The sequence below is a fragment of the Ochlerotatus camptorhynchus genome, unplaced genomic scaffold, assembly GCF_037179485.1.
Source record: "Ochlerotatus camptorhynchus isolate MF236.1 unplaced genomic scaffold, CSIRO-AGI_Acam_v1.1 ptg000284l, whole genome shotgun sequence".
NCBI lineage: Eukaryota > Metazoa > Arthropoda > Insecta > Diptera > Culicidae > Ochlerotatus > Ochlerotatus camptorhynchus.
The window spans coordinates 8,896,557-8,968,645 of NW_027040773.1; positions in this window are offsets into that span (position 1 = coordinate 8,896,557).

Sequence of the window (72,089 nt, forward strand, 5' to 3'; positions counted from 1 at the left end):
GTTTTATGGATCATTTGGATGTTTTTTATGGAACGTTTTCCAATATTTTATGAATCTTTTATTGATTTTTATGTTCAAAAGTATGTTTACCGTAGCTATCTTCCTGGTACAGTTTTATCGGGGTGCATTGTATTTTTAGTATCGAGACTCTAGAACAAATTTCCAAGAAAATGATTAATAGTTTGTGTGTGTGTGTGTGTGTGTGTGTGTGTGTGTGTGTGTGTGTGTGTGTGTGTGTGTGTGTGTGTGTGTGTGTGTGTGTGTGTGTGTGTGTGTGTGTGTGTGTGTGTGTGTGTGTGTGTGTGTGTGTGTGTGTGTGTGTGTGTGTGTGTGTGTGTGTGTGTGTGTGTGTACAATCCAACCCCCACTGTCCGGCAGTGTTTCCTAATAAAAATTGTATGGTTAATTTGCTTAACGACGTGTTCTGGGTATCATCCAAACCATTTGTGGAATAGTTCAATGATTTGGGTTATCGTTCGTGTATGGTTATTTTTTATTAGGGTTATTATGGAAGAAAACTGCTTTTTATTACCCTTAAATTAAAGCAGGTTTTGTCCGGGAGTTAGAAGGTGTTAACTCTATTGCAGCTCCAGTGACCCATTTCAGAATGCCTGGTAATTCACGACCACTCCGAGGTCACTTTTACTTACAATAAGCCCCGCATGTTCACTCTACCTTTATCAAATGGATAATGGTATCATAAACACACTTCCAGATTCAAAAAAATATTATTTCCAAATCTGGCACGTATTTAGTTTTGAAATTTGTTCAACTGTATCAAATCGATTTGAATGGACATTTCTTATCAATTTTGTTTCGAATACCTCTTGAATCATCTGCTGGCAGCACTTACTGGCCCTTACCGGCGACCAACTCATCTGCCCGCAAATGCAACAACGCCTAAATCTTAAAGCTCTCCGAACGTCCCCTCGAAAATGCAATCGAGATATGTATAAGAACAATCTTCAACTGGAACGTACTCACCAAATCAATACATCCGGGAGCAAATTCCCGATGCTTATTTTTCTCTCGCAAACCCGTCGTCGTCGAACGGCAAAAAAAGGAAACTCGGTGAGCAATTTTGTGACACGGAATTTTCACTGAACATAAACCGCGAATTCACGAATTTCACCACACTCAACCGCGAAACACGTTCAGAAGCACTTTTGGTACAATTTCGATCAATTTCTTTCGAAAACACAACAAAAAAAAAGTTACAAGCGGGCAAACATCAACACCGATTGTGCCGAGCTCTTTCACGCACCTTGCAGCGCGTAAATAAACTGAAATTAAAAATTATCACTAGCGATGCCACTAATTTCTGGTCCGGGAGAAAATCAAACAACGCAGATCGCGACATCTCTTCTGATGTTTGCAAACATGTTGAATCACGTTTTCTTTCTCTATTCTAAAACTTCCCGGAAAGCGAGAAAACTACCAATCACACACGTATAAACGTCCGGGAGGTAGAGCGCCAAACTTAAAACACAACCGTATCCAAAGGCGTTCGAAACTGCACCCGCACTTTAGGTGAATCATCCTGTCGCAAAAAAGCCATGCAGGAGATGGATTCTTCATCGCCTTTAACTGGTTTAGCGCATTGGTCACAGGCGGAAGTCATGCTGACTCAGTTTCCAAAAGTGATTTAGAAGCAGCGATGGAGATGCTCTAATACGCAAAGAGGAATTGGATTCTCAAGAGCGCCCAATGCTAAACAGTATACACTACAATATGTCTGATTGGATAACTTTTTCACTGTTTTCACAATTTATTTAGTTCGCTTCAAGTCTAGTGAACTAAACAACCTTAAGGCCTTAGAAAAAGCTAGCCTTATGCTCCTTGTCCGAGTGAAGTGGGAACACTTCAGGAAGACTGGAGGAAATTTCCAAAACCTCACCCAGTGTCGTAAGTGCTAGGGATGGGGTCACGTAACAAAAAAATGCTACATGACAGCTAAATGCATGAATTAATAATTTTATTCGACCATTTTCCACAGAAATGGCGCTGTTCCGCTGGTAGGAAGTGAAATTGAGAGAAGTGGGAATTATTCGCTTTCGATGCATATTCAGGTCAAAAAAAGTGAACGACAACCTAAAGCAATGAATCAGGGACTTTGTAGTTCAGTTTTTCCCGGAAATTATTTATAAACACGCTGCAATTAAATAAAAATTATTTTTCCCCATACAGTTTTACCTGATTTACTATCAGCTCCCAGAAAGCCAAAAAATTCAAATTTTAGAGAGAAAATTTGCTCTCACGACCTCAATCCCTCAACATGCCATGTATTTTGTTGACACTCGATTTGTGATTTCCCTTTCACAGATTACAAAATAGAGTACCTAACGGCGCCGGTGGTGTAGTGGTAAGCGTGATTACCTCTCACCCCAGCAGGCCTGGGTTCAATCCCAGTCGGCGCCGCCGGGATGTTCTGAGGCATAACATCTCTGATCACGCCTTCCTTCGGATGGGAAGTAAAGCCGTTGGTCCCCGGTTCATGAGTTGATGGGTCGATAGGTAGGGTCCAGGTGTGGGAGCTGCCTTCCTGGCACATCGGTAGCATTGGTGCTCAGCACGGAAAACAAGATCGACGGAAAAAACAAACCAAAGGAAAAAAAAAAAGAGTACCTGACTACAAAACATGTCTCGTACCTATATATATGCATTTGTTGTAACATTTGAAATCTCTCCTTTTTAAATATTCTGCGCAAAAGATACTTTATGCCCCGCCCTTTATGTATGGGAAATTCTGTGAGGGGTGAGCTATTGTGTGTGCAGAATGTGTAAAAAGGAGGGACTTCGAATAATAATCTAAATGCATGTATAGAGGTTTGTTTGTTTGTTTGTTTATTATCGACCTTTTAACCTTTCAGGTAATTCGGGTCGTTCAATTTTTGCAATACAAATTTTGTCTTAGATTATAATGGTATTTTATACTTTAGGCACTGATTTTAATTTTTAAATTGAAATTTGAATTTGAAATTTGAATTTTCGATTTTTTGCTGTGATGGCCGGCTCGGTTCTTCATCCTATACGTTGAGGGACATCACGGATTTAGCTGCTTTTATGGCTTGTTTCTCCCATCTCGTCTGCAGGAATTTGATTATGGTGTACGTCAGTTGAAGCGCCACAATGATGAGGATCATGGTGAGTTTAAGATCGTTGTTTTCCAGAAGTCCGGTATGGACCTCCTGGTTTTCGATGATTGTAACATCTTGATTGCCGTTTTGGGATGCTTCCTTTGTGTTTTCGTTTCCCATTTTGTACGTCTTGCACTGAAGTTGTTGTTCGCTGTGTATTGATACTGATTCGACTGATTGCTGTGCTGAGGAGTATGGCTGGCTTCGTGGGTTGGAATATGACTCGTGATAATTGCCAATTGTTTTTTTTTTTATATTTCTTTTGCAAGATTTGCTTTTTCGATAAAACAAATCGTTTTTAAGCTCGCTTTTGTCGTTTCTTAGTGCAATGAAAATTGACGGTGCAATGTTCAGTTCTTTTCTTATGTTGTCAAATTTGAGGCAGTCTATGAGTATGTGTTTTACGCTTGTTTTAGTGCCACAGGTAGTGCATCTGCACTCTGTTTCTTTTCGGGCGAAGTGTCCGTGGGTCGCTCTGGTGTGTCCGATTCTGAGTCTTGTAATGATTTGGCTCTCATTCCGTTTGAGCATATTGGATGTTGACCATTCGATAGTGTTGTTCTTGATTTCTCTGAGATGTCCAATATTATGGTGCCAAGTATTTTCCCACTTGCATCTGATGTGGGAATGGACAAGTTTTTTGAAGTCATCATAAGGAGTGTTGATATTGTTAGTTTCGGGTTCAATTGTGGCTTTTTTTTGCTAACACGTCTGCTTTTTTTGTTTCCATCGATGTTTATGTGAGCTGGCACCCAGCAAAGTTCAATGCGGCCTGCGTTGTTTGTCATTTTCGTTCTGATTTCTTAAATCCAGGGTTGGTTTGAATTTAGGTTTTTGATAGCCATTAGAGCACTTTTAGAGTCACTGAATATTACCGATAGTTCTACTGGATGCAGATCTATAGCTTTGTTGATGGCATATGTTTCTGCGCTGAACATGGATAGATGTGGTGGTAAGTTGATGTTGGTTTTGATGTTCTGCGGAAAAATTCCACATCCTGTTCCTTGGCTGGTTTTCGATCCGTCCATATAAATATTTTTATGATGTGGATATCTCGATTCTCGGATTTCTAGGAAGCGTGCTTTTATCTCCGACGTTGTAAGTGAGTTGGACCAGAGAGCATCCCTTAGGAATAATTTCCCTGCTGGTTTGTTTTGCTGAGCATAAAATGAGCTGTTCTGCTATTCTCAGTTGTAGCGGGATTTGACCGCTTCTGATAATATATTTTCGATGGGACTCGAGTGGAATGCCCCGGTTGCAATGCGAATTCCTTGCTGATATACAGGATAGAGCCGGTTTAAGCCATTTTCGTTAGCTCTGCTGATTATTGGGGCTGCATATATGAGCTTTGGGACTAACATGGAGTTGAGGATTCGTAGTAGTGATTTCCTGTCAGCTCCAAAATTGGTGTTACTGATACATCTCATAAGCGATACGATTTTGTTGCGCTCCTCTCGTTTTGTTTGTAAGAAACTGTTTGATGTCCATATGTTATTGTAAGCTTGAAGTAATTTCTTTTCAATGTAGAATGGTAGGCACTTAAGGGGGTATTCCCAATCTTTTGCCTTTTTTCGGCCTGTTTTTCAATTAATTTTTTTCAAGGAAAATGAATAGTAATGCGCCTAACTCTTTGGGATTCTTGTTTATTGAACATTAAAGTTTACAAATAAATTTTTTTCGACATAAAAAAGACATTATTGACGTCACAAAATGGCGGTAAACAGACCCCTGTTCGCCGCAAACGCCTGGACGGGCGAAGACTTTTCTCTGGAACGGCTTCATCTGAAACAGATTTCGTGATGAAATTAATAATCTGCATAAGATTCTCTGGAGCTTCTCCCGTTGGCAGCAAAAAATCTTGCAAATTAACAAAATGGCGGCCATATGAAAAAACAGGCGATTTTTAGCCCGCTATTTTGCAGCTGCTTCAAACAATGTTAAATGTTAATATTTTTGGCTGCAAGTGGGAGTAGCTCCAAAGAATTTAATAAGGAACAAAATGCGCAAAGATTCAAGTCAATATCTCTTATAGTTTCTGAGAAAAATCTTCGCCCGATAAAAAAAATGTGGTTTCGAGAAAAACGCGTTTAAAGTTTTGACTTTAGTTAAAACCATTTGGGGGTTCTTACCATTAGTCAGCTATGCCTGGACACCGAATTCGTTGATCGGAAAACGGCTTGGGGGGATGAAAGTATATAGTCTAAAGTACAAAAAAACGTGAAAAAAAATTTGATTTTTTGAAAAAAAAAAGATCGGGAATACCCCCTTAAGTGTTTCGTTGTGAATTTCATCAGGGCCAGGTGAAGACCCTTTTAGATTGTCCAGCTGATATAGTAATTCTGCAACAGTGAATGGACGGACAGCGGTTTTTGTGAGTTCATTCAACCAGGGTACGGATTTAGGATTGGTGTGATCAGAGGTTCGTAGTATGGCTGCGGTGGCAGCTTTTTTGATTGATTTTGTTATTTCTTCGATAGGATATTCCTGATCTGTTGATATCAGTTTTTCGATTTCTTCTTCATATTTGTTGCAATCTGCTTCGTCAATTTTCCATTTGGGTAATTTGTTTTTTTTTCGGGTGTGTATAGAGGTACCAGACATGTTTTGCTCTGCAGTGTCTTCTGTGAACAATTATAGGAAAACAGATTGTGTCTAGTTTCCGATAAATGCCACCGCAAACAACAGCTGTGACATCTGATGGAACATGAATGCAGAAGCTTGACAAAATGATCAATTATGGTGATTCCTCTCACGCAAAGGACGACTGTTCTGTGAAGGAAGATCCTAAAAAATTGAAATGTTCAAATTGTGGTGAAAACCACAAATCTATTTTTTGGGAATGTAAGATCGCAAAGCGATCCTTCAACCTCGTTCTAAGCGACAGGTAGGAAACGCTCCACGTTTCCGAACAGGTACATATTACTCTGCTGTTAACAACCGTCAGCGAGGAACAAATTCTACATTTGTACCCGTAGGTACAAATATCACCCCTGCTTCAAATTTTTCATCTATATCTACTCCTTTCACTGCTACCAATGTTCAGCGAGTTAATGGAGCTACCTATGCTGCTATTACAGCGGATAGAAATCAAAATACTAAGCAACGTAATTCTAACGGAAATTTTGACAATTTTGGTTTAGGTAGCATTTCTTATCTGCTTAAATCTTATTCCATGATTGAGGCATTTCAAACTGGAGTAAAATTTGCAAACAATATTGTAATGACTTTAAAATTCAGTAATGGATTTTAAAGCATTAAATATTTTATATTGGAATACTCGGTCTCTTAGAGATAATGAATACGAGCTATTTAACTTTTTGAGAGTTCATAACGTGCATATTGCCGTTATAACTGAAACGTTCCTTAAAGCTGACCATAATGTTAAGAGGGACGCAAATTATTCCACTTAAAGAAATGATCGTCTTGTCGGACCCTGTGGTGGCGTTGCCATCATTGTGCATAGACGAATCTAACATAAAATTCTTTCTTCATTTGAAACCAAAGTTTTTGAAGCTTTGGGAGTTTCTGTTGAAACAAAATGTTGACAACTTACGTTTATAGCTGCCTATTTGCCATTCCAATGCGTAGACCAGCAAAAGAATGTTCTCAAGGGTGACTAATAGTGACCTCCACTATTGATTTGGTCTTAACCGATTCATGTCGACTTTGTAGCCAATTGGTTACTCATGCTAACTTCGGTTCTGATTTAGAAATAATTTCTAATCCCAACAGCTATACATTCAATTACCATACAGATGATTGGGAGTAATATCGAACATCTATGGAATATAACTTCGATCCAAACATTCCTTTGCAAACTAAAGATGAAGTTAATTATGCTCTTGAATCTCTGAATACTTCTATAGTTGAAGCAAGAGCTGCCTCAGTACCAAAATGCGAGGTTAAATTCGATTCAATTATAATAGACGACGATCTTCAGCTCTTGATCCATGAAAGTTATCTGGCGGGATTTGCAAAAAACAAATTAAAAAACAATTCTCTGCCCTGAGCAACAAAACTTTTGAAAATAATGTTTCTAAATTAGACCCGAGTTCCAAACCCTTTTGGAAACTCGCAAAAATTTTGAAAAAACCTCAAAAGCCTATTTCAGCGCTTAAAGAAGGTACAAAATTTTGATTACAAATTTTGAAAAAGCTCAGAAACTTGCTAAGCAATTCGAGAGTTCCCATAATTTCTGTTTATGTGGAGGCGAACCAGCCTAAGGCTGAAAGCCTCCTAAATAAAGCTAAATAATAATAATAATAATTTCTGTTTGGGTCTTACTAGTCCCTTCTTCTCCCGCCACAGTCGAGTTAATCCAGTCATCGTCCTGCAGTCGTCCTGGACCTGTGTGTGGGCTTGGAGAAGGGGTCTTCCAACCCACCACTGACATCGCCGACCTGTTCCGTTCTCAATGGATCATTGAAGATGCTGAAGTTTTGACAGCACCGTACTGTGGCTACCACAGTATTTTACATTGGATCGTCCGTATACAGTAGCGCCAAATGCAAGCTGTGGTGGGTTCAAAACTCAGCCATCTAAAATGATCCATTTAGCAATGTTTTCACTAATGAACACATCGACCCGCAGGATGTAGCCGTCGCCACCAGAAATGTTCCTCAACTTTCGGCCTCTGGGCTACAGTTCGTGATCACGAACGATATGGTTATATCATCCGGAAAGGATTTAAAATCCTCCACGGGATGTGGTCCTGATGGGATTCCATCGCTTGTCCTCAAATGCTGCGCGGATACACTTGCAACACCACTAGCAAGAGTATTCAACCTATCTTTGGCTACTGGTGTATTCCCAAACTGCTGGAAGCAGTCGAATGTTTTCCCAGTTTTCAAGAAAGGCTGCAAGCGGATTGCTTCGAACTATCGGGGCATAGCTGCGTTGAGCGCCACTTCTAAGCTGTTTGAGGTGATCGTTCTGCATAAGCTGGTTCAGAACTACGCACACTACATTTCGATTGATCAGCACGGATTTATGCCTAACCGTTCGACGACAACTAATTTGACTTGTTTCACTTCGTTCGTGATCCGCCAAATAGAAAATGTTCAACAAGTAGGCGCTATTTACACAGACTTATTCGTGGCGTTTGATAAAATGAATCATCAAATCGCAGTTGCTAAATTCGACAAGCTGGGAATGAACAGTAACTTGCTTTCCTAGCTTCGATCCTACCTAACCGGTCGAAGTATGTCCGTCAAAATTGGAGACCACGTTTCGCCCTCCTTTCCGGTTTGGTCCGGTGTTCCCCAAGGAAGTCACTTGGGGCCGTTTCTATTCTTGCTGTATATGAACGATGTCAATTTCATCTTGAAATGCCTAAAACTCTCGATTAAGCAACCACAAGACGCGTTTTTTCTGCAACAACAACTGGAATCCTTCGCTGAATGGTGTCATATTAATCGAATGTCGCTGAACGTGTCCAAATGTTCGGTTATTTCATTTGGCCGCAAGCAATCACTCTTCCATTTTAGCTATGCTGAGCGGTTCCACGAACAAGTGGGAAATTTTTCCAGTTTTTATTTTTTGTATTTTTTGATTTGCATGAAACCTTGCATACAAGTTTTTGGGGAAGAAAAACGCCGTTTTGCATACTTGGTTCGCCATTTTGAATCTAGCCTTACTTATGAGAAGGGCCTATGAAAAATGCACATGATATCTTCAAAAAATTGTATCTCGGAAACGGTTTGTCCGATTGGTTTGGTGTCTTGGGCGAAGTTTTAGACAATTGTTGGTGTTATATGGAGAAAATATGCACGGTAAAAAAAAAAAGTTTGGTATTTGTGTTTTGAACTAAAATATAAATTTTCCCTTTAAAGTGACATGTCAATAATTTTTTTATTATCCTTATGTTATAGCTGACTGAAAATGCTATCTAGTGCACAGTAGGTTGTTCTGGAGAAAAATAGGTTACGATGAAAAAAATTGTTTTTTAAAAAAATACAATTTTCAAAAAAGCTATTAAGAAAAGTCAAAAAAGTTTGTCACCCTAATTTTATGAAAGTATATCAAATTTGCAAACAAAAAGTACTTCGGTAACATTTTTCTAAGATGCACCGTTTAGAAGATATTACTGATTTAATATTGTTTTTTTTTTGATAACTTAATAAGTTTTGGCCCTTTTCGGATGTACTCCGTGTTTTTTCAGCTCATAATCCTGTGTTTTTGAACGAGATCCAGTGTTGTTTGATAACATAATAATTGTAAAGGAAAGAGTAACACGTTTTGGTGCAAAGGTAAGTTTTAAATACACATTTTAATTATATGTTTTGTGATATTTTCGTACAAAACTAACAATTGGAAAATATTTTCTATGTTACAGATTACAAAATGAGTAAAATAAGATGTATTCGCCCATTCAAAGACATTCAGTGTTCGAAAGAGCTGCGATATCTCACGGATGGTATCATCCAAAAACTAAAATCAATTGGATTTTCCAAGGTATCCACACTGAACACCAAGGATTTTCGTGTTTGTTCGTCTTGCCGTCTACATATTGATTCAAGAGCTCACCTCACCCAAAACGAGGAACAAAGCTTAGCCGGCGGCTCAAGGATGCCAACTGTTCAGACCATACCTGATGTACCTGATTCGCAAAGCTATGAAAGTTTGGTCACGATACCATCAGAGTCAACGCTAAGCACAATTAAATCAAATGAAGACTTCACGATGCCTGTAGACGTCGAAATATTCAACCGAGGAATAGCAGCTATTCGTGTTTCGCCTATAGATTTAGGTAAGGTTAAAAATGTTCACTATCCTGAAAAAAAGTGCGCTGAAATCGTCGAAGGTGTACGAAGAAATCTTTTTAAATTAGACGCTAAAACAGAAAAAGCAAACGAGTTTGATGAAGTCATAGAAAATATGAAAATTAATTTTTTAAATTCAGCCACAAGGCAAGAAAAACTATCAATTTTATCATTGTTGCCAAAATCATGGTCAGTACAAAAAATTGTAGACGAATTTAAAACCAGTAGAAATATGGCATCAGATGCAAGAAAGGAAAGAGATAATGTATTTGATTTATCTCAAGGTTCAAGCTCTGGAAAAGCTTTGAGTAATGAAACAACTGGAAGAAAAATTTGTTGAAAAGTTTTCATTCGAACAATGGGTTACCACTGACAGATGTGATTTAGAAACTATTGTAAAGCAAACCGATGAGTTTGTTTCATTTTTCAGCTCAAAATTAGAAAGTTTGATTCCGCATGATTTTGTAAAAACCGAACAATCCAATTTTTTGAAAACTACAAAACAAAACTTGCAAGATGGTGAATTTTTAGCTATTTGTGACTTTTCTGAAAATTACAGCTTCGTTTTGCAGGATGAAGTTCAATCACACCATTGGAACGTGCAACAGGCCACAATCCATCCTTTCGTAATATATTATACTGAAAATATGCAAATTAAACATTTTAGCTTCATTATAATTTCTGAAGAACTAAGACATGATTCAGTCGCTGTCAATTTGTTTATTGATAAAATGATAAACTTTTTACAAATTGATCAAAATAAAAACATAAAAAAAAAATTATTTTATGTCAGATGGTGCTGCTTCACAGTATAAAAACCGAAAAAACTTTTCTAGCCTTTGTAAATTTAAGTCAAAGTATGGTATTGACGCTGAATGGCATTTCTTCGCAACATCGCACGGAAAAGGTCCATGCGATGCTATTGGAGGTACGATAAAACGCATGGCTACCAGAGCAAGTTTAGCCAAAGAACGCGAACACCCGATAAAGACTGCAAGAGAGTTGTTTAATTGGGCAAACAAACGAAAAGAAGAAGAACTTACAAAGTTGTTATTTTGTTATTCTACTACAGAAGAATACGAAAATATGTCTTTGCAGCTAAATAATCAATATAATAATGCAAAAACAATTCAAGGAACTCTAAAATTCCACTCATTTCTTCCTCTATCAGAAAATACAATAAAGGCAAAGCTTTATTCAAACTGTCCTGACAATGATGCCAAAATATTCAATATTGTTAAGAAAGTTGTGTAAACAATAATTTTATAAAAATACAGGAATAAAAATAAACTGATGATATCCAACATATAATGTTATTTTTTATTGCGCACAATCACCATCCCTGAAAAATAAGCTTAATTCGCTCTTTTGAATCTTGCTAATTGAGGAGCTTACATTTGCAGTTCTCAAAAAGGTGTATCTCGAAATCGAGTTGTCTCATCGGTTTGATGTCTGTGGCGATGTTCGGCAATAGAGAAAAAATATGCACAGTATAAACACATCCAGTTTAAATGGATTAAACTGTTAGGCGATATGCAAGAGTTGAATGCACATTTTCAGCACAACGCACCAAAAATCACTTGAAGAAATCATTGTTCCTGATAGTGGGATTTTGTAACTTGTTTTTCAAAATACTTTTAAGGCAGAGAATTTCACTCGAATCTTTAAGCTGTCAGTGTCATTTCAACTCAAAATTTTCCAATCTTTCCGAAAAAAATACTTTTGAAACTGGAAAAACACGGAGTACATCCGAAAAGGGCCAAAACTTATTAAGTTATCAAAAAAAACAATATTAAATCAGTAATATCTTCTAAACGGTGCATCTTTGAAAAATGTTACCGAAGTACTTTTTGTTTGCAAATTTGATATACTTTCATAAAATTAGGGTGACAAACTTTTTTGACTTTTCTTAATAGCTTTTTTGAAAATTGTATTTTTTTAAAAAACAATTTTTTTCATCGTAACCTATTTTTCTCCAGAACAACCTACTGTGCACTAGATAGCATTTTTAGTCAGCTATAACATAAGGATAATAAAAAAATTATTGACATGTCACTTTAAAGGGAAAATTTATATTTTAGTTCAAAACACAAATACCAAACTTTTTTTTTACCGTGCATATTTTCTCCATATAACACCAACAATTGTCTAAAACTTCGCCCAAGACACCAAACCAATCGGACAAACCGTTTCCGAGATACAATTTTTTGAAGATATCATGTGCATTTTTCATAGGCCCTTCTCATAAGTAAGGCTAGATTCAAAATGGCGAACCAAGTATGCAAAACGGCGTTTTTCTTCCCCAAAAACTTGTATGCAAGGTTTCATGCAAATCAAAAAAGATGAAAATTACTCGTTGCTTTAATGATATGGAACCGCTCTGCTTTGGGAGGCGTGAATCTACAACTTGATTTGACAGTCAAGGACCTGGGGATTCTGGTTGATACAAAATTAACCTTCAAGGATCACGTCGCGTACGTTGTGTCTAAAGCCTCATCGCAACTAGGATTTTTATTTCGCTTTGCAAAAAAGTTCAAGGACGTTTACTGCCTAAAAGCTTTATATTGCTCAATTGTGCGCCCTATCTTGGAGTATTCGTCTATCGTCTGGTCTCCTTATTACCAGAATGAAACTCAACGCATCGAAGCTGTTCAGCGAAAATTCGTCCGGTTCGCTCTACGTCATCTTAGGTGGAGAGATCCATTCAACCTGCCCAGTTATGAAAGCCGTTGTCTACTTATAAATCTGGAATTACTAAAAGCAAGACGCAACGTGGCAAAAGCGTGCTTTGTTGGGGATCTTCTGATCTTCGTCGCAATCTTCGGTCGCATTCGTTTATCACCATCCCTCCGGCAAGAACTAATTATGGCTTTCACGAACCTTTGCGAAGCATGTCCCGTGTATTCAACCGGTGTTATTATGTGTACGATTTCAACGTGTCACGAGAAACAAACAAGCGTAGTTTTAAACAAGTTTTATGTTAATTTATGTTATTCGTTAGTTTTGTATTTAGTTGTAGAACAGGTGTCATTGGGGTAAACATTTTACCTGTTGACTGATAAACAATAAACAAGATAAACAAGATTGAATCAGGTTGCTCGGGATTATCTAAATATTTTCTCTTGGGAAAATATTGTTGATGATTCCTAGGGGACTGATTTGGACGAAGTAAGATCTATAATTAAAAAAGTTGCATAATATGAAAGCTCCAGGTAATAATGGATTTTTCTTTATCCTCATCAAAAAACTCCCAGAGAGTACCTCATCTTTCTTGGTAAAATTATTTAACAGATGTTTTCATTTGGCATACTTTCCTGATAAATGAAAAAATGCAAAAGTTTTTCCAATTTTGAAGCCGGATTTTTATCCAGGATATCCAGCTGAAGCTTCTAGCTACCGTCCAATAAGTTTGCTTTCTTAAATGAGTAAACTTTTTGAAAAGATATTTTTAAATAGAAAGATGCTTCACATCAATACGAACTCAATTTTTGCAGATGAGCAGTTTGGATTTCGCCATGGGCATTCAACTACTCATCAACTCTTAAGAGTTACCAATTTAATTCGTACAAACAAATGTGAAGGCTACTCAACTTGAGTTGCTCTTCTAGACATAGAAAAAGCATTCGACAGTGTTTGGCATGAATTTTTGATTGCTAAATTGAAGAATTTTATTTTCCCCTCTATAATATGAAATTATTTCAAGATTATTTAACTAACAGAACTCTGCAGGAAAATTATCAAAATTTTTAATCTGAACAACTACCTATAAGAACTGAAGTTCCTCAAGGCAGTATTCTTGGGTCTACATTGTATAACATTTTCACTTCGGACCTCCAAGATTTTTCTCAGGGTTGCCACAAATCTTTGTTCGTTGATGACATAGGCATTTCGGTTGAAGGAAGAAGTCTTCGTGTTATTTGCATCAAACTGCAGAAAAGTTTAGATATTTTCTCTTCTTATTTACAAAAAATGGAAGAATCCTCCCAACGCTTCCAAAACTCAACATATAATATTTCCACATAAGCCTACCTTGTAACCAGCGTAAACACATTAATGTGTAAAATTTAACACATGTCGCGAAAAAAGGGGCCTACTCATATGTGTAAACCCAGCAAACGTCAATATAAGTGTATTTTTTTACACATTTTTCAAGAACGGCAAAATGTGTAAAAAGTAATCATTTCTAGAACTTAAATATAATGGGTGCGCATGGTTTTTTATAAACTTTGGAATTTTTGAAATAAAGATTGCTCGAATACAATAATATTTTATTTAAAAAAAAGAAATGCCATCAAAAAATCAGTAAGGGCACCGGTGCTGCAGTGATAAGCGTGATTACCTCTTACCACAGCGGGCCTGGGTTCAATCCCAGTCGGCACCGCTGGGATGTACTGAGGCATAACATCTCTGATCGCGCCGAGAATTACGCCTTCCTTCGGAAGGGAAGAAGCCATAGGTCCCCGGTTCATGAGTTGATGGATCGATAGGTAGCATCCAGGTGTGGGAGCTGCCTTCCTGTTGTCAGAAGCATTGGTGCTCAGCACGGAAAACAAATCAAGGAAAAAACAAAAATCAGTATGAACCAAGCAAGCGAGACACCGGATATTGAATATGATTTTTTTCTAAAAATTAACTATGAAAATTGTATAAATCACCTACCCTCTTGTATGTCCATCGTTGCACTGTCCAGCTTGGACCGTAGTTCCTGCATTTTCCTGTTGTACTTCACTGAAATATATACAAATGGCGTGCGTAAACAAGGCAGGATGCAGCAAAGTTTGAAGTTTTTGTTTTGACCCATTAATGAGTATACATATTTTCTGACTGGTGCTACATTCTTAAAATGTGTATTTTTTACACACTTTAAGATCTCCAAATTTACACATTTTTTGACAGCTGCATATAAATATAAAAATAGTGTATTTGTTTACTCATTTTTTTTTCAATTTTCAATTATTTTTTTTCTTCAAATATTGATTCCTTTATATTAAGATAAGAATTAGTTTTAGTTTTTAGTTTTAAGTTTTAAGATTTTAATTGTTATACTGACATGCAGGTTAAAAAAAACCATTTAAAATACTGAATTATATATTATAACAATTAAGGCTGGTTAGTTACTGTAATAACTGGAGCACCTAGGTTAAAATGAAATGTAATTTATTTTGAATTTGAAACACATACAGAGTCAAACAAAAGTCAACATTTGGGGCTCCTGTTATGCATTATTGTTGAGATTCACGGCTTCAAAAAAGTATAAGTTATGTAAACGTTTGTAATATACGGTTTGGATGTGATATAAAACGAATTTTGAATACTTTTTTTTTAAATTTTTATTATTTAACCGATGCGAACATCGAGTGACAATGAAAAACTTGTGATTTGTTCAGGCCTGAAGAGCTTAAAAACAGCAAGAATGGGCATGACGACCAATGGTAGATGCACTCACAGTATTATACCGATTGTCCCGACCTTGGTGAACATAAACCATCGAGAGATACACTTTCACCTCTGGCAATTCCTATCTGGTCACGGTCCCTTTTGAGCAGATGCTCTATAACGCTATGACCGCTCATACATCTTCCATATATGTAGTCTATCAAAAGCTCTGCTCCTCTAAGTGGACGTTATCATGATTGACCGCAACAGGGCATGAAACGAAATGTTCAACGTCAACATCAATTTTGATCGATTTGCTTTTATTCGGTTGAACCAATTCTGGCTGGAAAAGGTTGAATATTCATCTCATTCCGTTTTTTTTTAGCCAGAGGGCAGGATGAATCGTAACTCATTCAGTCACATATGACCAGATGTTGGAAATGTTGGGAGGGATTTTGAGACGAGGTTCATTCTGTCAGTGGGTTAATCCCGCAGGAAATCTATATTCATGTGATTGGGGTCGTCTGTGCAGCGCTTCCTCAATCTTTTTTTTTCTTTATTTTTTTTAGTTTTGTTTCCATTGAATTGTGGGAAAAAATCGAGCATATCGTTCCGCTCCAGTTGATTTCTAATATCTAACCAAGCTCGCTGGGATGGGTGCATTGACTTGGATCGAATCATGCTCGATGGAATTTGCATCAGATTGAAAATGGATAAGTGAATTGAATTTTCCACTGGGAGATCGTTATGGTAGTATCCGTTTCAATGAATGGGGCTATTCATGGCAGATTCTTTTGTTTTAAGTAACTTATTTTGTATAGATTCAGCTGAAATAGAAATTATTTTAAAATTCTTCATTCACTGCAAATTATAAAGGTGAAAAGCTTTCCAGCATTTTAAAAAGGAATTCAGATGAAAATTTAGTTTCTATATGTTCTTCCAGGTAAAAATCAAAAAAGGTTTTGAGAAAATTTTGAAAATTTCTAGGAAAAACGCTCCTACATTGGCCATGCTCCTATTTTGGCCATGTTTTAGCGATATTTAAAGTAATTTACATGGTTGAGGTCTTGAGTTCTGTTAATATTGTTCATTCAAACCATATTCTTCAGATGAGTAAATTACAGATTTCAGGAAATTGTGGACCTCAGTCATTAAAGGCACAGCTACAATGCAGAAGCAATCCGAAGGCTGTGGCTTTCCGTTCCAATTGAGGAAACTATCCGGTTGAACAAATATTCAACTTCCCTGTGCGTAAAATATCATGATTTCCAGTTGAGCCTCACTCAAACCCTCTAGCAGCAATGCCCTTTCCCATAAGTTCGAACCACCCGCGCTGAACCCCCACACAACTAATTACATACAAGCATTCGTTATCGTGGTGTGTCCTTCCTCCGGGTATCATCATGTCTTGTGTTGGTGGTGAAAGATTCTCCCATCGTCCTTTTCCGTCGGCAGCCCCCCGCTGTCCTGCATTCCTTCAACCAGAATAATTATCATTATGTACCTACTTCTTGATTGTGCAATTAAGTTGAAATTAAAATGTTTTCAGTGTTTCGTCTTAATTAAGAGAGCAAACTGTGAAATGGGGACTATCCGTCGTTTGGTGTGACCCCAGATCTCCGGAAAGCAGGCTGGTGTCAGAAGGGATACAAGTGAAAATCTCTTTGAACACCAGAAAAGAAGCCCACTTTGCTTTGAAGGAGAAAACGAGTCGCAAGAAGGGAATGAGCTCATTCAAAAAAAAATGTTCTTTTTCTGCTGGTTGATATACACGCGTTGGCCCTAAATGGTGACAAAAAACTCGGAACCCCTACACGGGGAGAAATGACCTACCGTTATTCCTACCCGTAGCAGATTGCGAACATGGCATAGCCCAGGGGTGGATGTAATTTATAGACTCTCTTCCGTAGACTTGAATGGGGCAAAATTATTCTACGCACAAGTCGATGACGAGAGCGAAACATGCAAACGACTGTTTTTCACTAATTAAGGATTCATCAATCTTGCCGTAATTGAGTTATGAGTTGAGCTCAAGTATTCATTAGGATACAAGATAAATAGATGTTATTTAATTAGTATGTGGACTCTTCATGCGAAGTACGCACCGCTGAGGATGTATACAATGTATGAGGGTGTGAAGATACTCACAGTCCACCAGTATTGGTGAGTTATTTACCGTTACAGTTTATGAAACAATAACTATTTTGTCATACAAAATGTAACCGGAAGGTGTATGTATTTTCGTCAACAAGCTATCAAAACCTTGAACTGTGCCACCTATACATTCTCCATCTTGCGCCCCGTAAGATGATTATGTGGGTAGAAGCGAGGGTATAGGTCCGTTTAGAGTACTTCTATCCCCCAAATAACGCGTTACCCACCGCTTTTTCTCGGCGGGTTCTTCAACCAGTCGATCTGATTTTTTGCAATGGAGAACTACACTCTCTCAGAAAATCAGAGCGATTGGTTGGAAACTCGCCGAGAAAAAAAGCGGTGGGTAACGTATTCTTAGGGGATAGTAGTACTCTAAACGAACCTCCTCCCCTCGCTTCAACCCTCATAATCTTACAGGGAGCAAGAAGGAGAATGTATAAGTGGCACAGTTCAAGGTTGTGAAAGTTTGATGACGAAAATATGGGTGTTAGCTCATAAGCTACAAAACAAAACCTATACGAGCACGTTGCTTAAAATTTTAAATAGGTAGACAAAAACGACAATTAACTGTTGACAGCCGACAGCACACAACACCCAGTAGACCAACCAGTAGGTAAATAATCGGGTTGCGAAAAGTTCCACCGGCTAGAGCTGGAATCGAACCCTCACTTAGTGGCACTCACACTACGCCTAAACAACGGGTGATGCCACTAGCCGCATGACGTTGAAGTCCCCATTTACATTCATTGTTTTCAAAGCAAAAGTAGCGCTCCTAGCAAATCATTTGTTTTTTTTTTCTGTCTTCATCCGTGGAACAAATAAAATCCAATGGCATTTCATTGCATTTCATTGCATTAGAACGGAATTGAACTACACGGTAAAAAGTTGTCACATCTAATCCAAATGCTCTTGATTTGTCGTTGAAAAATATGTACTGTATAACATATTAAAATCAAAATGATTACCATTTGCATTGGCACCACTACACAGTGGTGCAAAAGGCCAAATCCATGAACATTTTTCATTAGCACCTTTTACAGTGGTGTTTTCAATAGGGTGTCTTCAGAAGAGTTTTTATAAATGACTAGACCCATTGAATGAAATTAAGTTTAAGTTCAAAACATCACCACAGATGGCGCTGCTAAATCTAACTTTTTAGTTTGAGCAGATAGAGATATAAAATCTTCAGCCAACTTTAAAACTTTGTAGAAGACGCCATGTCTCTATCTGCTTGCGATTTTGAGTTATGAAGCGTTTTTTATAGAAGAGCCTCAAAAATCAGTTTTTTTTTAAATATTTCCGAAACTATTTGTTTTAGATGACTATAATGTTCTGCAACTTTTTAATAATCAATAAAATACACTACTTTGCTAAATACAAAAAGGTTCTATCTGCAAAACAGAAAATGTTATAGGCAATAAAATCAGCTCAAAAATAGCCGAATTTCAAGCATCCACAAACTTCAAAGAGCCAAAAAGGGGCAGACGGCTCCTTAATATGATGAAACTATAGTGAAAATACTATCATTTCATCTAGTAGTCATTTGCATCCCGTTGTATCCATGTTAGCTGACCAATGTTTTAGTAACAGCATTCTAACCACCCACCATGTTTCGTTGGCTTGTTTTTGATATGCCAAAGCAACCCATGATTGCATTTTTTTTAACTGTCATTCGAGCGTTATGGTACAAAACGTTCGTTGCATTTGCGTTCATCAAAATAAAGCCGGTTACTGTTCAAAAAATTCTGATTCACGGATCTAAAGTTGTGGAAAGCTTTCTAGTTCCAGTAGGCCAATTATCGGAACAGGCGCAAGAAAGTCGTAATAAAGACTTATACCATAGAGGTAACTCTAAGACTAGAAGGTCCCGAAATAACGTGCCCAACTTTTTGGCTCAGCTCTGGTACTCTCTTCGGTCCCAAGCTAATCGATTCACCTCTCGAAACATAAGAAAAACCAATAACCCCTCATTTTATATGTCAAACTTTCATAGCGAATCAAAACAAACATTGCGTAGTACTAGAATTTCGACTAGAATGGGGTAATTAATCGTTTGCTTGGGACCAATAGGCTAGTCAAGTAGTGAGCCAATTTAAAATCGTTAGTTTCGTATTGATTGTTGCTTATACCCCGTGCAGACTATGACTTATATCATGTAATATAGACTGGTCTTGCAATGACCACTTATACATAGGATTTACAGTGAAAACTGGATGATATAAGCCCTCTGTACAGGATATTAATATTTGATTCAATTATTCTAAAGCTTGTGTGTCTCAAAAAAGCCACAAGTTTTGCTTCAGCTGAAGTTTCTGATATCAGCAAGGATTCTTTTACGGGGTAACAACTTCTCTTTGCATCCAACACTTTGTGGTATAAAGAATGAAGCTTTGCGTTGCGCTGAACGGCACATTTACGCAATCATTTATATTGATTTTTCGTCAGATTCAGATCCATGACAAGAGCTTCATTATTTGTAAACGGAACAAGAGATTTAGAAACTTAACGTTGCAATTACGACACTTGCGTTGCTCTTGATGGACTCCTTTGTGTAATATTTTGCACAATAGTTGCGGAATCGTGTTCACCCTCTTCTCTTAGTTTCATTTGAGTATCATATGCTAACTCAGCCGTTGGATATTTGTTCCTTAAATCCGATGTCTTCCGTCTTTTTACAACTTCGCTGCTTTCTTCGAATGTCAGTATCTTTCTGCCACGTTTAGCAGGTGAGGGACGAAGGAATGCCATTAATACTTTTCGAAGGAAGTTTAATCGGGGTGGTAAAGTAATCGTTGCTATATACTTTTTCTTCGGTTCGGTTATGTTTTTGCCATAGCTTTTTTTAAATATTTACACATCGATAGTACAATTTGTTTAGCTTCTATGACAGATGCGACCATGAGCTAAGGTTCAATACCATAATGAGTGAAAACTTCGTTGCAAACGGAGGCAACCTTTTCATCTCCTAAGGAGTTTTCCTAATTGAAAACAGCTTTCGTTTATCGATTTCAACTGAAACAAAACGCAATACCATTCATATAAGTAAACAATATTTGGCTAACCTTCTGTGCAGTCAAAATTTTCAGATTGTTATTTGCAAACTTATTTTTACTCTGATGAACGCAAATGCAACGAAAGTTTTGTACCATAACGCTCGAATGACAGTTAAAAAATGGCAATCATGGGTTGTTTTGGCATATCAAAAACAAACACACAAAACATGGTGGGTTAACGAATGCTGTTAATAAAACATTGGTCAGCTCACATGAATACAACGGGATACAAATGACTACTAGATGAAATGCTAGTATTTTCACTATAAATAGTTTCATCATATTGAGGAGCCGCCTGCCCCTTTTGCCTCTTTGAAGTTTGTCGATGCTTGAAATTTGGCTATTTTTGAGCTGATATTGCCTATAACATTTTCTGTTTTGTAGATAGAACCTTTTTGTCTCCAGCAAAGTAGTGTATTTTATTGATTATTAAAAAGTTGCAGAACATTATAGTCATCTAAAACAAATAGTTTCGGAAATATTTACAAAAAACGGATTTTTGAGGCCCTTCTATAAAAAACGCTTCATAACTCAAAATCGCAAGCAGATAGAGACATGGCGTCTTGTAAAAAGTTTTTAGTTATGAAGCAACCTACAACTTAGCTAATGACTTTATATCTCTATCTGGTCAAACCAAAAAGTTAGATTTTGCAGCGCCACCTGTGGTGAAGTTTTGAACTTAAACTTAATTTCATTCAATGGGTCTTGTCATTTACAAAAATTCTTCTGAAAAAATCACTATAAAAGGTTCTAATGAAAAAAAGTTCATGGATTTGGCCTTCTGCACCACTGTGCACTGTTTTCATCCATGGAATTTGATTAGTTTTGCTTTTGGAAGCAAATGTCAAAAACGCACATGCGAAGCATTACTCGCGAATATGGCATGTCAACAACAAATTAATTAAGAGCAAGAAAGCGATAATTGTTCTCCATTTCCACCCGAAATACTTTGTATTCTAGAGGGCGAGTATTACAAAATTGTTACTGTATTGTTGTTGTTGTTCTTTATTATTGACATTTTACATCCAGCGGATGCATTCATGTCAGTTGAATTGATTTTTGTGTAGCAGTGTGTGGGTGTGTTCAGAGTGATGTGAGGGTGAGTGTTAGTGTTTACGATACAATTCAAAATTCACTTAGCTTTCTTATCGTTTGCTCGTTTCCTGGTTCATCGTCTACATGCTCATCTCATGGTTTACACTTCTTCTCCATAAATTTCTTCTTTACTTCTTCTATATATATATTCACCATCTTCATTCTTCATGATCTTCCATATATCTTTTCCACACTATTGTTCGATTTCTCCGTTCCTTCCTTGCGCTTCATATTTATCTTCATTCTTCTGCATCTTCATACTCATTCATGTCTTCTGTAGTACTTTCGTTTTCTGCTTCATCTTCATCCTTTTTCACTTTATCTTCTTTGATTTCCATTCAGCATCTTCTTCATGAACTCATTTGCTTGCAACATTGATCGGTAACATTCTTCCACTGCATCTTCTTCCGTTTCCTGTCCGACATCTTTTTCTTCTGCATCGCTTGCTTGTTCTTCATCCTCCGCTTCGTTTTCTTCCTATATCTTGCATTTTCCTTTCCATTCTATCTTCGCCCTTCAAAGCTTCCGATAAAGTTTGGTTTCATGCAGAAACTTCAGCAACCGCTTCTCATAATCATCGTCGTTGCGTAACGCCGTAAAAAGGCTTGTGGAATCGATTCCGTATTTCGTCCTGGCCGCTTCAAATTTTCTGCAGTGCGGAATAATGTGACGAACGTCAACAACGGTCCCACAGCATTCACATGCTGGCGGAGCTGTTTTCTTCAGCAAAAATTCATGCGTAACCCTAGTATGACCAATGCGCAGACGAGTGAGTATGCGTTGATCGGCAGAGCTGTACTGATCGATCCACTTCTTTGTTTCTCTTTTGACCTCCTTCAGCTTCACATCTGTCAATTGTGCCCAACGTGCTTCCCATAGCTGACGAAAGACTTGGTTCATGTTCTTGATGGAATCAATTCTTGGTACGGTAACGTTGATTGGTGGACTGTTTCGTGCTTCACTGGCTAGACGGTCTGCTTCTTCGTTACCGCGAATTCCGGCATGACCAGGGATCCAACAAAGATGGATCGGCCGTCCACGTAGTAAGCGCTCGATTTCCTGGATCCACGGATGCTGCGATCTGCCACTCTCTATGGCCGAAAGACAGCTGACCAAATCAGACAGAATTATAACACATTCGGTTGATGCTCTTGCAGCGATGACGGCCGACTTGATTGCAAAGGCCTCCGCCGAAAAAACGCTACATTGTGACGGAAGACCTATTGCTTGCTGAATGCTGCTACTAAATACACCTGCTCCAACTATGTTCTCGCATTTAGAACCATCCGTATAAATAACCAATGTATTGTTCAGATACGTCAAACTTATCAAATTGATTGTTCAATGTTACTTCTACAACAAGCGTCGAAATGTTGTTCAATATCACTTGGACACATGTGATCTGAGTAGTAATATGATGGTTGGAGGCGAACCAGCCTAAGGCTGAAAGCCTCCTTAATAAAGCTAAATAATAATAATAATAGTAATATGATATATGTCCTATGGTCATATTCTGAATAACATACAACAAGGCTTGCAGTATGAACAAGGCAATATATTATTTAAATCCATGTTCATCAAACAAGAAATCCAAGGATAAATTAGTAGAATTTAAAGTGAAAGATTTTTAATATCAGTAAGCTTGACACTAAAATGAAGTGATTTGCTGTTGATTTCAACGTGCTCATCTCTTCCAAGAGATTTGCACATCGATTTGCAATGTTTGGCAAGTAGTGAAAATTCAACAGCAAATCACTTTACATGAACATAATGTTTTTTTTACCGTATAGTAGACCTTATTTGGAATCAAGAAGCAGTGTTAGATTTTTTAACAAAATCTCAATAATGTGTGACTTTTTATCAAATGTACCTCAGTGAAGTATTTTTTACGCAGTATTCAATTGACGTCCCTCTTTATAGGTATTGCTGGAATCGCAGTGACGTGAAGGAACCGGAAATCTATGTCTGACGCCATTTTTAAATCCAAGATGTCGACTTCCGGTTACAGAGAAACTTGTAAATTCTGCCAAATACCCTACAATATGGGTATTTTTGGAATTGGAGTGACATATAGGAACCGAAAATAGATTTTTGTCACTATTTTAAAATCCAAGATGGTGGCTTCCGTTTACAGAAAATTTGGAAAATACTGTCAAATACCCCACAATGAAGGTACACGCAAACTAAAAATCTATTACAATGAATGTTAGTTCCGTTTCCTATCATCCTCTGTTCATGAACATCGCAACGAATGTTAGAAATTGACCATGCAGGCGATGTAATGGTTTTTTTGTCTTTTTTTTATTTCGTGTTCTATCTACGCTTTCGACTATACCAGTAAGCTTGTAGAACGACGCACATTGTAGAACATTGTAGAACGACGGACACACTTGCCTCGAATCTCTCCAGCAGAAAAAGCATACGAAGTTGAGTATGCGAGAAAATGAGCGCTTCATGTTTGCTTTTAGGCTATCCATATTCAGAAGCATTGAGAGAGCAGTGGAGAAAGCACAGGTCTGATAATCGCAACGTTCGTGGTTCGAGTCCAGTCGGCAGTCTGACATAACTAATTTACCTCACTAATACACTCTACATCGGTCTCCAATTTTCTTGCAGTGGACCACAGCTAGGTATATCGCATCCTCGGTTCATGCGGTTTCAACTAACATCCTCTGATGATGAATCCCACATCCCCCAGTTGGGTGTATCTTCGAAATCGGATTGACGTGTAGGGATCGAAAATTCATGTCTGTCACCATTTTTTGAAGATGGCGGCTTCCGATTACAGAAAAATTTGGAAATTCTGTCAAATACCCCACAACATGAGTATTTTTGGAAGCAGAGGGGCGTGTAGGGTCCAAAAATCGATGGATGACGCTATTTTGAAATGCAAGATGGTGGCTCCCGGCAACAGAAAAACTTGGAAATTCCGTTGAATTCCCCACGATATGGGTATTTATGGAATTGGAGTGACGTGCAGGAACCGGAAATCGATGTCTGACGCCATTTTGATCCAAGATGGTGGATGGATGTCCAGGCAGGGAAAATCATATACATTCGTGCATTAATTTACATTCATTTGTCTCTAACTTTTTTCGTCATCAGAATTTCGTAAAATAATGTATTAAGCTTCTGTATGTTCTGATATAAGCTACAACTTTTATAGCTAACTCAAATCTGTTTCTCTTTTGCATGACGAAATGAATGTAAATGAAGGCACAAAATGAATGTAAATGATTTTCCATGCTTGTGGATGTTACCCAGATTTAAAAAAATACCTATATTGTGGTGTAGGTATTTGACAGTATTTTCCAATTTTTCTGTAACCGGATCCCGCCATCTTGGACTTCAAAATGGGGACAAACAAGGATTTTTGGTTCTCACACTTCACCCTGATTGTTGGGTATTTAACTGTATGTTTCTGTTTCTCTGTAACCAGAAGCCGCCAAATTTATTTTCAAAAATACCCATATTATGGGGTATTTGATAGAATTTCCAAGTTTTTGGCGTCAGACATCAATTTCCGATTCCTGCACGTCACCCAGATTTCAAAAATATCCATATTGTGGGGTATGGTGTATTGCAAAATGGTGTCAGATATCGATTTACAGTCCCTACACGTCACCCTGATTCCAAAAATACCCATATTGTGGAGTATTTGACAGTAATTCCCAGTTGTTCTGTAACCGGAACCCGCCATCTTGAATTTCAAAATAGTATCAGACGTGGATTTCCGGATCCTTTATGTCACTTCGAATCCAAAAATTCCAATATTGTGGGATATTCGACAATATTTTCCAAAAACCGCCTTTTTACAAAGAAATCTCAAGTGACAAGGTTTTTTTAAGCGCTAATTCGATTTACGAATCCCCGGTTTGGTTCATAAATGGAGGTTCCAATGTATAAGGTAAATCAATTTGCAAGTTATCTACACTACAGGGTGAAACGGTAAAAAAATGGGTCAATCATGATTAAGGGCACACTGATTATGATATTGAAAAAATGATCAAATTTTATGTTTTTTCGAAATTCAATGATTACAAACGATACACACCATTTATCATATTTTGTACCGCTGTTGTATCAACCTGATTTGATGCTGAACGCCAAATTGCTTTGAACTGTTTTTCATTTTCAGCTTTTTCTGAGTTTTTTTGCGAATCCGCTTAAAGATTACCCAACATTTTTCGATTGGGCGTAGTTCCAGCGAGTTTGGAGGGTTTTTGTCCTTGGGTATGACTTGGACGTTGTTGGCGGTATACTATTTCTGAACCCTTTTCCTAATTCCGTCTCGCACGCTGAGCACGCTATATCCATGCACGCTGAGGTCAAGTCGCATCGGTCTCGTTGTACGACACTAGTATTTGAGTTTTTGAGTTTTTCCCCACGCGAGGGTTTTTTCTCGCCAAAGTTAGTTGGCATAGTGTTAAGACAACTAGTGCGCGAGTGAGGAAGCCGTTAGTCATACGCCGAGCGCTTTGATTACGGTCCAGCTTTATCTCATCATCATCGCATCATCACATCATCCCATTGATAGCAACAACGAAAGCACGTTAAATTGCCAACCAAGGCAACCGAGGCATACCAGCTATCAGGTTATCGACCCAACAGCCGTTGGGGCAAACAATAGCCTCGCACCAGTCATCTGCCGCCTCAGTGTAATACACGCTAACTTGAAAGTACTCATTAATGGTTGAAAAAGACCCATTTTGAAGAAAAGTGGCTTAACTCATTAAATGAGTAAATTTTTTACCCATTAATGAGTATCTGTTACCCATTAATGAGTAATTGTTAATCATTAATGGGTAACAGATACTCATTAATGAGTAAAATTGTTTAATCATTAATGAGTTAAGCCACTTTTCTTCAAAATGGGTCTTTTTTTACTCATTAATGAGTACTTTCAAGTTAGCGTGTAGGTACACCGTGTCGCTTTGTTTTCATCGCATCTCCCCGCATGGTCCAATATTAGATTAGGTTGGGTCATAATTAGGGTGATTCAAAATTTTGTAAATAGTATATATCTATAATTTTTTTTCTTGGTTTTTTTTTCTCGTACTATTTTTAAGTAGAGCATAGTTAGGGTGACCAAAAAAAAATATTTGTGTTTTAATATATATATATATTTTTTTTTTCTTTTTTTGGTTTTTTTTTCTTTCTTTCGTGTTACTCTTTATTAGAGTAAAACTATATCAATTTTTTTTTGTATTTTTTTTTTTTATTTTTGATATTATTTGAAATTACTGTAATTATTTGTAAAATATTTATTAAAAACACCATTGTGGCGATATTTAACCGCAATGGATGAAAATGATATAGGCGGGGATGGTCACTTTCCATCTCAGAAGACGAAACGCTTAATTCCTCCTCACACGAAAGTCTCGAGGAAGTTGTGGAAATGGAAACCCTTGACGTTCCAGTTGACTCGCTCTCCAGCAAAAATACTGGAGCATATCCCAAGAAAAGGTATCACATACAACCCTCTCCCCCACCATTTCCTCCTCGTCCACCTGCACCCCCCCACACCATTGCCCCCGAAAACCTCTGCGCCCCCCCCGCCTAAAGGCTTACCCAGAAGCCTCGAAAGGCCCATGGGTTGTTTTTTTCCGGCCCAAACAAAAACCTTTGAACATTCCGAGGATCTCTAAGGATCTAACAACACATTTTTCAGCTGTTACCGATATTTTCTAGGTAACACCAATAAAACTGCACGTTACCGTTGATGACCGGAAGCAGGCTGACCAAATTGTTGCATGCGAGCTTTTTTCATTGGAATACCGAGTGTACATACCCAGTAGTGAGGTAGAAATTGAAGGAGTGGTCACCGAAGCGAGTTTGACTAGTGATGATTTCTTGGGTCCCAATTCCTTCGGAATCTTTAAAAACCGTGCTCTGCCGAAGGTGAAGATATTGGACTGCCTTCAAATTCAGTCAGTATCCGTAGTAGGCTCCACAAAAACTTATTCCTTGTCAAACTCGTTTCGTGTGACTTTTTCGGGTTCAGCGTTACCTCACTACGTCGCTATTGGCAAGGTTCGGCTGTCTGTACGCCTGTTTGTACCTCGGGTAATGAACTGCTCGAAATGTAAACAACTTGGTCATACATCGGACTACTGCTCGAACAAACCACGCTGCGATCAGTGTGGCGAGCAACATCAAGAGGGCCCTTGCGGTGCTCCTCCAAAATGCGTGTACTGCAAGGAAAGCCTACATACCCTGACTGACTGCCCGAGGTATAAACAGCAGGGAGAAAAACTTAAGCGGTCTCTGCAAGCTCGCTCCAAGAGAACACTAGCAGAACTCTTGAAGAATACCGCTTCATCTTCTCCGACCACAGCAAAAAGCAGTCTAGACTCTGACTCAGAGGTCGGTGAGGGTAGTCCGTTTGTCTTTAAAGGCAATACGAGAAAACGAGCAAAAAAACACACCACCGAAAAGCCTCGTAAGGCCACTCGTACGGACCACCCTTCCACCTTGGAAAAATCAGGAGGTAACGGAAATGCACCGAAACCCATTCCACCGGGTTTTAAACCTTGTAATTATGACAAGAACTTTCCGTCACTTCCAGGATCATCTAAAACCCCAGATGTTCCAGTTTTTCGGCCAGAAAATCAGCTGAATAATCAGCAAGAACATGTCCCCATGTTCACGTTTTCTGGTATTGTGGATAGCTTCTTCAGTATACACCAACATGGCTTCATGCCTGGACGATCGGTTACCACAAATCTTCTAGATTTTACCACGACATGTTTTGAGCAACTGGAAAATGGGGCACAAATAGACGTCATCTACACTGATCTAAAAGCAGCGTTTGATACGATCAACCATGACATTATGTTGGCAAAGCTATCCAAACTCGGTGCGTCGGACCGTTTGACTTCGTGGTTGTGCTCCTACTTGACTGACAGGTCTCTGCGAGTGAAACTCGATTCCAGTACTTCCTCGTATTTCACGAACTCGTCAGGTGTACCACAGGGTAGCAATCTTGGCCCGTTGCTGTTTGTGTTGTACATCAATGACGCACTTCTTCTACTTGGAGATGGCTGTAAGCTTGCGTATGCCGATGACCTAAAGCTGTACTTCGTGGTGCAGACTGCTGAAGATTGCATTCGTCTTCAATCGGCATTGGATCTGTTCGTTGATTGGTGTCGTCGGAATAAGCTTACCCTCAGCATTCCTAAATGTATGGTAATGTCGTATTACCGCATCAGGCAGCCGATTGTTTTTGACTATGCCATCAACGGTGTGATTCTTCAAAGAACCGACCAGTTCAGCGATCTTGGTGTTCTACAGGACCATAAGTTGACGTTCAACCTCCACCGCTCTGCTCTGATCACAAAGGCGAATCGCCAGCTAGGTTTTGTGTCGAAAATATCGAAGGACTTCATTGACCCACACTGCCTGAAAGCTCTCTATTGCTCACTTGTGCGACCAATCCTGGAAAATGCCTCCTTGGTCTGGTTTCCTCATCAGTTGACTTGGAGCTTGAGGATCGAAAGTGTTCAGCGCAAGTTTATCAGGATAGCATTACGTAATCTACCATGGCGTGATCCGCAAAATCTCCCGCCGTATTCTGAGCGCTGCAATCTGCTGAGCTTGGATACTCTGGAATGCCGACGGAAAAATCAGCAAGCAGTTTTTGTTGCCAAGCTATTGAATGGTGAGGTCGACTGCTCGAAGCTTCTCTCGCTGTTGGATATCCGAGTACCACCGAGAACATTACGAAGTGGTACCCTTCTCCAACCGCGGTACCATCGAACGGCGTTCGGTTACAACGAACCACTAACAACTATGATGCGTACGTTTACGGCTGTCGAAGAATTATTCGAATTTGGGGAATCTTCATCCCGCTTTTTGGCACGGATTAGAAACACTTGAATTGTTTTAGTTTTAAGGTTGTTTCATGTAGACAATAGTCCGATGAATAAAATTAATAATAATAATAATAATAATAATAATATTCAATACCTCTGACTCAATGAGGAGCATCATTAATTTGGTGCTGCCAATGGTGAAAACTCTTTTGAAGCAACTAGCTTCTAGGTGGTCCTTCATTGCATCTATTATATCCTTTGATGGATAACTCTCCGAATGAGGTCGGGGATATGATCTCTGTTCTTCAGTGGAGCTGTAGAAGTCTTATGCCAAAACTTGACACATTTAAATTTTTAGTTAACAATTTACTTTCTGATGCATTTGCCCTTTGTGAAACATGGCTCTCTTCAGACAACGATCTTGCTTTCCACGATTTCAACATTATTCGCCTTGATCGGGCAGATTCGTATGGAGGGGTGCTTTTGGGGATCAACAAGCTCCATTCCTTCTACAGAATCGATCTGCCTTCGGTGACAGGCATTGAAGTTGTTGCATGTCAGGTTAATATTTGAGGTAAATGCCTCAGTATTGCCTCAGTATATCTTCCACCGCGAACTGCGATTTCTCGTCAAAGTTTCTCGGATATCTGCACGGCTATGCCGGAGCCACGGTTGATCTTGGGAGATTTTAACTCTCACGGTACTGGCTGGGGGGAACTGTACGACGACAACCGCTCAACCTTGATATACGACATGTGCGACTTCTTCAAAACGACAATTCTGAACACCGGGGAAGCAACACGAGTAGCCAAACCTCCAGCAAAAATAAGCAGATTAGACCTCTCACTTTGTTCGAGTTCACTATCGTTGGATTGCTCGTGGAAAGTAATTCAAGATCCTTAAGGTAGTGACCATTTGCCAATCAAAATTTCTATTACCAATGGTTCATCTTCTACTCGCTCGGTCGACATCGCGTACGATCTTACGAAAAACATTGACTGGCGAAAATTCGCGACCTCGCCCAACTAACATTTTCAGCTTTATAAGCCAACTTTTCCAACATTGTGCTGTAAAGTAGCTGAAAAGAAGCTGCAGATACAGCTACAAGCAGAAGCTAGCAAAATAATTTTGGAGAGCGTTTACCTAACTTTTTCACAACCATTATTAAATTCGTCAGTCACACTGAATAACAACAGCCTAAGAAACGCTAATGTCTCTTTTATGTACATACTAATCAACTTCCAACTTGTTACTGCAAAACAGAGCTAATACAGTGAATATATTACTCATTTGATGGCTTCTACACAACCAACCACTCTTGCTGAATAACATAAACATCAAAAGTGCTTTTTCAACAACTAAACAACCTGTACTCAGCTAATAAACTGTGTTAGAGCTACTTCGGAAGCATTTTCATAGTCAACTAGGTTTATTTTTAGACGTGTGCAGTTTTACAGTTTTTACTCTGCTTCTTTACAAAGCTGAAGTAACTAGTCGAGAAAAGTGATTTATGTGCACTATTATAAAGCCTCTACTCAGCGATTTTGTTGTAGAAGGGCATGTTGATTTGTTTACGTCAGTTCAAAGTGTTGGTGTAGCACAATTGGTAGTGTCAAGGTTTGCCAATGCGGGCGTCTCGAGCTCGATTCCAGGTTCTCTCCGGTGCATGGTAAAATAGTTTGGTGATGACTTGTTACTAATTTCGATTAATGTTGATTTCACAGCAAAATAAACTCAATAAATTCCTCCATAAAAAAGCGTAAACGGCTTTAAGAGAAAGCTGTGAAGTTATTATTGGATAACCGGGAAAAGGTTGAATAAGCGCCTTTCAAGTTGACACACAACTAAACAGCAGGATAACAGCTGTATAGAACCGTTAATGGATATGCAATAAGAGCTTGTCCCAACCGTCACAACAGCCATAAGTAGCTGACTAAGTTCGCCAGATTTGCTTGTATTCCTCATTTCGTACAACGTTTGAATACAACTTGAGGCTGTATACATGAAATGAGTGAGGCGTTTGAGCAACTTGTTGTCTGAGAAATATATGAGCTTTTCTCATGGAAACTCGACAACTTCGCGAATTAGGAACATGGGTCTCCCCCAGGGTTCATGTTTAAGACCCCTTCTTTATAATTTTTATGCAAAAGACATTGATAATTGTCTTGATGAAAATTGCTCGCTAAGGCAGCTTGCAGATGACGAGGTTGTGTCCGTTATAGGGCCAAGTGCACCGGACCTGCAAGGACCATTGCAAGATACCTTAGACAATTTGTCTACTTGGGCCATGAAGCTGGGTATCGAATTCTCTCCGGAGAAAACTGAGTTGGTTTGTTTTTTTTTTCTAGGAAGCATCATGCTGCACAGTTACAGCTTCAACTAAAGGGTAGAACAATCACTCAAAGTATATCTTTCAAGTATTTAGGTGTCTGGTTCGATTCCAAAAGCACGTCTTTGCCTCCAAGACTTTTATAGTTCCTCTGTAAATTTTGATCTGACCATGTTGCAAGTAATCCGTGGAATACCAGATCACCATCGGTCGATGGTTGTTCCCTTAATTTTTGCAAACAAGTACCACCATGTTAGTAACAATAAGAGTTTTTTCACAGATGGGTCAACTATAAACGCTTCCACTAGATTTGGAGTATTCAACGAATTTCATAGCGCCTCATATCAACTGCAAAAACCCTGTTCCGTATACGTTGCGGAACTAGCAGCCATATTCTACGCAGTAGAGCAAATTGCCTCACTACCATCTGATCACTATTTTATTTTTACTGATAGCCTTAGCTCGTTGGAGGCTATTCGATCAATGAGGCCGATGAAGCACTCCTCGTATTTCCTGACCGAAATCCGAGCTAAATTGAGTACTTTATCTAGCTGCTCCTATACTATCACCTTAGTTTGGGTCCCATCTCATTGCTCAATTCCGGGTAATGAAAAAGCGGACTCGCTAGCTAAGGTGGGCGATATTTTTGATCGACAAATCGCCTTTGCGAAATTTTTCTCAATTACCCGTCAGCACGTCCTCACCAACTGGCAACAAAAATGTAATGAGAGTGATGTGGGAAGATGGTTACATTCTATTCTCCCACAGGTATCGAACAAGCCATGGTTCAAAGGATTGGACATGAGCCGTGACTTTATACGTGTCATATCAAGGCTCATGTCCAATCACTACTCGTTAGACTCGCATTTCTTCCAAATCGGGCTCGCAGGCAGCAATTTGTGCGCTTGTGGTAGTGGCTATCACGATATCGACCACGTGCTTTGGTCATGCACCCTCCATTGTGTTGCTAGATCCGAGTTATCCGCATCCCTCAGGGCCCGAGGAAAACAACCTTAGAGACATCTTGGCGAGCCGAGATCTCGAATCTTTTAATTTAATTTATGTGTTTTTAAAACGGATCGGTCTGAGGATTTAGTAGTTAGTGTCATCTTGTGTTCCCCCAAGTTGTTAGCTGCCCATCGGTGTACCTCCATGTTTGTCTTTTTCATCAGTTGGTCGCTTAGTTCGAGATCAAGAGCACATTTCTCTCCAAACCTTGTGTTCTCAATCCCTACCCTGCCATCCATTTGTTACAATTTATTACCCCTAACCTCGAGATAGCCGCGAGTAATCGGCCTTCGCTTTACTAACGTTAGTTTTAAGAAATCTTGTAACCTAAACAATGAATATCAGCTCCGCAAAGCTACGGCAAATGAGCCTGGAAAAATAAACGCATTAAAAAAAACCCCCTTTTCCCGTAGTGACAGGAAGTGAGGTCTGGCTAAAACAGCACGGAATAACTGTGTTTCTCAAATAATGCAACAGGCGTTTTGCAAACATTCCTTTACTTAGTTAACAGTACCAGTTGTCACGAAAATTCCGCTTTCAGCCCACATGTGCAAATCACCTGTCGAACCAAGTATTGTTTCGGGAACTTTGACAACTTTTTCTGCTTAAACTTATCTTGAACCTTTCCTTTTCCGGTAGCCGTGTAAAACTCTTGACCTGAGAGCTGCTTGAAATCCACCTTCACGTATGTTTCATCATCCATTATGACGCAATCAAACTTGGTCAACAATATCGTGTACAACTTAGGTGCTCTTGATTTAGCCGTGATGTTTTGCTTCCGGCTCGTTTCTTGGCTCTTTGCGTTGTTGTGTGCGATATTCCCAGCTTCTCTCCGACATCTCTGATGGAAAGGTTAGGATATGCTTGAAAACGCTGGCCACTCTTCTACCGGTCACTGCGGCATTCTGGTTACGATTTCGTCCTGATCTTGGTTTTCTAGCAGTCGTAAGACGTTCCCCAAACCTTTTAATAACGTTTGTCACAGTCGATTTGGCCACTTTCAGCGATTTTGGCAAGCCTGCGTAGGAAAAATTGGAATTTTGCTGATACGCGATCACAATTTTGATGCGCTGTTCCTCTTGCGTCGACGCCATTTTGACAACTGAATAGTAAATTACAATTTCAAAATAGAGACAACATTCCGTACGCACACAGCTACAAAATAAGGGGTGTTCAAGTTTTTAAATGCTTGATTAAAAAAAAACGCCAAATTTTAGACAGCAAATTTTTGACTGTTCCACCCTATAAAACAATTTGTAATTGTTTCATCCACTCGAGGTAAATTCAGAAATATACAGTTTACTTTTAACGACATTAGAACAATTATTAAACTTCCATGCTTTGGTAACGGTTAAACATGCATATTGCAATGCTCGGTTCCAGCATGATCAAAGACATTTTTCAAATATGTTCATGTTCACTCTCCTTTAGGGGAAACTCCTAGAATGTAAATGTATTTTTCTTTGAGTTTTACATAGACCATCCAAGGTTTACCAAATTGAATTACCAGGGCGCGTCTAGGCATAAAAAGCAAAACACGTGCAAGTATGTAAATGTCTCATACCCCCAATCGCATTCCACTTTCACAGCAAAAGCACGCAAATGACACACCATTTCTCGCTAAAAGACATTTCATTTGAAACATCTTTGCCAAGTTGTCTTTGTGACTCACTCTTAAAATAACGCTAAAGAAATTCCACCTCTAATCTGAAACCAGCAGACTGCATCAAGGACGAATGCTTCTCGAGGTGTGGGAAAATATAGCATTCTTGCAAATTTATTTTAACGTTCCCAAGTTTAATTTGTAAAAATTGATGATTGGTTTTCAATTGATGCAAGTGAAGTGAGCTTTCCGATATTGGCCCTTATTACCGATGTCACTTCACGGTGAAGTGATTCCCATTTGATTTACACGGAAATCACTTAACCGTGAATGACAACTGGTCACTCCACTTCGTTTTCACCGTGAAGTGACACCCGCAATAAGGGCCATTATTTAAAACATAATTTGAGCAGCCACGATCATTATGACAACTTTAAGTAAGTAAAGGGAAATGGCTTTAATGTTGGCTAAGATTGGGCCCATCGTTAAAAATCGGCTATTTATCAATTTTATCTAGATGAACGCGTCATTGGGACGGCACTTTTGGATATTTTTGGTCGCTAATGAAAATTGAGTCGATTGCTGAATTTATGTATGGGCCAAAATTAGAAGCATTTAGGCCGACATTACATCCATTTCCCCTATTAGGTCTTCAAAATACAAAATATGGAGATTTTATGAGTTTGGCATGCTTATGATCAATAAGTCAATCTCGATTTCTGTTTCGTAGTTTAGATAGAACAGATGAACGGAATATGTAATAAATCTACAATTAGAGTCAACTCTTCACAACTCGATACTGTCTATAACTCGATGTATCGAAATCTTTTTCGATGTATCGAACTCTCCATAATACCATAAAGGTAACTCTAAGACTAATACGTCGCGAAGAAACGTGCTCAACTTTTTGGCTCAGCTCTGGTACTATCTTCGGTCCCAAGCTAATCGATTCACCCTTCGAAACATAGGAAAATCCAATAATCCCTCATTTTATCTGTCAAACTATCATTGCGAATCAAAATAAACACAGTGTAGTACTAGAACTTTGACTAGAATGGGGTACGTTAATCGATTTGCTTGGGACCAGTAGGCTAGTCTAGTAGTGAGCCAATTTTAAATCGTTACTTTCCAACTGGTGGTTGTACTTCTTCAATCTAGTACCCCCAAAGTCTAAGGAAGTGAAAAAACTCGAACTGCTCTCAAAAATATATACGTTCCACAATCTGTCGTAAATGTCATTACCTTCTGTCTAAACGAAAATGTGTGGAAATTCATCTTAAAAAAAAACTGCTCTGTATTTTGAGAAAACAGGGGGGATCAAGCGTGCCCATTCTCCCCTAATGTAAACGTTTTTGTTTTCTGATTTAGGTGTACATTATTCAACTCTCGAATTTAGAATTTCTGCTGCCTTTATGTATCCATCTGGTATAAAATATTTCACTCACGAAACTGGCTCGAAAAACAAACAAACGCGCAAATCTTCCAAACAAAGAACCCCCGAAACCCTAAGCACACATTCAGATCATCCCTCGAGGTTCATTTCCTCTTCATACACTCTGGAAAGCTGCACCTTTCCAGAAAAATAATAATAAAAAAAAAAACACGAAAAACAGCGCCAAAAATATGTCACATCCTCCCGACGATTTGTCGTTCCGAAATCATATGCAAATCATGTCTTTTCCTTGTTTGGATTGGCTGTCTGAATAGTCAAGTTTCTTTCGTCTTTCTCGAGGTGGTACTTTTCTGTCGGGATTTTTTTCCCCTTTCCTTCAACCTACTTTGCGCTTTGCGGCAAACTGATGATGCTGTGTGACCTGGCTCGATTTTGGGTATATTCCAGTATCATGTTCCAGCCAGCCACACAATCCACTGTATAAGGTGAAAGCCCCAAGCCAAGTGCCTTGTGAAAATATTTGCACTTTCCTAGATACATACACACCTACATTCACCGACGAAAGCCGGTCGTGGTCCCTCGAAGACGGATGGGGTAAATCAAGTATCTTTTATCCCTTACTTTTTTGTTCTTTGAAGGATGTTGTTTCGCATCCTTTCGGTAAAACCTCATGTGATTTTCGCAACCTTTTTGGGTTACAAGACTTTGCAAAGATACGCTAAACAAGTGAGAAGTGGAAAGCTTTTGAAATCCAACCACATTGGTAGTAAGGCATATGCTGCGTTTCGTTTTTTTTTGTTACATGATCCTTCGTTGAAACTTCAAACGTGCTAGATTAGGATGGTGAAAATTTTATGTGTCCTCTATGTTAGTCTAAATCGTTGATTACTATGTTTTGATTTGACCAGTTGCTTAGGTATGTTGCTCTTAGACGAAAGGTTTGTGTGGTAGTCATAAATCATAATTAAATTATAATCATTTAGTTAAACGCACCACTTTTGAGTTAACATCATAGATTAAGATAACATATTGAAAAATGTGTTAATTATTACTCAAAATAATTTAATGTTGCATTGAAATACTTTGAATCCAGTTAAATTTAAATGCTGTTGATACATTCTGAACGGCCATCCCATTGTGGATGCACGTAGGAGTGAAACATTTCGTTGATGTATAGCTGGGAGTCATTGATGAAAAATACTATGATTGGTGTTTACATTCCATGTTTAGTGTTCAAGATGGTGACGAATGAAAAACACGTGCACGAGCGGATTTTGTACGGACGTAATGCAAATCCTGCCTTGTCAATACGGAAAGTTACAAAAACATTTGATTTACATTTTCGGAACGTTTGACGGTCGAAAGGAAACCGTGAAGTGATAAAAACATTGGACGTGCTGATCCTGTCATGGACCCAAAGGTGAAGAGGATACTGAAGGAAAACTCGAATCTCTTTGTTAGAAAGGTGGCTCGTAAAATTGGAATGTGACCTGGTTCTGTCAAAAAATCAAAATAGCGTTTGGGGCTGAAGTCCTATAAAGTAAAAACAGTTTCAAACGACAAACAGAATTTGACAAAATTTGGCATCTTTCGTCACTACATGCACAATCAACAAGAAAGAGTGCCTGCAGAAGCGATTGCTACCCTTAATCAAAAGCCAATACCCTTTGATCTGGCCCGATTCGGCATTATGCCATTATGCTAAAACTGTGATGGAGTGGTACGAAGCAAATCAAGTGAATATTGTATGTAAAGGAAACCACTCATTGTTGCAGGCACAACCACAGGTGGACTGTCCACCTCGTAAGACTTGACCAAGTACAACACTTGATTGAATTCAATTTACCATTGTATGAAGGGCCAAAAATGAAGGGCGAACCTGTATGCAGATACACGTCCGCGGGATCAAAGAGAATCTCCTTCCAACAATATAATCCTACAACCTGGTAATGTACAAGCCATCGCACTAGGGGATGTCCCAATGAGTGGGGAAGAAGAGCCCGACTTCAATTCACGATCTGTCAACGACACGAAGTTGGCAATTCCACTCACCCCATCCAAATCGCTTCAATCGTGTGCCCTGGTTGGACCGTCCCATACCCAGTATATAATGTGTCATATAATAATGGAATAAATGTTAAGAGAACAATAAAGGAAAGATCTCACTCGATATGTTGCAAAGAAATCCATGACTTCACGGCGATTTCGACGAGCTCCCATAGATTAGAAGACGATTTATATCCTTCTGCAGTTAAACAAAAACTATCGTCTCTGAAAGACTCTCGATAGAAAGTGTGACTACACGATGAAAGTGTGACATCCGAACACGGTGAACCGGCCTTCCAGGAGGCAATGCAATTCGTAGGCACACTAACAACCGCTGGCTACAAAAAAACACAGCCGTTCAAAAAAACGGATCCCATAAACAACGCTCTCGCGCACACCTGTCGTCGTCGTCGTCGAACGGCAAAAAAAAAAACGGAATCGGTTGGCAATTTTGTGATACGGAATTTTCACTGAAAATCAACCGGAAACGCACGAAATTCACCACACCGAACTGCGAAACACGTTCAATAGCACTTTTGAGACACTTTCGATCGAAAACACTCATTTTTTTCAAAAATACTTGCGAACGAACCAACATCAAACTGAAATTAAAATTATCACTCCCGATGTCACAATTTCTGGTCCGGGAGAAAAAAAATCAAACAACGCAGATAGCGCCTAATATTCTGATGCTTGCAAACATGATGAAAAATGATTTCTTTCCCGATTCTAAAACTTCTCGGAAAGCGAGAAAACCACGTATAACCGTCCGGGAGGCAGAGTGCCAGAACTGATCAGGCAAATGCAGCCGAAAACTATGAAACGAATGCACGCACAAAACAGAAAGCTAACTTTAAACACACCGTATCCGAAGGGGTTCGAAACTGCACTGAAGCAAATCAAGTGAATATTGTACCAAAACCCGAACATCCGCTAAATTGTCCAGAGTGCTACGTCCAATCGACAGATATTGGGCTCTCAAGCTTTCTGGAAAAAATAAGGAATCAAATATATCAAACACGTAGGGATTATAGTAGTCAATAATGATTAATTTGGAAAAACGGTACGCTTTCGTAAAAAAGTTGCTTTTGCACTTAAAAATTGCTACAACAAATTGTTTAGTCTGATTGCTAAAAAAAAAAAAAGAAAAAAAAGTTCGTTTGGTTGATAGAATTCAAAATATATTGCAATTTAAGTATTTGGATTTGTATGTTTATGCCAATATACAGTTTATGGCTAAAGGTACCGAATCCCATACGGTAGCTACCTGGCATGAAACGTCGAAGAAAAGAGAAGAAATGACGAGAGGGAGAGAAAGAGAGGAATAGCATTAGAGCTTCGTGTCGACGATGGTTCGACCCGATAATCAGTTTGGAAAATACTTTTCAAGAGTGTGGACGCATGTAAAAGATGCTGAGCTACGCGGAGTGCAGTCGCAGTCACAGTGCCGGAGTTCACGACAAAACACTTCCAGCAAATTTGGACAAATGCGGCCACCACGGTATCAGAGGAGTCTGTACACACTCTAATGAATGGAGTTAAGCGCAAAGTTTGAAAATTGTATGCAAATACCGAATAACTTTGTTTTGACTTCGTGAATTTTTGTATCAAATCCCATGAATCTCAAATAAACAACTACAATTTCTTTCCTTTATTTAACGTCGGTCTCTGTTCCGCAATCTAGTGCCAATCACCGACGGAAATCGATTGTAATCCATTGACGGCAATCGAATGTGCAGGAAGGCAGCTTCCACACCTGCGTAGGATATCGCACCTATTCACAACACACATAGGCCGGGACCAACGGCTTTACTTCCCTTCCGAAGGAAGACGTGACCAGAGATTTTTATGCCTCAGAAAAATCCAACCGAACTCGGCTGGGATTGAACCCAGACCCATTGGGGTGTTAGAAAGCAGTCACGCTTACCACTACACCACCGGCGCCGGCTAAATAAACAACTACAATTAAACTATGTGAAATTAGTGTTTAACTTACATATTGATGTGTACGGATTATTCTGGATACAGACCTTACTACAGCATTGCTGATTATAAATATTTATATTTATTTCTTCTCCGGTACCATGGATTCAACAAAGTAAAAGTGAAAGAATAGCTGCAAATGAAGCACATGCGATACGACAATGGAGTTATGCTCGTTAATAAAGGCTGAATAAAAGTAAATTGGCACGCCCCTCGCATGCCGTGACAGTGGTTTGTTTACACTTTTATAGAGAACAACTGGTGCAAGTTTGATCAAAGTAGTCGATTGCGTTCGAAATTAACGTCAAATGGAACTCGAAAAAAGAAAAAATATTGTGCACAAATACCTGGAAAATCTGGAATGGTCCAGTTACAAGCTTGCTACAGTGCTGCAGATACCAAAAACAACAGTTTGTCGAGTGCTCAAAACCTACAAGGAAACCTTGAGTGTGGAAAGGAATCAGTGGACCTACAAAAAACTGGAACCATGGATCGTCAGCTGCGCAGCCAGGTGTTGAGGTGCGTTAAAGTCAACCCCTGTATTTCGATCCGAGATGTGGCCAGAAGGTACAACGCCAACTTTCAAACGGTGTGGAACATCCTTGCCAGGGAAGGATAAAAGCCGTACAAAGACAGTAAACATCCGAACCGCCACATGATGCAGAATTCCGTGATCAAAAAGTGTGCAAGGCTCTTGTACGACCGTGTTTTGACGAAACACAAGGGCTGCATTTTGATCAATGACGAAACATACGTCAAACTCGATTTTAAGCATCTTCCCGGTCAAAAGTTTCACATCGCACTTGGACGTGGCGATGTGCCGGGAAGATTCAAGTTCGTGTTTGCCGACAAGTTCGCGAAGAAGGCCATGATTTGGCAAGCGATTTGCAGTTGTGGCCTGAAAACAGAACCATTCGTCAAATCTTCGACGATGACATCCCAAGTTTACATCGAAGAATGCATGAAAAAGCGTGTATTGCCGTTCATCCACAAGCATAGGGGAAAAGTCATCTTTTGACCCGATTTGGCCAGCTGCCACTACTCCAAGGTGGTGGTAGAGTGGTATGCTGCCAACAAGATCGATTTTGTCCTCAAGCTAATGAATCCCGGAATTTAGACCAATCGAAAAATACTGTACAATTTCATAGTAGCAGCAACTTTGACGAAGCGGTGGGGCAGTCAAGGGCATCCAGCAATTGCGGGCAAAATTGAAGACATGCGCTGTTTCCGTGTCCGTTTCCACTGTGCGGGCGCTGATGGGCTCCATCAAGAGGAAAGTTCGAGATTTCTTTTGAACTGGAGAAATGTAACCATCAAATGCTCTAACTTTGAAGTTTTGATAATAGTATTCTAAAGCAACCAATAATGGAGTTTTTAAACTTATTGAATCACGAATTACAGGTTATTTTGTGCGTACTAACTTACTTTTAATCAGCCTTTAAATACCCGGAGACACTGTCTTCTTTTCTGCACTGGTGTTGGTGATTTATAAGATGCAACTAGGAACTCAAGATCTTTAAACAAAGATAAACAGTGATGTAGAGAAGGACAACCTGTTCACAAACAGGCACGAAAATTGGACAGATGTGTGAAGAATCAGCGAAAGTTGACGAGATAGTTTTTAATACTTAATTTTTATTATTGCTCATATGCTGGGATTGGGAGGGACCATCACTTCACCCAATGGAAAGTGATTTGGACGGGGAGAGTGGGAATTCCAACTCCCTGTTGATAACATTTCGTGGATAAAGGGCGAGCTCTTCTCCCCACTCATTGCGGTGTTTTCTTGTTTGGAGGATCGACTTTTTGACCAATTATGCAAAAATTTTACTGGAAGGAGATCCTTTACTGTCCCTTAGATGCGTATAGGTGAGTTTGACTTTCGATCCTCCCAATCCGTTTTTGGCCCTTCATACAGCGACATGTTGAGGGCAATCAGAGATTATTAAGCTCGATTAAGACAAACAGAGAAGAGAGTCCACTGCTATCGGACTTAGTGTCTGTGCTAAAATGGGTGGTGGACAATGGGAAGAGAACTATTCCGATATAAACACGCATTTCTGTCACATCGAGTAGAACTATCAATTATATAAATAATTTTGACGTGAACGAACTAATCATGCGTTTCATCTACTGAAATGGATATGTAGAATTGATAATGCGCTCGTGCTCTGAATGGGATTTGTGGGTTCAAATCCCGCCGGTTACCGTCAATTCGCAGATTTTCTTATGCGCACGAGCTTATTTGTGTTTTTTTGACGTAGGACTACGTTCATGATTTCTATATGGGGGTACACTTTGTGAAAACCGAAAATTGAACATGTAACAAAAAATGAAAGATTTTGTACGTTAATAACTGAGCTGCCCCTGGACTAATTTAAATAATTTTATCACCAATCAATCAGATATATTTCTACATATCTGTAAAATTTATGACTTTATGAATTTTTTTTAATGTCACTATTGAAAATTGCACGAATGTGCAACTGATGCTTTGATAATTAAAATTATCATTGATTGCCTGCGAAAAGCGATTTCCCTAACACAGCTTTCAAAGTTGAATTCCATCCAGTCTTATCAAACGGTGTTTATTCAATCACAGCGTGGGGTGACTGGTGGTGTTCTCAAATACGCAACGAAAGGCTACCTGCAAGCTGCGCCCTGCAGCCCACTTGACCATCCATAGAACGAGGAAGAAGCCGCCCAGCTGTTGATCGGAATCAGTAGCTCTTCGTTCGTGAGTCGCTGTGGGCCATCTATGTCAAGTGCGTCATACTAAGGCTCTGAACAATTTGGTTAAAATTTGACCGATGGAAAGTTATCGATGAACCCTGCTATCCGAGCATGGTTATTTCTGACAGACAAGAAGTTAAATTTTGACAACATTGGGTTGGAAACCGGTCGATCTACAGCACGGGGATTTTCGAACAGAGAAAATAACTTTCGAAATGTCACTTTTAACCACGAGTTAATTTTAACTCGGTAAATGGTTCACAGCCTAAGAGTGTAAACAGAGAGAACCCCGCTCAAATTCCTTTTGTGTAAACAAAACACAAGCTACTGCTGCAGTTAACAAATAAGATTTATTATATAAGACCACGTAGTCCTCCGTCACCATTGTGTACAACCCCATAGGGCTGTCCTTTTTACGTTTTTCAGTACCGTAAAACGGGGTAACATTGATAGTTTTTTAAAGTATATTCTAAATATTTTTTACAACAATGACTGTTTTTCAAATTTTATATTTTTAAAACAAGTACTGAGGATCCAAGAGTTAATTTGTTAGTAATATGTTGAATAAAAATAAAAGCATTTGCGCTTTTTTTTTAGTTTTGTGACTGAACTTCAGTATTTTGATTTGGAGTTTATTTGATAATGCTCGATGAATGTAGAAAAAAATGAGTGAAACTCCAACAATTTAGCTCTTTAAATATGAAACTTTCAATGAGTATATAATCAGGAAACTTCATAAGCAATAAGAATACAACATTGAATTTTTGATGACTATATCGGAAATACATTTCATAAGTGATGGCTTGAGGGAACACGAAAATGTTTTATTAATATTTTTGTAAAATATGTAACACATACTATTTAAAAAGTGTACATCATATCAACGGAAATACCCTAAGTTACAATATGGAACCAATGTTTCTTATTTGAAAAAAAAAGCACAGCGAATAAATTTATGCATTACTTGACACTATCAAAGTTACCCGCATTATCAAAGATACCCCGTTTTACGGTATGTTCTTTCCAAAAATAGCTATCATAAAAGTATGAAATTTAGTTCTCAATTTTGTGGGCTATGATTGAAATTCTGCGCAATTCCGCTACATTTAAAAAAAAAAACCATGGTAATATTTCATCTCGAAATTGACATCTTCAACAAAAACGAAAAGAAACAATAAATAAAAAGACTTGTTGTCTATTAATTTATTTGATAAGGCTCAATCGTACTAAGTTTATAGAGCCAAGGATTCCTGGTCACTTTACAATACATCTTAAAAATATAGCCAAAATGTAAGAACAATAAACATTTTATCTTCCGCTATCCAAAAAGCCTCTTCCATCAGAACGAGAGCCGCTTACAGTAGTTTCATTGTATGGCAGATTCGCCAACGTGGGTCAGAGTGCGTCCATTACAGTAACATTACAAAACGTGGTCAGCACTCACACACTTATCACGAAACGGTTGCTTTCCAAAGTCAACGGCGCATCGACCTAAAGAACTTCTGATGAAGAACAATGAAGAGGACCATACAATGGTTGCTGCCGAGAAAACAGACGATCGCGTGGCACACATCGAGAGTGCCCTGCTTTTGTCGATAGCCGAGGGATCACTGAATAAATAAATTAATAAAAAGACTTGCACTGAATTATATAAATTACAATAAACTTACTAGCACCTGGTCCGGGCCTCTATAAGTGTAATTCCAGTCTTTTCTATGCACGGTGATTCCCAATGTATGCTGTAATGGATTTGAACATCAGCGGATAAATTATACACAGCATCATCGCAACTCCTGTAGTCAAGCGCCACACCGGTAGTATTTTGGTACCGTTTGTAGATTATTGCACCTACTTTAGATGCATTCTTCGATTTGATCTTATCGAAATCCCGGACAGAGAAGTGCTATTTCAACTACATTTTTTTCCTCTCCGAAAACCTTTATTGCAGCGGAGAAAAATATGCATTATATCTAGGTACCTAACTACCTACCTATAGGATGCAGCACTAAGTGATAAAAAATTGCCTGCAAGTGTGTATGCAAGCTCGAGCAAGCATTAATAGAACGTTTTATGAATGGGAATAAATTTATTCATAAATTATAATTATACAGCACTTTCGTGTCCCATTGCCACTGGTGATTCAAGGAAATATGGCAAGTGCTACAGCAAGCAGCGGCGGCAGAGTTGAATTCCAAGATCGGCATCGAATCTGCTTGCAATCGATAACTTTAATTTCTGCTGATTCCCCTTTTTTATTACGTGCATTATTGCAAACATCCATTCCACCACTGCGAAAGCTCTAACTCTTGCCACATCACGCACACACTCCAACCCTGACTCCGGAGCCAAAAAGCAGGAAGCGATGGAAAGTGTCTCATTTTTTTTCCCGCTCCCATCCCTTATGTGCACTCAGTAGTGAGGGAATCGCTCTCCAGGGGCAGCACATTGTCACTTGCACCGGTCACCCTCGCGCCCACACCGTGACCGTGTGAATGAATCGCTTTTCTAACGATGCGATGCTGGATCGTGAATCATAGATATTTTTCGCCTCTGTCTCCTCTCCGCATATCTCTATCCTTTATGCCACGCTTAATTACACCTTAAAGCGTGACTATGCAACGACCATCTTCCCTTGGGAGGAAGGAGAATGTTACAACGAATTCAGTTCTAATGGCCATGTATTGTAAATTCAAAGGGAAGAGGACATCGCTGTTGTCGATTTAATTAAGCGATAGTAATTGCACGACTGTGGATTGGCTGTGCTGTAGTCGATGGTTTTTTTTTCTTCTTCTAATGACACTTTATATTATTTTACCATCTTCTTCTTCTAGGCGTTTTACGCTTCTGTAGCGATCGTTTTCCGGCTCTCAACGTAGTTTTCTAGATGTACATCCACAGTTATTGATTGAGCGCTTTTTAGGCCAACCAATTCATGAATTTGTTTATTGTATGGCAAACACAATGATACTCTATGCCCAGGGAAGTCGAGAAAATGTCCAACCCGAAACATTTCATCGACCGGACCAGGAATCGAATCTGAATCCGATTTTGTAATACAATGTGTTTACTGACTAGGTTATCTGAGGCCTCAGGCACTTGACTTGTGGGATGCAAATCCTATTAATCGTAAATCCATTCACTTTTCGTTGTTACCGCGTGTGGTTATTGGGACGAGTATGCACATCAAATTTTAGATTCGAATTTCAGTAAAATGGATTTCTGAATCACGATTAGCAAAACAATGGTTTACTGAAAACCAGCATACGATATTTTTTACCGAATAACCGCGTGAAATGTATATCAAAATCGCGTAAGGCAACCGAAAGCTGACCTGAGCCCAGGTCAAGACGAAAGCAAGCAATGGCCTAAGATATAGGATTTTGATCACGTCCGAACGAGGACACCAAACAAAGTAAAGGAGTCTTCTTTTAGAGATAGGCGTAAATTATTTGGCAACGATATAAGAAAAAAATATTTTATTTTATGCATGCATCAAAAACACTATTTGTTCTCACTATCTTTCATGGGTGCTAATTTTTCCTTTTCTGATTTTTCCTCCTGTGTATCTTCATCAGAATGCTGTTAATAGAATTTTGAAAGTCATTATTTATTATTTTTTATTTCTCCACCAAATTAAGCGCTGAAAATATGGTTGCTTTCTCATTTTGTATAAATATGTTTAACTAATTTTTGGTGCACAAGTATTTTAATCAAACGGAGTCTTTTGAATAAACTATCAATTTAAATAGCGCCAAATCCACGCCAGAACGAATGGGAATGGCTAAGTTTCAGCACAGATTTTCACATTGGTTCAGGATAGAAATTCAGCAAAAGAGTCGTCCTAGTGATTTTGTTTTTTTTTTTGGTTTTAGACGTTTGATGCCTTCAGGGATGTTTTTGTGCTTGAAAGTTCCCTTTTCTGTGATCATGATGGATCTGAAGAGCTTTTGAACTACACTGAAAAAAAATTCTGAATTTTATTAGTTATGTAAACATCCATGCATGCAAACTTCCCTTTCACGTATATTAGGGAAGTAAATGTTGCAAACAAAGGTGGACAGTTGCATACAGTATATGGAATATGCTTTTATTCTATGCATGCTTGTCACAGATAAGCAGACATAACACTCGCAAGTTGTTCATCGAACAAGCATTTATCGGTCCATTTAAAAGTACCTTAGTTGGTAGTACCGCCACCAGTGGCGCACATGGTGGATTCTTTTGCGTTTGAAGTTTACACACTACCGCCATCTGTTCAGCATACTACCCACCACAGTGTACTCAACAGATGGCGGTAATGTTTTTTTTGACGATGTTTTACAGTGAAAAATATTCAATGAGTTATGTCTGTTTGTCTGTGTTATTATTGTTATTGATTGTGCTATTTTGCAATGCTACCAGTCGAGTCCGAGGTCAATTCATCAGTGACATACCTATAAAGGGTGTACCGTTTAAAATCCGCACACACTCAAATTGCTCTAACTTTTGATCTGTTAGGGTAAAATTAGTTGAAATTTTGCGTAGACATAGTTTAATGTGCTTTGTTTACTGAGTTGATTTCATCAGCATTAGCATTAGCATTAGCATTAGCATCGAACAAGTTGCACAATATCGTAGGTGGTACGAATTCAAAACTATTAAGAGCAAGACGGATTTCTGTAACTGGACAGATAGTAAGTAGGAAATAAATACCATCTCCCAGATAAAGAAACATCCCGCTCCAACAGTTAAGGATTGTCCTGGCCACGTCCTTACAACTGGTAGGGATAGGAAAGGTATGTTAGTCCAACATTTACTTAAGAGAGATGCAGAGAACTCTACGACCCCTCATAAATGTCTCGGGAATTTAGGAATTATGTTAGAAGGGAAGGTAAGCCATAGGATACACCCAGTCAGTGTTGCTGGCATATGTAGATTCTTTTTTTTTATAAATTTGAAATTGCTGTCTGCTGGAATAAAATGAAGATATAATATGGTGAACTCACCATCGTTGTTACATTCGTAGCTGAATAATAGAAAGGAATTATAATGTGTTGAATATATTTTTTTTTTATTGATAGAGGGGAAAACCCGCGGGAGTGAAAATAATTTAACTACCTCTTCTCCCGTAGGCACAAAACCTCTATGACTTTTTAAGTTAAATCATAATCAGCTACAAATTTCAACAATAAAACATTTTTCAAGTGGAGCAATAAAGTTAGCAGATTCAAGATGATGGATGAAATGTACGATAGATGGCATGGCAGAACTCCCGCTGAGGTGTCTTCAAGGTTCCATCGCGATCGGCATTAATCTGAAAGATACAAATTATACTGCAAAAAATTTGCTAATATTTGCATACTTCTACAAAAGTGTAACTTTCAAACGTAGATAAATAAACTTGAAGGGTTGAGGCCTCGATCGCAGTCCTAAAATAAGGGTGTTAATTAAACTGTAATGTTCTTTAAAAATAAAATAAAATGGTCAACCGATTTCAAATTCAATTTGGTCGATGTAGTGTTATACGGTAGATGATATTGAGGAGAAATTATTTAGTTATACTGCATAAAAAATAATAAAAATAATTACAAAAGATAACATTAGTATTAGCATTAATCAATATCACAATAAACATAATTAAAAGTATGCAAAAACTGAAATACAGTGTAACCATGATTGATGTTTTGTTTATGTGGAAAAAAGAAAAAAGAAGGTGCTACTTAAACATAAATATTGCTAATATTAATATGTAAGTTCCTATAGAAAATGATCTAATACGAGATGTAACTTTGGAGCATTAAATTTGAGGCTTGTTTTTGAAGATCCAACATATAAACATTTTATTAAAGGCCCTCCTATCAAAAGTTTATCATTTGTAATTTCTGGTATTTATTATTAACTATTTTTGTTTATTCTTATGATACCTACTTAAAACACATTACAAACTAGTATAATATTTTAAAGATGAGTTTTGGGTAAGGTTAGATAAAGTTTAGAATCGATTTACACTCATATCTATTAATAAGCTTATAAGTAAGTTCCTATAGAAATGATCTAATACGAGATGTAACTTTAGTGCGTTAAATTTGAGGCTTGTTATTGAAAAAAAAATGAAAATCCAACATATGAACATATGATTAAAGGCCGTCCTATCAAAAGTCTATCGAAACTAATTTTTATCATTTGTAAATTCTGGTAATTATTATTAACTATTCTTATTTATGCTTATGATACCTACATAAAACACATTACAAACTAACTAGTATAGAATTTTAAAGGTGAGTTTTGGGTAATGTTAGATGAAGTTTAGAATTGACTAACACTCATTTCTATTAATAAGCTTATTATATAACTAATTGACATTGACATTGACAGCGTCGTTGTTTGGCAGACGAGCATTACTATTGACATTGACATGAATAGAAGTAAATTCGGTAATCTTCGCAGCAGCCCTAACGATTGGAACCAACGTTTGACTTTTGTCCACAAAATATTAAACGTCTGCTCGAATCATCAAAGGCCACTCCGCCGATTAACGCAACATCAATACACAAGACGAAGTCCAATCTATACCTGACGTATGCCAGACGAACCTGAATAATGGGATATACCTACTCTCTTAGTGCCCATTAGACTGATGCAAAATCCAACACTTCCGCTCCACTGCGCTCAAACGGCCCCAGATCGGGCCCCGACTAGCCCCTAAAACCGGAACCCATCCGGTAAGAGAAAGACACGGCACCAACCGTCCAAAGTCTATATGGAAATTACTTTGGGAAAACCAAACATTCTGCTCATATCCATCCATCAATTAACCATATCGCTCCGCTTCAAAAAACGATAACTGAGCCTGAAGCAAACTCTCTCAGCCACAACTCTGTGTAAGACCACTTTTCGATAGACTGTAAGCATCAAAAGCTATTAATGATCCAAGCAACTACCGCCCCATGATTCAACTGTCCAGCAGGCAACACTGGTGTTTCAGACGCGTAGAATAGAGCACAGCATCATGGCTATTATGTCACACTGCAGAACACAGTGTCGCCCACAAAACAGCAGCCCCATGCCACAAGACTATCAATCCCTATATTCTGCAAAGTTATAGCTGAGAAAATTCTCTACAAGAACAGTTACAGAGCTTTTGAACAATGCAACACGGAAAAGGCCAGAAGGCAATAAACAAGAAGTCCGGATATCCCACAGCAACCCCCATACAATCCTCCAACGGCCTGCGCCAAGCCAGCCCCCCCACTAAACGAGTCCAAACCCCGGGAGACCAATCCGGACCCGACCCGGGACCCGACCGTCCGAACACTGCGGAGCAAATATGTCAAACCCATCATGCAGAAAGAGCTGTGATCCAAAATCTTAGCGATGCACTCTCCGAAAGATAGTGAATATGCTGTTGAGTTTTATATGCTGGTGGTTAGATAGAGAGTATCCTCATTCGTCATCTGTTTCAGATTCGGGCAAATTGTATATTTCTTTGAGTTTCGTATCCAGTTTTCCTTTGTCGTCTGCCAATTCGTACCATTCTTCAACTGGTATGTTCTCAAATCTCCACATACTCTGAGCAATCGTATCCCACCAAGTAAAAGCAGGTCTACCTCTCTTTTTGTGTGGTAATCTATACTCCGCAGCCAGCTTGAGCAAATGATTCTCAGGTCTTCTTATAATGTGTCCCCAATACCTTAACTGAAGAATCCGGATCCACTTTGTTATCGATCTGGGACCATCTTTTGAAGACGAGTTATCCTCCATCTGACACAGTGATTTAATTTGACCGTAGATTTGCTTTTGGTACCTTCTCAAAGATTTCCTAGACCGCTTCGTAAGAACCGTGGCTTGCGAGCCATACACCATCGTCGGAGCTATTACGGTTTCATATAATAATGAACCCAACTTCTCTGATGGCTTTCTTTCCTTAAGAAAGTCTAAGATGACTTTCGAGGCAACAACAGCGTCTCTAGATCGTTTTCTTGTCGTCAGCTTCCTATTTAAGCGTTCTGTGATTGGAACTCCCAAATAATGTATGCATGATGTTGTTTTTAAAATGCGATCTCCAATTTTTAGCTCCTTTGGTGCTTCTCCAGTAGGCGTCCTTACCATGACTTGACATTTAGTTTCATTATTCTTAAGGTTTACCTCGCCTAGATAGTATTCTAGCACTGGCAACAATTTCTCTAACTCCTCTAATGACCTAGCGATAATCAAAATATCGTCCGCATATACAAGGATAATTGGGAACGTTAACCTGCCGGTCTGATTTAGTTTTAACCTTCCGTCCAATTCACCCTCAACGGTCAAAAGAACTTCCTCCATAATCAAATCAAATATGTAGGGAGAGAGTGGACAACCCTGTTTCACTCCTCTAGACCTCATTTGAGGCGCAGTTTTTTGCCCATTCCACAGCACCTGTTGCTCCTCTGCATTGATGCAATTAATCACTCTATTTGCAATCCCTTCGGAGGCACCTTTTGTCAGCAATACGTCTGGCAGAGCAGAAAGACTAATGTTATCGAAAGCCTTCTCAATATCCAAAGCCATCACTATCAGGTCATCACCTGCATTCCACTTTTCCTCTAGAATACGCCGAGCTGTAAATATATGATCCATTGTTGATCGCTCGTTAAGGAAACCTGCTTGGTGTGGTCCTATAGGTGATGTGTTTTGTATTGGGGCCCCTAAAATCCAACTCGCATAAATTTTGTACCCTACGCTAGCCAAAACGATCTTTCGAAAATCTTTCGCTTGCTTCGCCTTTTTGCTATTAGGGATCGGGATCACTGTAGTTCGTCTCCAACTGTCTGGGATGCTATTTTCTACCCACACTCTTTTCAAAAGGTTCCTAAATTCTTCCAAGGTACCTTCGTCTGCATACTTTAGTAGTTCGCTTTGTATGCCGTCCGCACCAGCTGCTTTTCCATTCTTACAGCTTTTGATGATTGTATCTATACAAGACGTATCCGGGGGATCCACTGTGACTATTTCGTGACTTGGATTTCCAATCAGATCAGGAAGTAGATTGATCGATGGTGATTCCAAGAAATGCTGAAGAGAGATGTCGGATCTCCTCAGTTGCGGCCTCTTTCTTCTGAATTTTTTAACGTATTTGAAAGTTCTTCTAATTCTCTCTCCTGGCACTACTTCAAGTTGTTAAAAAATTCAAATTCCTCCTTACGCTCTTTTTCATCACAAAGACTTCTGTAGTTGCGCTGTGCTTCGAAGAAGTTCCGTAGTTTACACTCGCTTAAGGGTTGCCTCTTTTTCCAAAAGATACTCTTTTTCAATTTGGCCATCGCTCGCCTTCGCTTCGGAGAGTTTGGAATTTTTGACAGGGTGTGAATTGATGACCTCGCTGCTGTTTTCAATTTTCCCACGAATTGCTCCCATGCTTCCGAAGTTGAAAGTGACGGGTCTTCAACTGTCTAGGAGTGTACTACGCACGGAAAATACCATCGGCTGTCCCCTTGATCGATGCAGCAAGGATTGTGGAACATGTTGTGCTGCCACTGTATGCGAGATCTATCAACCACCAGAAATGCCAGCGAGAGAGCACAACTACAGCCACCGAGCCGAAGAGAATGTAAAAGGGGAGAAAATATGCACTTTATATAGGTCAATAGTCTAAGGGTAAATAAAATATTAATTAGATAGAGAAGACAAAAAAGACTTTAGATAGCCAGGTCGATAGATGGTCACGGGACCGAATTTGTGATGTAGCTAATAGGTTTTAAAATAAATGTTAGATGTATAGTGTAGTGTTTTAAATAAACTGTTTTGATGTTTAATAAATGTACTTAATAAAAGTGATTTGTGTCGTGAAAAGGAACCGGAATTAAAAATTTCACCACGCCGGAAGAAATCCCAAGGAAACGGTTCTCTGACCGTATAGGAAGGATCCTCCAATTCCACCCAAGGAGGAAGAACCAGACCCCAGGTACAACATTTGGTCCTTCGAACCGGATCACCAAGGAAAGATCATCCCAATTCGCCAATACCTGATACGATCACAGTGGACATCCGCCATTGGAAAGCAATTAGGATCGCTAAATTGCGCCATCGACACAATTCGCCATCTCGCTCGCTATTCTCGGTGACCGATCGCCATCGTGAAAGGATCACAAAGACACTATCAGCCAACCATTCTGCACTTTGAGGACAAAGGAGAAAGCTGGATAAGGATTCACTGATTGGTCCCACAGGTGGGTACACATTAGTTATATGTCCAGCCGGAGCTTGGATTAAATTATTTGCTAACACTACTCTTCTCCGTACGAGCACTACACATATTGCACTATCGACCAACATCAACGGCAAGCCAAGGGAATCAATTCTGTTCACCAACAATCTGCACTACGGATCATCCGTCAACCAAATCGTCTATTCAACCAACGGGCAGGCCGCCCTGGTTCGCCCAGGTAAATAAAAGCACAGTTATATGTCCAGCCGTTGCCTGGATTTGCGGACATTCTACACACAACATCGTTTTTATTTCCATGAATGCACCTGAATCATCACTGGAGCAAACCAAAACAAACTGCTGCATCAATTCATCACGAACAGCAGTATCGTCACTTACCACTACTATTGCTGTTGAATCGATCACCATCCGCAAGCGCGTGACGTCATCGTTTGGGTAAACGATTGCATTTCAATCTTCAATAGCTTTCACCATCATCACGAGATTCAACACCACCAACAACACTCGCGAATGCATCGCATTGCACCTCTGGTCATCACGCGACGGAATTAGTTGCACAGGTCAGTTAAAAAATAACACTTATCGCACTAATTAGTATATGACCAGCCGATGCTGGACCATTACCGAAACTACATTTGGCACTTTCTATTCCTCTTTGAACACTGATGTATGGTTGTGTATGCGTGGGCGATATCGAACATTTGATTTTGTGGGACGTGTCTTCGAGGGGCGCACCCAAGCATTCTCAGCACGTTCTACGCATTAAGGAACAACAGTTGTGATCCCGTGAATAGCCGGCACTCTGTTTTATTGCAATACCAGTATCGTGAATTATTCTCCCAGGTAAAATTAATGTAGCAGTATATGCCCAGCCGAGGCATGGGATTTGGTTGCTTACTACATGGTTATTTCTCCCTCGCGAACCTTGATACTGGCAATTGACTGACGACCTATCGTATGCGTGACGTATAAGCGTTGATTTACTCCATTGGACCGTTGTACATACTTGTAGAGGGGAAACAGTCTTCTGTTGTGAAGGTAATTAGCTCTACAGTGTATGTCTAGCCGAGGCTAGACGTCAATACGGAATACTACAACTGCTTTCGTTTTTCATTGAATCTTGCAACAAATTCTGCTGCGCGATGCCGAGGACGACTACAGCGAAGAAGGAGCAATCCCTCAGGCCGTTGGAAACCCGGCTCAACTCCTTCTTAGAGATGTTCAAGCAAATCTATAAGTTCGCTGAGTCAATGGATGAGCAAACTTCAGCTTTTCAGGTGTCAGTTAGGTTGGAAAAGTTAGAAGAATTATGGGAGGATGTCAATGAGGCTATAGTTGACATAGAATCGCATGAAGATTATTCCGGTGAAGATGGTAAATGCGCTAAGGAGAGGTCAGAGTTCATTCAGCACTACTTTGACGTAAAATCTTCATTGTTGGAGAAAGCAAAGGAATCAGAAGAGGTCCCCGCCTTAAATCAATCTCGCGTTTTGGACGTAACGCAGTCTACGTTAGAACACGTTCGGCTCCCACAAATCAAGTTGCAAACCTTTGACGGCAACATCGATGAGTGGTTGAGCTTCAGGGATTTGTATACCTCGTTGATTCACTGGAAACCTGATTTACCCGATGTCGAGAAGTTTCACTACCTGAAGGGATGCCTCAGTGGTGAAGCCAAAGCTTTGGTAGATCCGCTGTCCATTACAAAGGCGAATTATCAAGTGGCTTGGGAAACACTAACAAAACGTTACAACGACAGCAAGTTACTTAAGCGCCGCCAGGTCCAAGCGTTATTCAAGCTACCTTCGTTGGCTAAGGAGTCAGTGTCCGAGCTTCAGTCCTTGTTGGAAGGATTCGAGCGTATTATTCAGAACCTGGATCAGCTTGTTCAACCGCAGGACTACAAGGATTTGCTGTTATTGGACATTCTTGGGTCTCGACTAGATCCTGTGACGCGCCGAGGATGGGAAGAGTATTCAACTTCCAAGGATCAAGATTCCGTTAAGGATCTAACGGAATTTCTCCAAAAACGGATTCGGGTTTTGAGTTCGCTTCCATCCAAGCCTGTCGAACTTAAGGGAGATTCGGCAGCATTTTCCAAGAAGAAGTTCTTCGTCGCACGAACAAGTCATAACGTAGTACAAGCATCTGGTGGTCGATGCGTGGCTTGTTCAGAAGTTCACCTCCTATACCAATGTCCGTCCTTCCAACGTTTAACGGTGTCCGCTCGAGATAAGCTACTTCGAAATCACTCGCTTTGTCGCAACTGTTTCAGACGTGGGCATCTGGCTTCCGAATGTTCATCTCGCTTTGTTTGTCGAAACTGCAAGGCGAAGCATCATACAATGGTCTGTTTCCGATCTGAAAGGAGCGATGGAACAAAAGGGAATGCGGCACAAAAATCTACCCAAGCAGATAATAGCAATGCAGTTACGGCGGAGCAAAATCCAAACCCAACTACTTTTTCGGCTATGGGAGCAGTGTCATCCAATATGGCACGCCGTCAATCTTCATCTGTACTGCTTGCTACAGCTGTCGTCTTGGTGGAAAATGATCAAGGGATCAGTTTTCCTGCACGGACCTTGTTGGATTCAGGGTCAGAGTGCAATTTCATGACCGAAGGATTGTGTCAGCGTTTGAATATCCAACGAAGGCGTTCGGATATATCCGTTCTGGGGATAGGACAATCCAATACGCGGGTAAGGCACAAGATCACGGCGAAAGTTAAGTCACGAGTTTCCGGATTCTCTCGTGATATGGAATTCCTCATCCTACCGAGGGTAACAGTGAACCTTCCAACAACAGACGTGCAGGCGACAGGTTGGGAATTTCCAGAAGGTGTGGAATTGGCAGATCCAGCATTCTTCAACTCCAAGGCAGTGGATATGATTCTCGGAATCCAGTACTTCTTCGCCTTCTTCAATACAGGCAATGAAATCCAATTGGGAAATGGATTTCCCACACTAACGGAATCAGTATTTGGCTGGGTGGTATCTGGTTTGGTAAATACTGATAATCCAAATCCAAGGTTTTACTGTAACATGGCAGTTACAGAGGGTCTGGAGGATATATTAACTCGGTTTTGGGCCTGCGAAGAAATCGAGTCTCCGAACAATTATTCACCAACGGAGGCAAGGTGCGAGGAGCACTATAGTCGTACGGTACGACGTGGTACAGATGGTCGGTATACAGTCTCACTCCCAAAGGACGAAACCGTGCTAACAAGGATGGGCGAATCAAGGGATATCGCATTCCGCCGTCTTCAAGGGATAGAACGACGATTGCTTCGGGAACCAAGGCTACGAGAACAGTACGACAAATTCATGGAGGACTACTTGGAGTTAGGACACATGCGCAAGGTGGACGCGACCGCAGAAGGAGATGCAAGCCGATGTTATCTACCACATCATCCAGTAGTTAAGGAGAGCAGCACCACCACCAAGGTCAGAGTAGTATTTGATGCGTCTTGTAAGACCAGTTCAGGAGTGTCTCTCAACGATGCGTTGCTGGCAGGGCCAGTAATCCAGGACGATCTACGTTCTATAATTCTGCGATCTCGGATCAGGCAAATTCTGATGGTAGCTGATGCGGAAAAGATGTTCCGTCAGATTTGGGTAGACTGGTTCGACATGGTATTCCAATGCATACTGTGGCGCAAGGATTTCAACGAAAGAGCCGAAACCTACGAACTCTGCACGGTTACATACGGTACGAAGCCAGCACCGTATTTAGCAACACGAACTCTCAAACAGCTGGCGATGGATGAAAAAACGCGGTTCCCCATGGCAGCAAGGGCAGCCATGCAAGACGTCTACATGGATGACGTTTTGACAGGTGAGGATGATGAGGATACCGCGAAGCAGCTACGAATTCAGCTCGATCAGATGATGGAGAGCGGAGGATTTCGTCTGAGGAAATGGGCCTCTAACTCAGCTGCTGTGCTGGAAGGCATACCGGAGGACAATCTGGCGTTGTCGAAGGAAGGGATACAGCTTGATCCAGATCCAGCTGTGAAGACTTTGGGACTGTTATGGCTACCAACAAGTGACGTCTTCAAATTCGAATTCAAAATCCCAGAGGTCGGTCCTAATGAGCAGTTGTCGAAACGAAAATTATTATCAATGATCGCAACTCTATTCGATCCACTGGGATTAATCGGAGCAGTGATAGTAAAAGCAAAAATCTTCATGCAGCGTCTATGGTGCTTGATGGATGAAGAAGGAAGGAAACTGGGCTGGGATCAACAGTTGGCGTCCAAGGAATGTGAGGAATGGCTGAGGTTTCACCGACAAATTCCGCTATTGAACGAGATAGCGATTCAGCGTTGCATTGTACTGCCGAAGGCAACATCCGTTCAACTGCATTTCTTCTCCGACGCTTCCAAATTAGCATATGGAGCGTGTGCGTACGTGAGAAGCATTGACGCCTTGGGAAACTGCCTTGTGGCACTACTCACATCGAAATCTAAGGTCGCTCCATTGAAATTGCAGTCGATCCCTAGGTTAGAGCTATGTGGAGCTCTGCTAGCAGCACAACTGAAGGAGAAGGTGCTGAGTTCATTGAAGATCGAGACAGAAACATTCTTCTGGGTAGATTCTACCTGTGTGCTACAATGGTTGAAGGCGATTCCCTCAACGTGGACTACTTTCGTCGCCAATCGAGTAGCCAAAATTCAACACGCAACAGAAAACTGCATGTGGAATCACGTCCAAGGAGTGGAGAATCCAGCGGATCTGATTTCAAGAGGATTGTTACCAGAGGAAATTGGAGATAACCAGTTATGGTGGGAAGGCCCGTCTTGGCTGAAACAAAAGCAGGACTGCTGGCCGAACCAATCGGCAGAGATAGTTTCTGATGAAGTTGAAGAAGAGATCCGTAAATCTACTGTGCACTTTGCTACATCGAAACCAGAGGGATTTGGAACCACGTATGTTAGAAGGTTCTCGTCATTCGCCGATATGGTCTGTCGTACGTCATATATATTACGTTTCATGGAAATACTGAGGAAACCAAGGAATAGTTTGACATTTCCCGAATTTCCAACAGCAGAGGAACGTCGTAAGGCGGAAATAGCTGTCATACGATGTGTACAACGTGAGGAGTTCGAGAAGGAATGGAAGGCGCTAACCAAGAAGGAACCGGTAGCAAGGAGCTCATCACTTCGTTGGTTCAATCCACAATTGTCAAGGGACAACGTGATACGAGTTGGAGGAAGACTAGAGCATTCCCAAGAATCTGATGAAACCAAGCATCCAATCATACTTCCAGCAAGGCATCCTCTGACCAGATTGCTATTCCAACATTACCACCACAAACTCATGCACGCTGGACCACAGCTGCTTATAGCAAACTTAAGGCTACGGTACTGGCCGTTGGGAGGTCGAAACGTAGCACGTGAAGTTGTACATGATTGCTTACGATGCTTCCGTACTAAACCTAACGCAATTGAGCAGTTTATGGGGGAACTGCCAGCCGCTCGTGTGACGGTAGCTCGACCATTCTTAAGGACAGGAGTCGATTACTTCGGACCCGTCTATTTCCGGCCGGGCCCTCGAAGGACAGCGGTGAAGGCATACGTGGCACTATTTGTTTGTATGTGCACCAAGGCAGTTCATTTGGAGTTAGTGACTGACCTATCGACGGACCGATTCCTGCAGGCATTTAGGAGGTTTATTGCCAGGCGAGGGCGCTGTACGGATGTATATTCCGATAACGGAACCAACTTTGTAGGGGCCCGTAACAAACTCAAACAACTATTTGAGCTATTGAACAGCAAGGATCACCAGAAGAAAATGGTGGACGAATGCGCAAAGGAAGGCATAAATTGGCACTTCAATCCGCCTAGTGCACCACATTTCGGTGGGCTCTGGGAAGCGGCAGTGCGATCCGCAAAAATTCATCTGCTGAAGGTTCTAGGCGAGACCGTTGTTTCTTTCGAAGACCTTTCTACGCTCTTAACCCAGGTGGAATCATGTCTGAATTCTAGACCTCTGACACCTATGTCAGATGATCCAACCGAACTAGAACCTCTAACACCCGGTCATTTCCTTGTGGGCGGACCTTTGCATCAGCTTCCAGATCCAGATTATACCGGTGTACCAATGAACAGACTGCATAGTTGGCAACTCATTCAGCAAAAACTCCAGTTATTTTGGAAACGTTGGAAAAGCGAATATTTATCGCAATTACAAGGAAGAGTCAAAAGATGGAGACCTGCCATTCCAATATCTGTAGGAAAGCTCGTGGTGATAAAGGAGGAAAATACACCGCCGCTTCGTTGGAGAATGGGTCGCATACAGGATACTCACCCAGGAGCAGACGATGTAGTTAGAGTCGTCACATTAAAAACCGCCACTGGATTGCTGAAGAGACCCGTAGAGAAGATTTGTATGTTACCAACTTCGCGACAACCACCTGTAGACATTTCTTAATACGTCAAACGATCAGCAGCCACCCATCCTGTGTTCGAAGAGGTCCATTTCTTTCTTTTCAGAAATTCCGGAATTTCAGGGTGAGGAGTATGTCTAGGAGTGTACTACGCACGGAAAATACCATCGGCTGTCCCCTTGATCGATGCAGCAAGGATTGTGGAACATGTTGTGCTGCCACTGTATGCGAGATCTATCAACCACCAGAAATGCCAGCGAGAGAGCACAACTACAGCCACCGAGCCGAAGAGAATGTAAAAGGGGAGAAAATATGCACTTTATATAGGTCAATAGTCTAAGGGTAAATAAAATATTAATTAGATAGAGAAGACAAAAAAGACTTTAGATAGCCAGGTCGATAGATGGTCACGGGACCGAATTTGTGATGTAGCTAATAGGTTTTAAAATAAATGTTAGATGTATAGTGTAGTGTTTTAAATAAACTGTTTTGATGTTTAATAAATGTACTTAATAAAAGTGATTTGTGTCGTGAAAAGGAACCGGAATTAAAAATTTCACCACGCCGGAAGAAATCCCAAGGAAACGGTTCTCTGACCGTATAGGAAGGATCCTCCAATTCCACCCAAGGAGGAAGAACCAGACCCCAGGTACAACAAACGTTAATAGACACCTTAGTCAGTTGCTCTTGGTATTTTTTCCTCAGATTACCATCTTGCAGTAGTTTTACGTCCCAAACGCCTAAAGTATTCGTAGAATCCTCTCTTTGTTTCGTAAACACTTTGTTAGCTTTTGAAACAGGGTTTCCTCTAATTTGAATTTTAAAAGTTATCAACTTGTGATCGCTCTGAAATTCCTGTACTAAATGTCCTCTCAATTTCTTAACGAAAATCTTTGAGGAGGTAGTATTCAGAACGTGATCAATTTGCGATGATTTTCCATTACAAATCCATGTTTGAAGTAATGATGGATGAGACATGGTATTTCTTGCAACCAACTTGTGCGTACGCATGAAAAATTTAAGTTGAATTCCATTTTCGTTTGATTTTTCATGACCCACAAATTTTCCAATTAGGTGCTTCTCATCTGCGCCCACATCGGCTAAACCTAACTGAGAATTGAAATCTCCGCAGACAAGAACCTCATTCAGATGTACACATTTCAACAGGGCGCCGCCCAATTCAGTTAAGAATTTTGATAAACCCTTATTAGGAGCATGCACATTAAAAATTGTACATTGTCTACGAGCAGTTCCGAATCCTATTGAAATTTTCAATTTCAATACGTTGTTGCTTATCCTTTCGATGCTACCAATTACTAACTCAGCTGACTTTCTTATAAGAACTGCCAATCCTCTCTGCTTATTCTCCGTTGCTTTCATTACATGCCACCTAAAATTTTCCGTAACGATTGAAGTACATTCTGTATTTACCTCTTGTAGAAGGCCAATATGTACGTTATGTTCCAGTAAAATCTGATCAATCGTGTTCCTTTTGTCTACTCTACAACATCCTCTTACGTTCCACGACGCTATTATACCGTTGTTGTTATTGTCTTCCTCATCCGGTGAACCACCTCGTGCAGTGCCTAGTGTTCTTTTCGTCGGGGCTTCCTGTCTTGATTCCTGTTTACTGAGTTGATTTCATCAGGTGCGCAAAAGTTTCCAAAATGGCGACGAAAGAACAGTGCGTGAGCGAAAAAAATTTTGCACGAGTACTTTGAGAATAAGGATCTGTCGCATCGTGCCATCGGAAAAAAGTTGGGAATCCACGATGTCTGGTATCATAAAACGGTTTGAAGAACGTCTGACTGTTGATCGGAAGCGAAGATCCGGAAAAAAGCCGTCAGGTCAACGAGAACGATTACAAACGCGTGGTTGGGGCCTCTAAACGGAAACTGAACACCTCAGTTCGCCTGCGTAATGGATGACGAGACATATGTGAAGCCGGACTTCAACCAGATTCTAGGAAACCTGCATGTAACTGCCAAGGATAAATGTGATGGTCCCGAGAAACTCCGGACACAGAAGATGTCGAAGTTCGCCAAGAAGTTCTTAGTTTAGCAAGCGATTTGTACTTGCGGAAAGCGGAGTACACCTTTCGTTACCGCAAGCACCATTAATGGACAGATGTATTTGGAAGAGTGTATCCAAAAGCGGCTTCTCCCTCTCCTGAAGTCTCACGACGGTCCGACGTTCTTCTGGCCGGATTTGGCATCATGCCACTACACGAAGGATGTGATAGAGTCGTATAAGGCGAATGATGTTGATTTCGTGCCGACAGATCTGAACCCTCCCAAACACTCCCAAACTGCGCCCAATAGAAAAATACTGGGCCATTATGAAGGAGCACCTTCTAAAACGACCTAATGTGGTGAATAATGTAGAAGAAATTACTAAATCAGGGGTTAATATACAAAAAAAAAAACTGTCGATTCTGAGGTTGTGCAGCACCTTATGGCGGGTGTTACCGGCTTACCGGTTCAAGCTTACCGGCCCGAAAATAAAAAAATATTTTCGGTACATTTTTATTTCTTTAAAAATATTGGAAAAAAAATATCAAAAGTCAAAGAAAATCAGTTTGTTCCTTAGATTTTTGTCAAAAATTACATGTAAATTTTTTTTTCTATCTCATCATGAAAACAAAATTGGACTCTCAGCAAAACCGAAAAGTTGATGTTTTATGGTTTTTTTAATCCAACTTTATGCCATAATGACTTATAAAAAATGTTTTTGCACGTGTATTTCTTTGAAAAATTAAAAAAAATGTGATTTTCTTAGAATTTTGATATCTTTTCCAATATTTTTAGAAAAATCAAAACGTAATTATTTTTTTCGGAGCGGTGAGCTTCCCCTTAAGGCGCATTTGGGTTTAAAGGCGAAATAAATTAAATGAATGATACTGCTCTAGTTGCTTTTCGCACGGCATAATCGAAGATAATGATCGAGAATGGCATATTTTCTATAAATTCATGATTATATTCAATTCATAAAAAAAATCGCGGATTTCAAAGTCTACTTTCAGAAATTGACCAGTTTCTCGGTGAATCTGAATTTTCGCAGAGCTACCTCTTACGGGTTTTCCCATTCCGACTGGTCAACCACAGGTAAAATTGGTTCCATATCTGTTTCGTTCGAAAGTAGATAGTCATACCTTTCAAACAAAGGCTCAATCTTTAAATTTGGTAACCAAATTGTTGAGAACCAGTCATGTCAACATGAATCGACTAGCATTTTGGTCAGGGCTTTTTCGGATTTTTCCGTTCTGTTTGACCAACCAACAGGTCCAATCGGGTTTATACCTATTCCAAATGATAGCAGATAGCCACGCCTTTAGAATGGTGGCTGAATCATAACGATTGATAATAACATTGTCGATAACCAGCCATGTGAACCATGAATCGACACGCATTTTGAAGCGTTGGTACTTTGAGAATTTTTTGATGGCTTGAGGTTTGGTCTCTCATATTTCAGTTGTCCCACAGCTGTCTACAGCAGCAGTCGATTTTTTATTTCGGTGTAAACCACGCGATAGCCTGTTTTCGAGACTCGCTATTATATAGTTGCTCTTTGTTCGTTGCTAGCAGTTCGGTGCCTTTTGTTGCTTCGGTGCAAGATTTGTGAAGTAAAAAACACCATCAAGTTTAGCTTCAGCCATTGTGATGCTAAACCAAATATCGGAGAGATTGTAAATTTCACCTTTAAAAATATGGAAACATTAAACGCATCATCCGGGATCTGTGGATCTGTGTTTTGAGGTATATACAGGGAAACGCTGTATATATATATGGATGTGAAGAACGAAATACCCATTTCTTCAATCGCAAAAGAAATATATTTCATGATGGCAACAAAGATAAATGTTTTCTGTGCAAGGCGGACGGACACCGGAAGCTTTCCTGAACCAAGTGGAAAGCTCGGAAAGAACCGGAGAAGCAACATAATGAAAAAGGAAGGCAGCAAAGGGAAGAAAACAAAACAGCAGCAGTACGTATGCTGGTGTATTGGTGGAAGGTGCGTCGTTAGTCATTAGCGACCAGGAAACGGACACGGGGTTGGAAATGTTGAATGAAAATAACGAAATGGACGTGACGACCCCAACAACCGACGAGACTAACGGAGAGCATGCAACGAGAAACGACGTTCAGAAGCGGCGCCGGTGGAGTAGTGGTAAACGTGATTTTCTCTCACCCCAGCAGGCCTGGGTTCAATCTCAGTCATAACACCTCTGATCACGCCTTCCTTCGGAAGGGAAATAAAGCCGTTGGTCCCCGGTTCATGAGATGATTAGTCGATAGGTAGGTTCTAGGTGTGCACTATGAGGCATTTTCATACAACCAGGCGGTCAAAAATATTTCTATCATTTTTTCACAATTTCTGCTATTATTCTTGCTTTGTTTCATCAATATAAGGTGTGCGTTATCACTTATCAACATTTTCACGACCAACTTTTGAAAAGGGCCTAACTTTTGATTAATTAAAATTTAATTTTTACGATTTTATAACGGTTACAGTTTCAAGCTTGTGTTCAGAGAATAAAATCTTTTGAACAAAGACAACCTACCATGTTTTTATTCGGGGGAACACCGTAAAAAATAAAAAAAAAACCTTTTTTTTTAAATATGTTTATTTTTTTCAACAAATCTTCTTTAAAAAAAAAATACAAAAAGCCATGATACAATAATCAAAATCAAATATGTTTCAACGAATTTCTTTTTATTCCTCTGTTACAATATCATCATGAACAAATTTTTCCTCAATTTCATCGACTGCTTTCATAAGTTCCTGCAAGGCATTGAAGTTATTAGTATCGACTACTGAATCACTTACAGAATTTTCAAATATCATGAAACTTTTCACGATGTCGGGATAATCCAGGGATACTTTTTTCCGTCGTCTTTTTGCCATCCAAATGGAACTGATCGGTGGGTCCGATTAATTAATGGCACGAATAAAGACATCATGTAAATTTTCTACTCTTGATCGTTTTCTTGCATGATAGGTTCGATATTTTTTCAATTGTTTATGTTGACTTTCTGCTGCCTCTTCCGCTAATGAACCAAGTGGTGCTGGTGAATGTATGATTATTTCTCCGGCATGAGCGAGAACTTTATGCACGGTTGCAGGAATGTTGTACCAATCATACAATTTAAGATAGAGCCTATATGTTTCCTTGCAATATGCATCAAATTTTTCCGGGTTTATTGGCTCTTGGAGGTTAATAGCAATTAATATATTCCGGAATCTGAAAATTAACTCTTCATCAATGTTCAGCACCGAGCTTAAAAGCTTGGGATTTCCAAATGCTCTTCGACAAACGTTTCCTGTAGTACTGGTACCTGCTCCACCCGATCGTGGTTGATCTGCTCTTACTCCAAATTTTTCGTAAAGCTGTGTCGTCACATGTTTTTTTCTTTGTTCATATAGTTCTTTGAACGGTTTCGTTACCTTCCATTTTTTGATATCCATTCTGTATGCAATATGCAAAAGGCATTCGAAAAATCTACTCCAAGCATGAAGTGGAGATATGCCGTAATGCAAGGCTTCTTCGTTTGATATAAATCCTTCCTCGAATTTCTCTGCATCATTCATTACAATTGGTGTTGCCCCACATATTGGACAATTCTGCATCGACGAATTTCCAGTGATATAAGTTAAGACTTTTCCGTCTATCATACTGAGGACAAAATCAAAATCAACAAGTATAAACTTGTCGTTTGAGAGTTAAATTTTCACTGGCGTTAGTTCACTCATTTCTTTTTCTACATCCTGTTTTGTAGCCAGAATAACTTCTTTACTCTCTTTAATGAATTCAAGGATGAATGGCCTACAAAATCGAATACTTTGAGGCATGGGATTAAACCACATAATTTCCTTTCGATTATTGTACATGAACAACTGAATTGGTGTTAAAGTGGACGAAAATACATCTGAATCGTCCTGACATCCTTCTGGTAGCACTTGATGATATTGTGAATATCCAGTTGATCTGTCCATATCCCAGCTACATAGAAGAACCAGTTCCGTAGAAACTAGATCGTTGCTATCCATATACTCGTTGAACTCTGCATCAATTATTTGGACTTTCACTGTATTTTCCATCAGCGTCTGGAGTTTCGCTCTTATTTTCAATGCACTTTTTTCGATGAATTCACTAGGAGGGGCGCATATTTTTTTCACTGCTCCGATCACATAATAAGGTGGAAATCTTGAAGGTGATTCACTATGTATTACTTCGTATTGAAATCTACTCAATACAGCCTCGATAAGTACACTAAAAGCCTCTTCTGGTGACATCATTCCTCGTTGATCAGTTAGTTGAGCCAGCATGGTTTTAGAGCTTTTTTGGTTTTTTAAAATATGCCCAATAACTTTAACTAAATTAAAATCCTTTCGATTATAAGCGGTCCGTCTTGCAAATAACAAAGCTTTCTCGATGGTATCGAATTTTGGATTAACTGCTTCTTTATCGATGACGCGACGTTTTCCTCTTTCACTCAAATCCAAGAAATGTTTTGAAGTCGTCCACGTTTTGTTCCCGAGGCCGAGGTTGAGGCAACACATTGCTCCTGTTCGATGAATTCCTCGATGCCAAATTCTTCATCAAGCCTATTCCGAAAATACGACTCAAATCGCTCTTTCGTGCGATTAGCTTCATGCCATTTGTTGATGTATTTAGTAACGATTTTATGGATCTTTTCATCGAGACGTTTACGTTTTTCCACCGAGATGTTATAATTTTCACAAATGAATTCAATGGCTCTGTGAACATTGTCACTATGGCTTAATTTTGCGTCTAATAGATTAATAATGGTTATATTATCCATGCTTACACTTGGTCTCAACCGTAAATTTGAATTACACTGTAGTAGTTTAAATAAATGCTACACAAAATAAACTATGGCTTCAAATTGACACTACAGTAGGTTAAGTACAGACTTAGTTATAAATTAAACTCATCCGCACATATGCGTAGGTACATACTTACGCATATGCTTCTATAATCGTCATAACCCAGGTACTTACTTTAGAATAAAGCATAAACGAATGTAGTTTTACGTTCATCCAACAGTGAACTTTATGATAATGATGACTTCTTTTTGTACAAAAGCTTAAACCCTTTTTAAAAGTTGGTCATAAAATATAAGAAAATGTTCTCCAAAACTCCAAAAGTTGCAAAATAATTGTTGAAAAAGTTTGTTTCCAAGCCGGCTCTTGTACAATTTGAAATCTCTTTCCAATGGGGCAGGGTGGAGCAGGCAAACTCTTCAGTACTTGTTAGAGTACACTCAAAGCTTCATTCAGAGCTGAAAATTAGCCTGGGAATGTGCGAGACTCGAAAGTTTGTGATCAATAAAGTTAAATTTTCATTAATTTTCAATTCTTTTTTTTCTATTTTTATTTTTAAATTTTTTTTGTCTCCATCAAATTTCCAAATGGATTTCATTTTCGGAAAGCTTATTAAATTACCTTTCCAACGATGTATAATGATGTGGTAGTTATATGATAAATAGCGGATGAAATTTTATTTGAGTGGTAGTGTATTTTTGCGGCAAAATTTGTACTTTTCTTACTCTTTTTTGACTTCGACATCCGATATCTCAGAAACTAAAACTGCTAGAAGCTTGAAACTTTCAGATTCTCTTAGTTGAAATGTTTACTATCGACCAAAAATAACGAAATAAGGATTAGTGAAAGTCGATTTTTTGATTTTTGACCGCCTGATATCTGATAGTGGTGTGGGAGCTGCCTTCCAGGCGTCGGTAGCATTGGTGATCAGCACGGAAAACAAGATCGACGGAAAACAAATCTAAGAAAAAAAAAAGAAGCGGCAGCAGCGATCACGATTCGGGTTCAATGAAAATGAGGAACAAATTCGGGAAAGAAAGAAGTTGCGTGCACGGGAGAAGATCGCTTTGTCGCCGCTTCGATCGCCACCCAGAAAAATCCTATGATAAAATGCATTTTTATATCTTTAACGAAATGAAAAAAAGGTCTCCATTATTTTTGCTTAGGAACCGTTAGCTAGACGTCCGATAACACATCTTGTATTAGGTTTAGAGGAAAAATACGCGATGATTGGGTGGGAGTTATTTCAGTTTATAAACATATTTACCCTCTTCCCTATTGGAATCAAAATAACCTCTCAGCCCAAATGTGTGAAAGCGCATGATTCAACTCATGAATATTATCAGTCTATAGATTACTGATCACCAGTTCCGGCTAGCGGTGTCAAATTCAGCTCAATTACTTTTCCGTTAGAGTAGGACTCCATCTATACACATCGGGCCATCTAACGTACAAGTACACTCTGTATCAATAGATCAGTATCAAAACCGCGACACCACTTCACCACTTCTGACACATACGTATGGCGTGCTGAGTGCTCTCAAGCGAATTTGTATCTGGCAGCGAGGAAATTGTGCGGCTCACCATCAAAAGGGATCGGAGTGCACCCTCCTCTTCCCTCCCGCCCGGATCTGGGTTCAACGGGACAACAAATTATACCCGGCAGTGGTAGACTCGAGTGTCAATGCTGATGGTGGTTGGGTATGTTTGTAGCGGCACCACCATCGAGCTACCTTCCCGGAAAGAAACATAGGCTGGGGTGGGGGGCGCGACGGCGAGAGAAAACGCATAATTAGAGACAAATATTTGCAAAATCCGCTTGCACTTTTGCGCTAATATACCGGAAATTAAACAGCTGTGCCGCGCATATTGATTAGGATGTGGCTCTCCGGTTGCAAATCATTTAATTGACACAAATGGGGCGTGATCCGCGATGGAAGTATGGATTGAATTGTTTTCCCAATTGAGAAAGTGGTTTCATCCGGGTATCGGATTAATGAAACGGTTTAGACAAGTGGAAAATGTGTTTTTGCTTTCAAAGTATTGCCAATCTAAGTGGAGACTGATGATTTTCTTATTCTTCCTGCCTTCTATATCGTGTTCTTTGTGCACTTTCATAGTTGTTAGCAGAGAACTGTCAAAGCCTGTACTTTTCGTATTCGTATTCGTGTTTTGTGTGGCAATTACAATTACGTATACTTTTTTCCCAGGGAAGTTGTGGAAATTTCCATTCTTCAACTAACCACTGTAAAATTAATCATTATAATTACGTTGAGGGCATTCATCATGTTAAGATTAAAATGAAAGCATTTTACTGCTTAAGACTATGACTGAAATAGTAAAAATTACTTTACATATTTCTTGTTTGCGTAGCCTGCAACCTTCCTCATCCAACAGAGCCCTTCTTTATCAATATACATCAATTTATGTTCGATTCGTCAGTATTTCAATAACACGTATAAATTCCTAACAACGGTATATCGCCTGAAATTTGATTGTAGATCGAAGAAATAAAAGATTGAGTTCACATCTATCTGCATCATGCCTCCAGGAAGGATGCAAGGACGCCAGAGCTCATGGCAACCACTCCACTCCAGAGCAGATACACGAATGTGTAAGGTGGAAATGGTATATGAATTAAGGACGTGACAATCAGGTGAACTTTGCTGCTCTGCTGTTGAAATACGAGACCGGCAGCTGCAGTGGAATTTCAAACGTGTCGTTTCGCGAAACATTCAGAAGCATATCTGCAGCAATTTGAGAAACTACCCACCCTACAGGCACCAGCAGATTCAAAGGGAAAAGGGACCTGAAAGCGTGCCCTATTGTTGGCCTGCATCGATATTACTGCCGCGAGTGCAGTTTGATGTCGGCACGGTGGTTGTCAAATAAATTCAACTCTTGTTGCACGTTTAATTGTTTGCCTGGCTGAATTTAAATGCAACGATACATATGGATCGATATCCAACCAAGACGGCAATAGATTTCTCCGGGAGTATATGCTTTGAATGTAGCCGTATTCACAAGACAAATGAAATCATAGCCGGGCTAATTCTAGACGCTAAAGTAGATCCAAACTTCTACTTCAATTGAAAAAAAAAATAAAATGCTTTCCTTCAAAATTTCTCGTTAACAAAGCTTAAAAAAATCCATTGAAATGTATACATGGGCCCAATACATGCGACACCTTATTTAAAAAAAAAAATTTGTGAAAGTACGAGCATGTGCATGAGCATTGATTATCGATTACAGCGAAATTTACACGAAGAGCCAAATTAATGGAACTAGGGCATATGGGTTTAGATTCAAGATAAATTTTGGTCACTTTGTCGTAGACCTATTTGTACGCAGTTGTTCCCTATGTTCATAACATAAAGCTCATAATGTACATCCACAATTGTTACTTAATCTGTTAGGCCGTCTACCTGCTTGCAGTAAACACCGTACCACCAACTTCACTGACAACTCCGATGCACCCTGTAGCATCAAATTGCATTCACCCAACGATGCCATATATACAGACTTCTGTACACAAAAAAAGTGGTCACACTTTTTTAATTTTATCCAAAAAATTTCAAATGAAGTATTTCGTGAAGCTACAATTAATGCAATGACTAGTTAATATATGTAACTATTGTAATATCTAAACAGAATAGAAAAATCGTTATTATAATTGAAGTTACAAGGGTTCAAAAAACATATTTAGTGTCCACCTTTATCGTGTACAAAAGTCTGTATATCTGGCATCGTTGCATTCACCACTCTTTCTTAACCATATGTCGTATGAGTAGATTTATTACTTTGAGTTCAACGCGTTCTTCCCGAGCAAAGTCTGAGATCAAATTGAAATCTAAATTTGATGTTATGATTTCGCTGATAATAATTACTCAGGTTGCTGTCGTTTTGGTCGTTTTAACGGTTAAAATATCAAAAATGAGAGCAAACAAATCTTCCTGTGACATCACATTGAAAACGATTTCTGCTATCAGTGAGAGCAAACTTAAAACTTAATTTGATATCCATTTTTTTCTGTTGATAACAAAACAAGTATTGAATTTGATGTCATGCTAAGGCTATGAAAACAAACCCGCAACAACACATTTTTGAAGAGCAAATGTACAGCAGTGTTCACTCGACTGTCGACAAAAGCAGGCCACTCTCGATGTGTGCTACGCGATCGTCTGTTTTCTCGGCAGCAACCATTGTGTGGTCGTCCTCATTGTTCTTCATCAGCAGTTCTTTCGGTCGATGCGTCGTCGACTTTGGAAAGCAACCGTTTCGTGATGAGTGTGTGAGTGCTGACCACGTTTTGCGTCCATTGCTGCAATGGACGCGCTCTGACCCTCGTTGGCGTACAACAATTTGCCATACAATGAAACTACTGGAAGCGGCTCCAGTTCTGATGGAGGAGGCTTTTTGGATAGCGGAAGATAAAGTGTTTATTGTGTTGTACCTTTTGACTATAGTTTTAAAATGTATAGTATAGTAACCAAGAATCCTCGGCTCTGTAAAGTTAATTCGGTTGAGCCTTATCAAATAAATTAATTAACAAATGTACAGCAAAATGAAAACAAAATTAGGTATCAAATTTGTCAATTGCGTAAACTGAAATCAAATTATGATTTCAGTTTGATGTTGATATCAAAACTTGATTTCAATTTGCTGTCATTTTGATGCTGGACTTTGCTCGGGTTCCCTGTCACTCTGCAGATTTTGAGAAATGCATTTATATACTCCACGCGTCTTTCCGATATAAACTTAGGCTATTGTAATTAAAGCAAAGTTGCACGACATACTTGTATTGTTGTACTAACCCGTTAAAACCATCATTCCGGTGAATTGTTCTTGCATCTGTTGGGTGTTACCCCCCTCAGGGCCCTCCCTCTTTGTTGTATATTCAAGGATGTGTTGGCACGGGGGGTTTTTTTTTTCAATCTATACCATATAACCATTGCGACAACATATTGATAATTTTCTTGGAACTCGAAAAAATATTAGAAAACAATCATAAGAACCCATTTCTACCTTGGAATCGATTCCGGATGTTCCGGATTATGTTTCCATATGGAGGCATTCCACGAAGGTTCGCAAATTGATCCTGACCGCTGAACGCTGAAACTTTGCACAGTTGTTCCTTTTTAGTAAAGGTGCCATTTTGTGCTCTCAGTTTTCATATTGAATCACGACTACTTTTTGAAAAGGGCCTGTGTAAAAATAGTACTGATGAGTTTAAAAATATATATTGCCGAAACGCTTTTTCGATTGATTTAGTGTCTTCTGCAAAGTTGTAGATATTATTTTGACAATTGTGTAAAAAATATACACTGCAAAAAATGTTGTGTGAATCAATGAAAGAAATTATATTTATTATTAAAAAAGTTAATTTATCAAAAATTGTATTTTTGATTTTTTTTTTGTTATAAGCCTCATTGAAGCTCATATTGTTTGCTACTAACTGGCAAAGTTTGGTGATGGTAAACTCAAAAACAAAAAAAATGTGGTTTTTTGAATATTTAACGATTTTTACATTTTTATTACAAACACATGTTTTTTAACCGTGTATATTTTTTCAAGAATCGCATTTTAATTTTGCACAACTTTCCCGAAGACACCATAGCAATCAAGCAAGACGTTTTTGCAATGTATTAAAATGTTTAGTTTCTAAATCACATCTATCCGTGGTAACCCACTGTTCAAATGAAAGCTGATCAATGCATTTTTCCTCTAATTGTTTTAATAAAATGTTTTCTAATGCGGAAGAGTCTGGACAATCTTCACAACACCGTAGATAGCAATATGTTGTCTTGTTTTCACAAAGTAGGCTGTCAGTGAACGTTTTTACATCATTTAAATGGTTAAGTTTTTTCAAACTGTGTAAAATTAGATTGATGTTTTCATGCGTTGTGCACACGCAAACATTGTGGGTTCCAGAGCTGGTTAAAAGTTTACATTGCTTAGGGTGGAGTTTTGCAAATGAAGAGAATCCAATTTTTACATTGCAGTGAATTTCATTGAATCGTTTATAAGCTTCTCTCAAAGTCATCATTAGCAATCATTTTTGAATGGCTTGTCGTTTTCCTTCTTTCTGCACAGACATCATCATCTTAAAAAAAAAATTATGCCTGCCAATTTTGTTTCATCACTTAAGGCTGTATCATATTTTGCGGTTTTTGACGAATGACCTTCCT